The following is a 72,089-nucleotide window of genomic DNA, read 5'->3' as shown; positions in this document are numbered from 1 at the left end:
CGACTGGGACTCGGAGGCCATAGAAATCCGCTGGTGCGCAGGCAGGACTGGGAGAGAGCAACCCCGCACCGTGTCGGGGTGGATGAAGCTCTCCGTGCCCCCAGAGTCAAAAAGGCAGATTGTATCGTGACCATTTACCTTAATGTCCATTGTGGAACTGGCCAGCTGGTGCGGTCTCGCTTGGTCCAGTGTAACGGATGCCAGCGTAGGGGTCGGTGTGTCGCTGCGGGTATCAGATGAGGCGGTGTTGGGGGCCTGCTGCGTTCCGGCTGTCGTCCAAGATGGCGGCGTCCATGATCCCCATGTGGCTGGAGGCGTCCAAAATGGCTGCTGTACCGGTGGTTCGCACATGGCCGGGGAGGCCCAAGATGGCGGCCCGCATGGCCCACACGCGGCGCTGCTGGGGTTCGGGGTGGCTTTGGCCCTGCAGACGCTAGCGTAGTGTCCCTTCTTCCCGCAGCCCGAGCAGATCGCGTTTTTCGCCGGGCAGCGCGCTCTGGGGTGTTTTGCCTGGCCACAGAAGTAGCATTTCTGGCCTTGGGGCACTGCTGTCTGGCCTTGGGACACTGCTGCGGTAGTTGGGCCGTTGCTGGGGTGTGGCTGGGGTGGCACGGCGCTATGAGGCGGTCCTACCGTGTCCCAGGCTGTCATTCCCCGCGGCGTCCACGGTGCAGAGGAGTAGGCATCCATGCCCCGGTAGGCTGCATCCAATGATAGTGCGAGTTCAGAGGCCTTGTTGAGGTCGAGGTCACTCTGCTCCAACAGTCGCTGTCGGGTGTAATTGGATCTGTGGCCCGCTACAAAAGCGTCCCGGATAAGTTCCTCTGTGTACACGGCGGCCTTTACATCCTTACAACCACAGGCCCGGCCAAGCACAGACAGTGCCTGAAGGTATTCCACGGTCGATTCCCCAGGTTGTTGTTTACAACTCCCCAGAAGGTGCCTGGCGTACACTTCGTTCACTGGGCACGTGTACTGGTCCTTGAGGAGCTTGATAGCGTCCGCGTACGAGGTCGCGTCTTGGATGACCGAGTACACTCGGTGGTTCACTTTGGAGGTCAGGACATCCAGTTTGTCCTCGTCCGATTTGATTGCTGCGGAGGCGGTCAGGAATTTTTCGAAACACTTAAGCCAGTGAGTAAACTTGGTGGATGAGTCCGCCTCCCGATGATCTAAGTCCAGGCATGCTGGTGTGAGGATCTTCTCCATTATAAAAATTTTGTTAATAAAATTGATGCGCTATCAATTACTCATAAAAGACTGAGAGTTAAGAGAGTAACTAAAGGCTTTTATTAACAAAAGAATGAAGGTCTGCCTCGAGTGGTCGACCGGTCCAGAAATACAAAGGGCTGGGGAGCAGTTAGCTTTATACTAGGACCTGTGGGAGGAGTCAGCCGAGGCATGTCCAGGCATGTACACAGTGGAATACAAACAGTGGTTTACCACACCCTCATCACATTTAAAAAGTACTTGGATATGCACTTAAAGTGCCGTAACCTACAAGGCTACGGGCCAAGAGCTGGAAAGTGGGATTAGGTTGGATAGCTCTTTTTCGGCCGGCACAGACAGGATAGGCCGAATGCCCTCCTTCTGTGCCGTAAATTTCTATGATTCCCTGGCTGCTGGTGGATGAGGAGGGTTGGGGGATCATCAGTTGCAACATGACTGTGTGGGACCGGCTCGATGGACCAGTTGGGGGGAAAAATTCGGTATCACCCCATTTGGGGCGCCATTATTGGCAGTGCGTAAAGTTTAGCGCCTGGTGCTAATTATCGCCTCCGACAGCAAACTTGGCTTTTATCACCCCTGGAGGTGATTGGAGCGCTAAATCAGGCGCTACACACCTCTCTTGAGGCGCTAAGGCCAAGGAGCGAGGCGCTACCTCAGAGGGCGGGCGCAGGTGCTGTCAGTTAGCGATGGAACACAGACACACTGGCGCCGGTCAGTTCTTAAAGGGGAGGGTCGATCTTGCTCTGCAGCCACACCCTGCTCATGGGAGCCTTGAATCTCGGCCTGGGCAGACCTATGGATAAATCTTGCAGCCAAGGACTATGGAAAGTGCCAGGGAGCGAGCACACCGCTTCAGCGAGCGGGCCTTGGAGGCTCTGGTTGGCGTGGTGGAGCGCAGAAGATCTATTCTGTACCCAGAGAGTGGCAGGAGGCCTTTGCCACACGAGTACAGAAGAGTGTGGAGGGAGGTGGCTCAGAGAGTCTGCTCAAGCAGCATGGTGCCTAGGACCCATCTCCAATGTCGGAAAAAGTTCAACGACCTCACTCGGGTCATCCGGGTGAGTGCCTTTTTTTCAAAACCTCTCCATCCCTTCATCTCAACCTCACTTTATGGCCAGAGGGTCTTAAAAGCCCCAATGCCCAACACTCATCCAACACCTATGGCCCTTTCATCAAACACACACGCACATTCCCCACACTTTGCATACAGTAAGGGCTATTCAACTATGGCAGGCATTTCAGGCAAGACCATGGCTGCATACAGTAAGGGCTATTCAACTATGGGAGGCATTTCAGGCAAGACCATGGCTGCATACAGTAAGGGCTATTCAACTATGGCAGGCATTTCAGGCAAGACCATGGCTGTATATTTACTCAGACGCCGTCCTTTTTCTTGCAGGCCAAGTTGTCTCATAATAGGAGACAGCAGCAACGGACTGGTGGAGGGCGGCCTCAGCTGCAACCCCTCAGCGATCTTGAGGTGCACGTCCAGAGGATTGTGGCAAGCCGGGTGATTGGTCCCATCGCCACTGGAGATGCCAACCCCGTTCTGGACAGCAATGGTAAGGTCATCACCTTTATGTCCTCTCTCCTTCCACTTGTTCCTCACAACACCAGCCTTTGACACTTTCAATCCAAATTACTAAATCGCTGCACTCATGCCTCCCTTGCTGCCACCCTGTCCTCACGCTAAAGCCACTCTTGTACCTCCCTGCTTTCAGATGGTGATTCACCAGGTGAGGAGACGGGCCCTCAAGCTGCCAGTGGGAGTGAAGCTGAAGGCGAGGAGGAAAAGGAAGCCGGAGCATCAGCGCCACCCTCTCCTGAGGAAGCCCATGCCCACACTGGGAACACGCCTTCCCTGGAGGGGAGTAGGGGGTATGGTCTGATGAGGGTGAAGCTCCAGGACCCAGCGGGCTGCAGCAACGCGATGGGGGTAGGGAAGCTCGGGGGCCTTCTCCCCGGAGGGAGAGTATGCCAGCGAGTCCTGCTGCACTGGACGCAGAGGAGGAGCGGGTCCTCGCTGAAATGAGCGCCCATGCGGAGCGCAGGCACACTGAGCTCATGGGTGCAGTGGGAAGGGTGCCCGAATGCATTGAATCACTGGCAAGGAGTGTGGAGCACTTTGCTGTAGCACAGGCGGATGCTACGCAAATGTTTAGTGCTGCAATTCAGTCACTGGCTGCCATGATCCCATCTCTGACTGCTCTCATGCAGACTCAGATTGAGACCACGCAAGCATTGACTGTTGCCATCCTCGCTAGCTCGGAGACATTTCCCCGGGGCTCTCACCGTGCCGCAGCAGGCCAGCAATGTGTGCTCCAGTAGATTGCTCCGGGTGCTGAAGTGCTGCCCCGTGGGAGTGCCAGTGTGTCGGTCGAGCAGGGAGTTGCTGTCTTCTCTTAAGATGACAGCATTCCTGCTGCCACCACTGTCACTTCTCCACTGCACTTGCCACCGTCTGTAGGACAGACTGCTGCCGCCCATGCAGAGTTGGTGCAGTCTGCAGCCGGGCCCTCCAGGCCCAGAGCTGGTCGAGGCCGTCCTTCACGGGCATCTGTGGTCTTAGGTTGTGGCAATCAGCAGCCTTCCACCAGCCTTGCTGTAGCCACTGGGGTCCCATTACGGAGGAGCAGTAGGGTGGGAAGGGGGGAAGGGCACAAGGGAAGGAGATCACCTTCGAAGGGCAAAAAGTAGGAGGTGTGACAAAATGTTGGTCATTTTTTTATTAAAGGCCGAGGTTTGTGATCAAATTTTTGTTTAGTGTTTTGGACATTATCTCCAGGTTGTGAGAACCAGTTATGTTAATGACTGTTTTTTTGTGTTTCTTTCCATTAGTTTGTCATGAGGAAATAACACACACAGAGTTTGTAAAATAAATAAGTTTTTGTATTCAAAATGTACATGTTTGGTCTTCGGATTCATTGCTGCCTTGGCCAGCTTAGGGGTTTCATTCATGTTGTTCTCAATGGCAGAAGCCATTTCCTCAGCAGGGGCCTAGAATAGGCTTGCTATCAGACGTTGATGGATGGCCCTTCCCGTTTCTACATTGTGGGCCTCCCTCCCGCCTTGGTGTTGCTAATGATCATCCTCCTCCTCCTCTGGTGGTGCTCCAAGGCCGGGTGGCATTGGCTGGGTCCTCAGGATTGCCAGGTTGTGACGAATGCAGCACACAACTACGAAGAGGGAGACTCGCTCAGGCGAGTACTGCAGGGCTCCACCTGAGTGTCCAGACAGCGGAACCGTTACTTGAGCACACCGATTGTCTGCTCAATGATGTTCCTGGTAGCGAGATAGCTCTCGTACCGCAGCTCAGCAGGGGTGCTGGGCGTATGGAGTGGTGTCATCAGCCAGGTGCACAGTGGATATCCCTTGTCCCCGAGAAGCCAACCACATGGGTGATGCGGTGCCTGGAAAAGTTCTGCCACAGTAGTCTGGCACAGGATGAATGCATCGTGGCTGCTGCCAGGATAGCGGGCATTGACAGCGAGTATCAACTGTCTGGTCACAGACCAACTGGACGTTTAAGGAATGGAACCTCTTTCAGTTGCAGAAATCATGGGGTGCACGCAAAGCCACATGCGTGCAATCAATGGCGGGGAAGGCAGCCGATTCTGCACTCGGACTGTCACCTTGTCTCCTGTTGTAACTAAGTGCCACAAATAAGTATCCACAGTCCTCAATCTCTGCTTCTCCAATCCCCTTCCTTCCATCACCCTGCTTCTCTATTCCTGTTCTTTCTGTCTCCCTTGTTCTGACCTACTTGCCTTAACTGTAAACATTTGCCTATAGTCTTGATTGCTGTTGCAGTGCACAAACTATCTTGAACCACACTTTTTTTTAACAAGAAAACTTATGAATTGAACTGTTAAAAGTTGCTAATTTTTGTTAGGCAGTTGGCATTATAGGTTTTTGCAAGTGGCAAAAATGAAACAGGCACCCACCTCTTGCTCCTGAATCTGAATCAACTTGTGTATGGTGCAGATAGGCAACTTCTCCCTGAAGGTGCATACCCTGCCTCTGCATCACTAGTTCACATCCTTGTTCCTGCCCCTGTACATCATCAACAAATTAATTAGCGAGGAAAAAAACTACTCTATAACCTTCCCAAGAGTACAAATGAGAATCCAATTCAGAATGTATTGCAAGCACAGCAGTTTCTGACCTCCTGCCTGCCCCTAGTGTCAGTGCCCTGGGTGGAGATGAAACTCACACCATGCCTAGTACATGCACTTCACAAACTCATGGAACCAGGTACCTCCGTATATGTGCTCGAGGTTGTAACCTCACTGAATGGTTGACATGTTGTTCTCCTGTCCTGTCAGTGCATATATGTTGTAACCGCGTGGTTAAGGTCCAAATATAAGGGATATAAGTGAGACTTCAGGAACTCAAAACTTACTTTTAATTTACACAGGATAAGGAGAGAACAGAACTCTTACAAGCTACAGGCGTGCACTCTAAATCAACTGCACGAGCAATCCAAGATGGATGATGCTATGATGTCATTCTACCCATAATGCAATTTTACCTTGACTAGTAATTATCCCTTTGCATTTGTCTCCCTCTGGTGGATAACTTAAGCATTACATCCGAGATTACTATATTCCCCCTCCCTTAAGTTACAACAATTCTTAACAACATTCTTTAAAGTCCATAAGGAAACTCCTTTAACGATAGTCCATCCTGAACAATCTAGCAGGTTGTGATCAATCACTCTGGCGGCTTGTGAGATCTTGTTGAATGTCTTAGTCAAGTCCCTGCTTGGTTGTGGTAGAGCCACCTGCTGCTCCTGAGCAGTACTCAGAGTATCTGACTCTGCTACGATGGTTTCCTCTTGATTAAGGGGTCCAGGTATAACTGTCTCTGTTCGTGGTGGTGGTACCACCGATGCATTTGGATATCTGGGGACCAACTTGTCCTCCAACCTTTCCTCTGGAACCTCCAGTTCGATCTCCCGTTGTCTGGTCAGTATCTGATCCACATGTCTGCGGACTACTTGACCAGTTCCCAACATGACCTTATATGAAACTGGACCAGTCATTGAATCTATGATGCCAGGAATCCATTTTGGACCATAACTGAAATTTCTGGTAAGGACCGCATCTCCTTCTCCAAAACTGCGGCTCTTTGTCCTTCTGTCATGGTTCTCCTTTTGTTTGAACTGTTGGTTTTCCACCTTCCTTTTTAGATCTGGGTGAACCAGGTCAAGAGTGGAGCGTAGTCGACATCCTAACAATAATTCAGCAGGAGAGATTCCTGTGGTAGATTGAGGTGTTATTCTGTAGCTGAACAGAACTCGTGACACCTTTGCTGTCAAACTCCCTTCCGCACTTTTTTTCATCATCTCCTTAAATGTTTGTACGGCTCTCTCCGCAAGTCCATTTGAAGCCGGATGATATGGAGCTGAAGTCACGTGCACTATGCCATTGTTTCTCATGAACTCTTTTGTTTCTGTACTCACAAAACACGTGGCATTGTCACTTACTACGATCTCCGGTATCCCTTGATTACTAAAACTCCTACGCAGGCAGTCTATAGTAACTGTAGATGAAGCAGAATTTACAGGATACACATCCATCCATTTGGAATGTGCATCAATGATTATGAGGAACATTTTTCCCATGAATGGACCCGCATAATCGACATGTAATCTTCTCCCTGGTTTATCCGGCCACTCCCAGGGGTGGAGTGGAGCCGCTGCCGGTGCCTTCCTGTGTTCTTGACAAGTGCTGCATGTCTTGACAAGATTTTCTATCTCCTCATCTAGCTTTGGCCACCACAAGTAACTCCTTGCCAATGCTTTCATGCGCGAAACTCCAGGATGACACTGATGTAGTTGCACTAGAATAGACTGTCGTGCTGGCTGTGGAATAATCACTTGAGCTCCCCACAACACGCAACCATCCTGCACACTCAGCTCTGTCTTCCTGACACTAAGGTGTGAAATCAATCCCTTCCGGATGTTGTGGCCAACCCCTCATTACATATTCTCGGACTCTAGACAGTACTGGATCTTTACCTGTCCATGTCCTTACTTGTTCTGCGGTCACAAGTGCCGTGTCCGTGTCCTCCAACATCAAAACTCTGTCCTCTGGAGCTGCACGGATAGGTGTACCTGGTAGTGGAAGACGGCTCAAGGCATCTGCGTTCCCATGGTACTTGCCCGCTTTGTAAACGATGACATACTCATATGCCCTTAATGACACTGCCCATCTCTGGATTCGGGGTGACACCATCTGTGGTACTGCTTTCATCTCATTAAAAAGAGATAGAAGAGGTTTATGATCTGTGCATATGGTGAATTTCCTGCCATATATGTACTTATGAAACCTCTGTAACCCAAACATTACTGCTAATCCCTCTTTATCCAACTGGGAATAGTTTTTTTCCGCTGGGGTCAGAGTTCGAGACATAAACCCTATCGGTCTTTCAGTTCCATCTTCCATACAGTGTGAAAGAACTGCCCCCACCCCGTAAGGTGAAGCATCACAAGAGAGAATGATGTCTTTCTCTGCATTGTAGTGAACCAGCACATCCGAGGACAGCATCAGTTTCTTGGATTGTTCAAATGAAACCCTCTGTTCCTCCTCCCACTGCCACTGTGTCTCCTTGCGCAGTAGTTTGTGAAGAGGTGCTAACACTGTTGACAAGTTTGGCAAAAACCTGTTATAATAGTTTAGCAGTCCCAGGTAAGCTTTTAACTCAGTCACATTTGTAGGATCTGGTGCCTCCTGCAGTGCTTTTACCTTCTCCTTGATCGGATGGAGCCCTGTGGCATCCACTCTGTGTCCCAGGAACACGGCCTCATTCCCCATGAAAGTACACTTACTCCTCTTGAGCCGTAACCCAGCCTTATCCAATCTTTGCAGTACCTCTCTGAGTGCTCAGATGCTCCTGGTCGGTTCTTCCCGTCACCAGAATGTCATCCAGATAAATTGAATCAGACTATATTAATCAAACATGGTATGCACCAGGTATTTCGGCAATTGCAAAACAAATCAGTGAAAGGTGCACCATTTGCCAGGAAATGAATCCAGGTAAAACAGAGAAAGTACAGTCTGCCTCCCACCCGAATCCATCAGGCCCTTTTGTAAATTTACAAATGGATTTTATTGATTTACCTCCATGTTTAGGATTTAAATATGTGTTGGTAATTATAGATATGTTTTCAAGATGGGTCGAAGCCTTTCCATGTAAAAAGAACGATGCTGTAACAGTAGCAAAGTGCTTGTTAAAAGAAATCATACCAAGGTTTGGAATACCTATGCAGCTTTCAAGTGACAGAGGATCGCACTTCACTGGAACGATTGTAAAAGAACTATGTAAAGCTTTGCAGATTAACCAGCATTTTCACTGCAGTTATCATCCGGAATCTTCAGGACTGGTAGAAAGATATAACGGAGTACTGAAGAATAAACTTGCTAAACTTAGCAATGAAACCGGACTTAAATGGGTCGAACTATTACCCTTAGCATTGATGATAATGCGAGCAGCAACTAACAGGACCAATGGACTGTCGCCACATGAGGTTGTCATGGGACGACCCCTAAGACTGCCATTCTCAGCACCATTTACGGTGAAACAAATGGACATTCATAAAATGGACGAGGCTATGCTAAACTATTGCATCGCATTAACTAAATGTATTTCCAGCTTTCACCAACAGGTAAGGGAAGCTCAAACGGAACCAGCAGAAGGAAAGTGCCACAACTTGGAACCTGGAGACGACGTCTATGTAAAAGTTTTCAAAAGAAAGAACGGTCTGCAGCCACGCTTTGAAGGACCGTATCAAGTGCTCTTAACAACAAACACAGCCGTAAAAGTCAAGGAACGATCTTCCTGGATTCACGCTTCCCACTGCAAGAAGGCACCGAATAGAGACAATTGAATCTTGAAAGACTTAAACAATTAAGACGTTACTTATATTTTGTATACTAATCGGACTACTGAGTCTAATATGCCAGGGAGATGGGGAAAGATCCCGAAAGAAATGAGAATTACACGTGAATACTTTTTTGTACATGTCTTACGAATATGCTAAAGCTGGTGGCAAATCTAGTTGTTGGGTCTGTGCCCATGTGCCTATTCACACCACGGGGGAATTCCCCTAAGATCGATTCCCTTTAATACATTTGAAACAGCAGAATGGGTGATAAGGCGGAATAGTTCAGGGGACCCGACTAAGACCTCGGATGTAGGACAGTGGAAATCGGCGGGGTATAACCTAAATACCTTTCAGGGGTGGTATCAGCCCAACTACTATTTTTCACAGTGATTAAATGCTGTTGCAATAGGCTAGGCGAGGCAGCTATACCAGGAGGAAGTATGATGATGCAGAAGGAAGTAAATGAAGAAGAGGAGAAGAATGGTCCCCTAGGCGGAAGAAATGAGACAATTGAATAGGATAAACATTTAGGGGCTAGATTGGGAACAACAGGCTAGGGAAAAGAAAGAGGACTCCAGGAGCACTTGAGCTCATGAAGACCCCACAGGTCAGGCATAAACTGTGCGGGTCACCACCATATTTTTAGTCCTCCTCTATAAGCTGTTTGTTCCCTATCTCTTTAGAAGGTGTTTAGTCACGCCCAACCTGCAGGCTAACATAAGCTGCAGGAAATAAAGGAGAAACCTGCAGGCTAACATAAGCTGCAGGAAATAGAATAAAACCTGCAGGCTAACATAAGCTGCAGGAGTATAAAGCAGGCATATGCCCAAAATATATCAATAGACAATAAAGGCCCCGGCAATTGAACAGAGCACAGTGAATAAAGTAAAATCCTTAGGATTGGATTGTCCTAGTAAGGACAAAAGGGGGGAATGAGGAAGTGTACTTTTATATTACAAAATGGCTTCACAAGGTACAGAATAGAAAACACAAAATGGCTTCCATAGATTAGTAATTGCTAGTTCTGCTGAAAAAGCAGAACTCTCCAAATTAACAGATGACCTCATCTGTTAATTAGAACAAAGACCTTCAGAGGTACATACTGTAAGCCTCCCTATCTCTTTCACATAGCTAGATGAAGAGAGTCCTTGAGTCATGAATAAACCAGGATAGGGAGTCAAAGAAGAACAGAGCTTATAGATTAGATAACCCTATCTATAGGCATTCCTTTTTGTTCCAGCCCTTTTTGTCCTTGATTACATTTTTACTAACACTATATTTTTCTTGTAACTAATTATGATCTCAGACTTCAATCATGTGATTCTGAAGGCTTGCTTTAACTATAAATATGTTACCTTTTGCCTATGATCTTAGAAGTGGTCAGCGTAGCCATTGTCTACATGTCCGCTTCCCTTGTGTACAAGAACTAATAAAGTCTTCCTTTGACGATACTTTGTGTTTAAAGAGTCTTACTCGGGAGTCGAGACTTCGACAAAACATGTGGAATCCCTTGCAGTACACCCTCGATAGTTCTCTGGAAGATAGCTGGACTAGATGAGACACCAAATGGCAAGCGGTTATAGGTTAACAAACCCTTGTGTGTATTTATGGTTACATACTTCTTGGATTCCTCATCTAGTGTAATCTGCAAGTATGCATGACTCATATCCAGCTTCGTGAATTTCTTCCCTCCAGCCAGGTTTGCAAAAAGATCCTCAGTTTTAGGAAAAGGATACTGTTCTAGTTTAGACACCCTATTTACAGTCAATTTATAATCTCCACAGATTCTTACCGAATTGTCCGGTTTTAAAACAGGTACAATTGGAGCTGCCCATTCTGAACATTTTACGGGTTCCAGAATGTTCTCCCGCAAAAGACGATCAAGCTCAGCCTCTACCTTCGGTTTCATGGCATAAGGCACAGGTCGTTGTTTAAAAAATCTTGGCAGTGCCTCCTTGTCGACATAAATCTTAGCTGGGGGGTCATTAAATGTTCCAAGTTCTTCCTTGAACACGCTCTCATGTTCAATCAAGACTTCTTGCAAAGACAACTGGTTGCCTCTCTCCATTTGATTTATTGCTCCCCAATCTAATTTAAGTTCTTTTATCCAGCCCCGACCTAACAAATTTGGTCCAGAACCCGATACTACAACTATAGGTAGCTGTTCCACGGTGTCCCTGTGTTTCACAGTTACAATAGCTGTACCCAATGTTGTCACTCATTCACCGGTATACGTTTTCAGCTTCATAGAGCAAGACTTTAACTCTGGAACTTTTGCACGGTTCCACAATTTTGAATACTCTTCCCTGTTTATTATGGTAACACCACATCCAGTATCCACCTCAAAGTTGACCTTAGTGTTATTTACTATGAGTTGCAAAGTGATAGGATCCACTTTAGGAATGTCCTCTACCATACTATGCATTATGAACACGTCATCTTCTTTCTCAGCTTCTCCACTGATGTGATGTGCTCCCTGTTTTTTCACTTCTCTTACCAGGTTTTGCTTCTCTCCCCCTTTAGGTTCGTATACCTCCAGGGTAGCTTTTGCCCTGCATGCACATTTTATATGTCCTTTTTTTTCACACTTGTGGCACTGTTCCTCCAGAAACCTGCATTCCCTTGCCAGGTGATCTCCATTGCATCTATAACATGCTTTTAAATGCGCACGTTGTGGTGTACGACTCATATTTAACTTGTGCACCAGCGTCTGACCTGCAACTTGCTTTGTAGTAGACCAGTCTGAACCTTGTATTTCTTTCACATCTCAGTTCACTGTCTCTATGGCTTGAGCAAGTTCCAATGCTTTTTCATACGTAAGCCCAGTCTCAGACAATAATCTCCTCTGCATTCGAGCATCCATTATTCCGCAAACCAGCCTATCTCTCAGCATGTCTTTCAAGCTGTTCCCGTAATTGCAATCATGTGCCAGTTTTCTCAACACCGCTACATAATCCAACACAGACTCTCCCGGTATCCTGTTCCGTTAATTAAATTTGAAACGCTGTACAATCTCACTCGGTCTGGGATTGAAATGTTCCTTTAGCAAGTCCACTAATTCAGTAAATGATTTATCTCCAGGCTTTGCAGGACTGCATAAGTTTCTCAATAAACTATATGTTAGACTTCCCACCAAAGTTAGCAAAATAACTCTCCGTTTTCCAACATCGACAATATCATTTGCTACAAAGAAATGCTCCAATAACTCTCAATACTCTTCCCAGGTTTGTTGCTGAACATCAAAAGCAGAAATCTCTCCAACTCGAGTAGCCATGATTCAGATGCAGTGTTCTTGTATTTTCCCTTCTTCAAGTTGAAACTGTTTATTCTCGTCGCCAAATGTTGTAACCGCGTGGTTAAGGTCCAAATAAGGAATATAAGTGAGACTTCAAGAACTCAAAACTTACTTTTAATTTACACAGGATAAGGAGAGAACAGAACTCTTACAAGCTACAGGCATGCACTCTAAATCAACTGCACGAGCAATCCAAGATGGATAATGCTATGATGTCATTCTACCCATAATGCAATTTTACCTTAAGACTAGTAATTATAATCCCTTTGCATTTGTCTCCCTCTGGTGGATAACTTAAGCATTACATCCGAGATTACTATAATATAGGAACAGGAGGAGGCTATTCAGCCCCTCGAGCCTCTATTAGATCATGGCTGCTCTGTACCTCAACTCCATTTACCCACCTTAGTTCCATATCCTTTGATATCCTTACAAAACAAAAATGTATCCATTTCTTGAAATTAACCCAGGATGTACATCTGGGTTTGCCCATTAATACCCTGTGCTGCAACGGCTGATTTACTATTCCAATGTGTACATCTGTCTATAGCTGCACTTCCATCTGCCTATCTGGCTGGAGGAGGTTGGAAGCAAAAGACTAAAAAGAGGTAATCTTTAGGTAAAAGAAAACATAATTTAAAACAAAATCAAACACTTCTTGTGCAGAGATAATAAATTGGAAATTCAGATTTAGTGTAATTGCACTGCTCAAACCAAAAGATCAAGAAGCAGCTGTCCCCTTTTGGAGTTTCTAGCCAAACATCTCTCTCGCTGAAAATGGTTAGCTGTGAAATTCAAGTCTCTTCAATAAAGCAGAAATGTTATCATATTGTGCCAAACAAAGGGCCGAAGAAACACAAGGATGGAAATTCCGGACAGCATCAGTAATCTATAGCATAGTCCTGGCGGGACCTGGACCAGCAGGGTTTCTGCCCTCAAAACTTCCCTAGCAAATTGAGGGGGAGCAAGTACTGTGCACTTGTCCATTAAATGACATCTGTCCATTTACCTAACTTGTTTGAGCCAATCTGCAAATTATTGATTTGGTCGGAATTGCATTTTTGTATTGATGTAAGCCCCCAAAGTGCGGACTAAGTGATATACAAAGTCGACAACCCTGGCTTGTTGTAAGAAAGACAGACCCAATAATTGAAGTAAAAACGGTTTATTCAGGTCTGGGGAGCTGTGGCTCTTGCGTCCCAACACAAGGCTCCGACTCCACCGAATCTCTTGAGGTTCACACAGTTATACAAAAATTAAGGCCCTGCCCTAGAGGCGGGGATAAGCTTATTAGCATATACAGAGTTATAGTTAAATTGTAATTATAAAACTGTGACATTCCATTCTTCCAGTCGCTTACAAATCTCACATTTCATTAGCAGTTGGTCCCGTTACTTTCTCATGACCCTGGGCCTCAACTTTATTACTTTACAATCGTCCATTTGCTGTTGTCAGATGGCTTGGTCTTTTTAAGTATTTCTTTAAGATAGTAGATCTTTCCAAAGCGGGCAATCCGCAGACTTTCTGTCTCTCTCTTGAGTTACTTCTACAGAGCAAAAACACTTTAGTTAGTTTAAAGAATAGAACCCTGTTGAGCTTCACACTAACAGACCCTTAAGTGCATAGGTGTCGACTCCCGTGGCCGAACCCATATATCTCTCCCTCTTTCTAAGGGGTTGTTTTGACAGTTTTAATCTCTCAGCAGTTAACCCTTAGTCCTGTTTAAACCTTATCTGGGTTTATACAATTTTTACAGACTTCTATTGTTCAACTCAGAGCACGAATTAACCTATTCCCTCCATTTTGTATATTGGTGTTACAGATGAATCCTGGTTTGTTTTACCTTATTAAATCCAATTTTTAATATCTTACTTCAGTCCCCCCTTTTGACCTTTGGACAATTGCTCCAAACAGGTCAACATGTATTTCCACTTCCTGGTGTCTGCCAGAGCGTGCACTCCCTGGCCTTCTACCAGTTTAGGTTATACATGTGTATATATCTTATCAATTTGGAGGCCGACTTCCCCCTCTGTGGTATGGTGGTCTTTCCTTTGCGGTGGGCTTTCCTTTAGGGTGGGCTTTCCTTTATGCACTCTGTCCGGTGTAACCATTCCCGGGGCCCCTTAGACACTACACTAATGGTTGAGGCTTTTCTGCTCAAGCCTGTCCCTCATTCCCACGTGGGGTGTGTGACGTGCCAATTCGAGACTGTCATCACACACCAATCCTCATTCACCACCCTCCTTCTGCCACCCTCCTTCTGCCACCTCCATCTTACGGTTGGCCGGCCCGGTCTTTAATTACCATGCCCAATTAATCCCATGTAATTTCAGGGCTTCCCATCGCGTCTTACACCATTTGCTTGGAGAGGCGGGGGAGTTGTGCATTCTTAACATCGCTACCTGCCCCTCCTCAGGCTCTACTTCTTTCACCGCACCAATTTCGGCCTTACTCATTCTGGCACAAAGGCACTGGAGAAATAAAAATACACAATATATCAGAATAACAATCAAGAGGAATATCATTATGCCTTGTACCACCGAGGCACCCACAGTCCCCGACCATCCTGGTCCCCAATTATCAAAATATGAGGAAGTGGGTGAGTTTCCTCTAATGTTGTACTAATGTCTTTTTGTTGTTTCTTTAAGCCTTCGTCTATTTTATGATAGTACTTTAAAATTTCCTTCGTTTCCTGCCGTAACTTCTGGCAAGCTTCCTCTAACTTAGGAATTGCCTTGGGCTCTGGTATGACATAAGTTTCAACCCTTTTTAGTAAGTCTCATATTATCAAATTACCAGGTTTTCCTATCTGTATAGGTATCTTTAGACCAATACAATGGCTTGGTTGGGGAATGGTATAAGCCATATCTTGATATTCATATTTCTGTTCAATTGTGGTGACACAACAGGTCCCATTGTTCCTTGATGCTACCCAGGTCCGGTGTATCCCCTTGGGTGAACCTCGAGGGTGCAATTGGTAATTTTCGCAAATCCGCACTCGGATGTGTCTCCCTCGGTGGGGGGGTGAGTGCACACCCATGTCCTTGCCTTGTGGTGGCACCCATCCATTACCACCCCCCTTTAGGTTTCATTCTTCTGTTTATTATCTTCATCCCTTTCCCAAAGCGCCTTGGTAGGGACATCATGATATTTAACCCACTTTCCCTTTGTACTTCTCCTATATTAATCACGTCGTATCGGAGTTGTCCTCCTTCTGGGAATTGTGGGATGGCCAGTACAAAGCCAATCATCTTAGTCCATGGGGTCAGACAATCGCCTGCCCGGTATACTTGTCCCATTTTACATCCTTTGCATAGGCTTTTATTTGTGTCAATCCAAGGTTCCAGATCCTTATTAGTAATCCAATCAGGGATCTGTCCATTATTTATTTGCCTCATGTTATGCTGAGCATTCGACAATAGCTATGAGCCCTACGTGGCACATATTAGTTCCTTATCGGTTTGGTGAGAAGCATTATTAAGTCTATCAATAATTGTATTGATTGTTTCTGTATGGGGGGCTACTATCTCTTCCACCCCCGACAATTGCATTATTGTTTGGTTTCCCTGCCAGTGTCAATTGCTGGCTATTTCCAGTAGCTTGTTTTAGTAACTTCTCTATTTTTGCTTGTAATTCTTCTACTCCTTCGTTTACTCCTTCTATGTCCAAGCTATTAACTGTTGCTAACCCGGCCGCATACCCTGCTCCGGTCGTTTCCAATACTCCCCGTTTCTTACATCTTTGTAAGATAGATTTTTTTTTTGTGGATCCTCTAATTGTTTTACCCACAGGGAGTTCCAGGTTTGTTTTGTATCTCAAAAGTACTCATATTAATGGCAAGCTTAGTAACTCTGTGTGCTACACTAAAATACACCTCATCCTGTGTTCTCCTTATTACTAATCCCCCTCGATAATGGCAATACTTATATTTATCCCTAGAATCAAGGCGAGGACGCTCCATCTCATTCCGGACGTCCAATGTTCCTGTAATTACAAAAAAGGGGGCTGGTCGTCACCAGCCAGTTAGAATTATTCTGCTCTTATCCATTTTATCAGTTCAAAATGCTGTACATCGGGTTCATTTCTTGTTCTGTGGCTCTGTCCCCAGACATACCTGAAGATGCAAACTATGGCATATAATATTATCATCATACACAGCCTATTATCATCATACACAGCCCTATCATTGATATATGTAGTAACTCCCCTTCCCATTCTTTATATCTTCTAGTATACTCCTCACTCTGTCAAAAAGGGCACCATCTCTGGTTTACTCATTGTCTTTCTTATATATTTTTAACTGAGTCCAGTGTTTCCACCTTCCTTTATCTGTTCCAGACCCATCTACATGAGCATGTGTCACTATTCATTAATACTTCATAAGGTCCTGACCATCTAGGTGCTAACCCTGGTTTGGCTGGTATTATTTCTGCCATCACTTTGCTATCTATTGCTAAGACCTCCTTCTGGTCATCCCGTGTATCCTGTTCTCGATCCCGTATAATCTGTTGGTCTTTGGCCTCATGTCTCTAACTATCTGTCCAGATTTATCTTTGGGTAACAGGACAGCTTCCCAAGCAGTCTCCCGGCCGTTTGAGACGGTGCTGCAATTAGTTTATAAGATAACTTCCATTTATCAAATCCTAATTTTCCTTCTATCACTGTGGGGAAATATCAGCTTAACATTAAGAAACTTAAATTTAATAATGTCCAATATCTTTAAATTCTATTCAGTTATACTGAAGTTGTTGCTTGGTGAACTCAAACAGCTGTCAGTGGAAAGGGTTAACTCCTTCGCAGGCTTTTGAAGGTGGAGCTAAACATTATTGCGTCACTTCACGCAACCCAAAAAACATCCCTGACTGAAAGACAGTTGTGGTTTCACACTTTGACTCAACATGAACATTTGGGCTTCATTGGTCAGATTCCCTCTCTCAATTGCTCGTTTAGCTGCCCATCCTCTTGTGTGCTTTAATTTATTATTACGGACTCTTTGGGTAGGAGAGAGGTTCCTACTAATTCCTTGATTATATTCTTGTCTCTTACGGGTCCTTCTCCTGGTGTCATATATCCCTGCCTACTCCCGCTATCATGTAATCAGACACCACCCCAAAGGCATTCCGACTATCTATATAGGTTTACACTTTTTCCTTTGGCTACCCCCCCTTTGATCAAATCCTGTATAGGCTGGGCCATTTCTACTTTGTTTCCCGGGCCTGTCTGTTTGTTTAACTTATAATCTGGGGGCCAGTACACTTCATTCGCTTTAGGGTCGACTAAAGCTCCTACTTCTCGCAGTATATCTATCCCTAGGATTGTTCCTTCGGTGTTCTCGCATACCCACAACTGTGTAGGTATTATTATACATCCAATTTCTAGTAAGACTGTTTCGCTCTTATAAGCCCTGATTCTTCGTCCACCGATTCCTGCTATACTAACTGAAAGTTTCGTTCGGGGCAAGGGTAAGTCTGTCAATGAGATTGTGGCTCCTGTGTCTATTAACATTTTGCACTGTCGGCCCCCTACCAATGCATCAACAAACATCCTCGGATCCCCCTCCCCTCTCTGGCGCGGTCCCTTCCTGCTGCCATCCCTAGAAGCTTGCGAGCAATCAAAGCACGCAGCCAGTCCTAATGCCCCTCCCATCTGTTTTTGGGCATTTGTCTCTTCCCTTGTGTCACTATGTATCCTAGGTCGACTACTTCATCCTTCCCTACCTATACCTTTCTAAGGTTTAACTCTAGTCCCGCCTTCTATAAGGCTTCCAGTACCATAGTCAATTAAATATTGTAGAGGGACCTGCCACTATCAGATATTCTTGCGGAGTGGGGTTATCTTATTCAATTCGGACTACACCAATTTACATCAACCAGAATTTCACTGTGGCCACAATGAAAGTCTGGTTTTAATAGGTTAATTTACCTCATAACTCCAAGGTTAGATCTTGGACTGAAACTTAATCTTTCATTAAACAAACTTTTTGTTGCTCTTCTCAGTTTTTACACTCCAGCTTAACTTAAATTGTAATAGGTTTTTTTTTTCATTCTGAGGGCACAATCTTATTTGCACATTCTTAAACTTCCAAAATCCCAGACAAGACAAAGGGGTTAAATGCTTTTACTTTAACACAGAGAAGTGGGTGGAGCTACAACACACAGCAGACATTTCTTTTTCCTAACGGACAGATTTTCAGACAAAGGAATATTGTATCCTCTTAAACATTCCTAATCAGGAAAACATCCACACTCACACATTTTTATACAAACTGTAATTTCAGCATATGTCTAAGGTTCCTTTCATTCAGCAAATCTCTTGTTTTACTTGTCTTGGTACAGATGCTAATAACTTCCATGCTGGTAAAGCTTTAAGTTTATTTTTTCCTTCCTTTTTAAATCTGTGACTCAACAGCTTTCCCTAGTTTCCAAATCCCTGTTTGTTTGTTTTTTTTCTTGCTGGGGTTTCAAATTGGTTTGCCTGCAAATTAGATCTTTTTCCTTCTTTATCTCTCCCTTCTGTTTCAATTCCTTACATTATCTGTTGCCTCTTTATCTTTAGCTCCTCCCCACCAAGCCTTTGGCTCTCTGCACTTTTTTTCAGGAGTCAGGTTATAGAATCCAGGTCCCTTAAGGATTCTTCTTCCACCCGCTTAGTCATAACTAACTGCTATGTTTAATGCTTAATTCACGGTATTGGTGAATTAGGTTTATACACTACGTTGCTCACCCCATAGCGTTACTCTGATTAATTGCTCACTTCCTGTCAATCACTCTGTTTCGTTAAACACACCAACCCTTTAGTTCCGAGGTTTTGGTACTGTGGTGTCTGTAGCTCCCGGCGTCCTACTTGATCCTGGCCGTCACGTGGGACTACTGTCCTCTTAATTCAGGCTCAGGCTAGGTGCTGGGGACAGACCTCACCCTTGTCCGTTCTAACCTCTTTATGACCGTAGGGTTTTATCTCATTCACTCACCACGGTGCACCCATTCATTCAATTGTTGAGATTTTGCCGTCTCACGGCTTTCAGGATTTCCCGCCTCCCCGGGGTAGGGGTCTTTCCGCCCCTCTCGGTTTGCCGCCATTCGGCTAAAAGGATTTCCCGCCTCCCGGGGTAGGGGTCTTTCCGCCCCTCTCGGTTTGCCGCCACACGGCTTAGGGAACACCTTGTCCCTATCTTTTTTAACCGCCTTCAATTAAGGGTGTCTTTCTTTGTATAGTTCTTTTATACGTCGATTCTGACTCAACGTCTCGCCAGCGATTAACCCCTAATTTTACAGGTGGTAATTAAAACATACTCACCCGTCTTAGGTTAACGCTGTCCGAGAGTCTGGTTCAGAACGCACATCCCATCCTCGTCGCCAATTGATGTAAGCCCCCAAAGTGCGGACTAAGTGATATACAAAGTCGACAACCCTGGCTTGTTGTAAGAAAGACAGACCCAATAATTGAAGTAAAAACGGTTTATTCAGGCCTGGGGAGCTGTGGCTCTTGCGTCCCAACACAAGGCTCCGACTCCACCGAATCTCTTGAGGTTCACACAGTTATACAAAAATTAAGGCCCTGCCCTAGAGGCGGGGATAAGCTTATTAGCATATACAGAGTTATAGTTAAATTGTAATTATAAAACCGTGACATTCCATTCTTCCAGTCGCTTACAAATCTCACATTTCGTTAGCAGTTGGTCCCGTTACTTTCTCATGACCCTGGGCCTCAACTTTATTACTTTACAATCGTCCATTTGCTGTTGTCAGATGGCTTGGTCTTTTTAAGTATTTCTCTAAGATAGTAGATCTTTCCAAAGCGGGCAATCCGCAGACTTTCTGTCTCTCTCTTGAGTTACTTCTACAGAGCAAAAACACTTTAGTTAGTTTAAAGAATAGAACCCTGTTGAGCTTCACACTAACAGACCCTTAAGTGCATAGGTGTCGACTCGCGTGGCCGAACCCATATATCTCTCCCTCTTTCTAAGGGGTTGTTTTGACAGTTTTAATCTCTCAGCAGTTAACCCTTAGTCCTGTTTAAACCTTATCTGGGTTTATACAATTTTTACAGACTTCTATTGTTCAACTCAGAGCACGAATTAACCTATTCCCTTCATTTTGTATATTGGTGTTACAGATGAATCCTGGTTTGTTTTACCTTATTAAATCCGATTTTTAATATCTTACTTCAGTATCAACAACAAAATTAAGAATGGTTCCATGGAGCCCTGCTCTAAAACTTTGATAAAAACAATGAATAGCCATTGTCACATTACATACCCTTGTGGGACTCAACTTGTAACCAGGTGTGTTGGCTCAGTGGTAGCATTCTCATCTCTGCCTCAGAGGGTTATGGGTTCACTGCAGAGACTTGGTAACATAATCTAGGCTGACACTTCAAGGCAGAACTAAAACAGTACCTCAGTACTAAGGGGGGAATTTTAACTCCAAAAAAACGGTCAGGTGGGAGATTAAAATGTTAAAAATCTGAATCCCAACCCCAACCCGCCCACTTCCGATTTTGATGGGGGCAGGCAACCACCCTGTTCCCAGGAGGACGCTTGCCAATTTAAATATTATAATGAGGCTGTGTGCCTCATATTGATCCACAACTTCAAATTTAACTCTGGCTGGTCGGGTTTCCCGGGCCTCGGGAAACCTGCTGGCTAAAGGAAGGCGAGGATTGCTGGATCCAGGAGGTAAGTGTCTTTCCACTGACCTGCTGGATCCAGCATAGCTGCCTCACCAACCCCCTGCAATCGGACACCCCTCCGACCCTTCCGCTCTCACCACACCCCTGGCCTCCGATCTCTCGCAAACACCCCCCCCCGGCCTCCCATCTCCCCCCCACCTCAATCTCCGACCCCCCTCCGATCTCAGAACCCCCCCACTCCGATCTCAGAACCCCCCCCACCTCCGATCTCAGAACCCCCCCCACCTCCGATCTCAGAACCCCCCCCCACCTCCGATCTCAGAACCCCCCCCCACCTCCGATCTCAGAACCCCCCCCCACCTCCGATCTCAGAACCCCGCCCCCCCCGATCTCAGACCCTGGGCCTTCGCTCCCTCGGGCCTCTGATCTACGGCAACCCCCCGCCTCTGATCTCACACCCTGGGCCTCTGTTCCCTCAGGCCTCTGATCTACGACCACCCCTCTCTTTGCTCCCCAGCTGCGACCTGGTGCCATAGGCCTACTCGTCCAACAATCACCTAGCCTCTCAATTTGACTGGCTGTAGCAAGGAAATTGAGAAAAAAGGTTAATCAGATCCTGCCATTAAATTCAGCAGGGCCTGTGGGAAACCCATTCTTCTGTGTATCCCGACCTCAATCCAGATTCCCCCCCGCCCCCCCACCCCCTCCGGGAGTAAAAATCCAGCCCCAAGAGACTGCTGCACTATAAGACACGCCAATTTCATAATGAGCCAGCTTTAGTTAACAGCCTAACCGTGCATGAACATATATCCAATAGTGATCATAACATGATTGAATTCAATATAGTGTTTGAAAGGGAGAAACAGCTACTAAGATTCTAGATTTGGGTAAGGCCAACTTCAATGGGCTGAGGCAGAGACTGTCCACAGTAAACTGGGCAAATGTTAATGGGTAAAATGAATGTAATGTGATACAGAACTAGTTTATACCTGAGGGGCAAGAGCTCTACTTACCAAAAAACAACAGCCATGGACGACTAAAGAGGTGAGGGGCAGCATAAAACTAAAAGAAAACACATACAACAATGCAAAAAATCACAGATCCTGGTGAATGGGAAAGATACAAAGAATAGCAAAGGGTGACAAAACAGATAGTAAGAGCTACAAAAAGGTGTATGAAAAGAAAGTTGCAAGGGATATCATCAAAATCAACACAGAATTTTTACAATTATTAGGAAAAAGAGGGTGGTCAGGAGCAATGTTGGCCCCTTAAAAACTGCTGTCGGTGATATTGTCCATGATAAGGAAATGGCGGACATGTTGAATGATTATTTTGTATCAGTATTTACAGCAGAGGAAGACAATAGCATGCCAGAAATCCCAAGGAAACTAATATTGAATCAGGGACAGGGACGCAATAAAATTAACATAAGCAAAATAGCAGTAATGAAGAAAATAATGGCACTAAAGAGTGACAAATCCCCAGGACCAGATGGTTTCCATCCCAGGGTTCTAAAGGAAGTAGGTGAGCATATTGCAGATGCCCTAACTATAATCTTCCAAAGTTCTCTAGATTCAAGAACTGTCTCTTTAGATTGGGAAATTGCGCACGTCACTCCGTTATTTAAAAGTGGCGAGAGGGAAACCAGGGAATTATAGACCAGTTAACCTAGCATCTGTTGTCAGAAAATTACTAGAGTCTATAAGTAACGATAGAGTGATACCTTGAAAATTTTCAGCTGATCAGAGAGCCAGCGTGGATTTGTGAAAGGTAAGTCAGGTGACTAAAGTAGTGGACAGGGGAATGTCTATGGATGTTATTTATATTCCAGAAGACATTTGATAAAGTCCCTCATAAAAGACTGTTACCTACGGTTGAAGTCTATGGTGTTGCAAACAAATTACTGATCTGGTTAGGAAATTAGCTGAACGTCAGGAGACAGAGAGTAGGTACTCAAATTGGCAGGATGTGACTAGTGGTGTCCCGCAGAGATCTGTGTTGGGGCCTCAACTATTCACAGTATTTATTAATGACTTAGATGATGACATAGAAAGCCACATAACCGTTAGGTGACATTGTAGGCAGTGTAGATGAAAGCATTAAATTACAAAGGGATATCGATAGATTAAGTGAATGGGCAAAACTAGGGCAAATGGATTTCAATGTAGGCAAATGTGAGGTTATCCACTTTGGACCTAAAAAGGTTAGAACAGGGTACTTTCTAAAGGGTTAAAAGATAAAAACAGTGGAGGTCCAAAGAGACTTGGGGGTCTAGGTACATAGATCATTAAAATGAACAGGTACAGAAAATAATCAAAAAGGCTAATGGAATGCTGACCTTTATATCTAGAGGACTAGAGTACAAGGGGGTAGAAATTATGCTGCAGCTATACAAAACCCTGGTTCGACCACACCTGGAGTACTGTGAGCAGTTCTGGGCACCACACCTTCAGAAGGATATATTGGCCTTGGAGGGAGTGCAGCGCAGGTTTCCCAGAATGATATCTGGACTCCAAGGGTTAAATTACGAGGAGAGATTACACAAATTAGAGTTGTATTCCCTAGAATTTAGAAGGTTAAGGGATGATTTGATCGAAGTTTTCAAGATATTAAGGGGAACAGATAGGGTAGATAGAGAGAAACTATTTCCACTGGTTGGGAAGTCTAGAACTAGGGGCATAGTCTAAAAATTAGAGCCAGACCTTTCAGAAGTGAAATTATGAAACACTTCTACACACAAAGGCCGCAATTTTGCCTACCTCGGTGGGTCCGGTGTGGGCGGTGGCCATGGTGCGTCACGACCCCGCTGCTAGCTCCATCCTGCTGCTGAAAACAAATTTACGTTAATAAGGCCTATTAAGCCCGCCCAGCGCGTTACCCGGCCCAATTAATTGGAGCGGGCCTGGTGACGTCATTCATAACATGTTTTCAGCCAGGATCTTTAAACGACCATGGCCACATTAGATTTCACGTTTAATCTAACATAGTACTGTCAGTGCACTACAATATTGAAGTGCTGCAAACACCGACAATGATTGCACAGAGGCACAGGACTGCACCCACGTTCTCCGATGACTCCCTCCATATGCTTAAGGAGGGAGTCAGAGCATGCAGAGGTGTCTTCTTCCCTTCCAATGGGCGGAAGAGACCTCCCCAGGAGACCAACACAGCCTGGTTGCAGATTGTGGAGGAGGTCACAAGCAGGAATATATTCAGGAGGACCTGGGTGCAGTGCCGCAAATGTTTCAATAATCTTATTAGATCAGGAAACAGGAGTACAAAGCCACACTCAACTTCATCCTGCTGTGCCTCTCATCACATCCCCATCACTCTGCCTTCCCTATCCTACTCCTGCACATTCTTACTCACACCAACATACCTTGCATGTCCACCCATCCCTTATCTACATTATCACATCCCCATCTCACTAGCCACCCCTCACACTCACCCTACTGCAATCATACCAACTAACAACACACAAGGGTAGCCACTTGGGTGTTGTAATTAAATCTGTTTGTCTTGATCCTGTATTCGTTTTGCACTCATGTATATTACCCTCCCCCACTGTGTATAGTTTCACTTCCTCTTTCCCGACTAACCTGGGAGGTTCCAGGTCTTGGCTCTTGACTCCGCCCCTGACTTCTCTTACATAAAGATCCCAGGATCTGTATGACTCATTCCTGTGAACCAGTCGGTGTGTTGAGATGTTAGCTCTGATCTTAGTGATTAAAAGCCAACTTGTTTAAGTCTATAACTTCTAGTTTTGTGGTTATTGAAGGCCCATCAGGTGTTTTATCCAATGTTTATGTAAAGTTTCTGTTAATGTGGTGTCAAACATAAAAATCTTTATTTTCAACATTCCCAGTCTTGGACAGATGTGTGTGCAACTTTGAAAGTGAGTTGCAGTGAATGGTGAGACATAACGGTACCCCCCCCCCCCCCCCCATGGTGATGAGTGTGAAAGGAATGGCTTGGTCATAGGAGGGATGCTTTATGGTGTTGGTGTGGTGTCAACCTGGCACATCATGTGGCAGCCAGGGTGTACAGCGTAAAGTTAACTAAATCTGGCCTCCCGGTCAGCAATGTCCTCAGGTACGGATACCCCTGTGTCCTGTGCAGCAGCAGGTGATTGTGGAGAAGGTTGATGTTGTTGGTGCTGCTGGTGTTGGGGCTCATTGTGGTCCAATTCTGAGGACCAAGGTGACACGGTATAAACGGCATCCATGTTGATGGAATAGATGGCAGCTGAAGTACAGATAACAGAAGCATTCTGTTAATGGTGAGAGAGTTCTTCCAATGAGGTGAAACTAGATGGAGACTTTGCTGGAAAGACTTGCTACCTGGAGAATCTGCACTGTAAATGGACTGAGCAGCAGCTCCTGCCTGAGGAAAGTGATTATCTGTCAGGTGGGAGCTTTTACTGTACATTTGATGCGGTCACGTAATCAGCTGGAGCAATGGCCACAGAACTCCCACCTCAGGTCGACAGACGTGCTTCCCAAGCAGCGTGGTTGCCATGGCTATGCAGTTAAATTAAAAAGCTTGTTATGGTTCTGCCAACTAGCTGTTAATCAGCTCAGTTGGGTTGCCGCCGCTGCCGGTCGGGTCGGCTCCGCGATGACAGACGCGCTTGGGGGAAAGGCGCGTGGGGTGGGGGGGGGGGGGGGGGGGGGTAGGATGGCACTGGGTTCCCGACCCCATCAAAAATAACAACTTTCCCACCCGACCCACCACCAATCGCACCTGCTACCACCCCGGAAAATTCCGGCCAAAGGGTGGTAGAAGTTTGGAACTCTTCCGCAAACGGCAATTCTACAAAAGGTATTAAGAGATATGGGCTAAGGGCAGGTATATGGAGTTAGATCGCAGAACAGCCATGATCTCATTGAATGGTGGAACAGGCTCAAAGGGCTAAATGGTCTAATCCTGTTTCATTCAGCTGAGACGTTATAGCAAGCCTCTGCCTTCCCTCTCCGGTGGAGGTAAAAGATCCCATGGCACAATTTAAAGAGCAGGAGGTTCTTCTGGTGTCCTGGCCAATATTTATCCCTCAACCAACATAGATTATCTGTTCATTTATCTCATTATTATTTGTGGGAGTTGCTGTGTGCAAATTGACTGCCATGTTTCCCTACATTACAACAGTGACTCACTTCAAAAGTACTTCATTGGCCATACAGTGCTTTGGGACATCCTGAGGTCCTGACGGCTCTCTAGAAATGCAAGTCCTTTCTTCTCATTAATTAGGTTAAAGCACTGTAATTAATTCCCAGACGTACTTTTTCTACATCACAGAGGATTACATACATTATTAAACACGCTTTGATGAGTTCTTTGACAGACTGGAGGGAAGTATACAGTGGTGTCCCCAGAGTCAGTATCAGGACTACTGCTCTTTTTGATATATATTGATGAACTGGACTTAGGTATGCAGGGCATAATTTAAAAGTTTGTAGATGATGCAAAACTTGGAAATGTCGTAATCCCTGATAACCACTACTGGATTATCAGTGCTAAGGTACCAAAGGGAAGCGTCACCCAGGCAAGCAGGTAAATGTTAAAAGAAGTAATTTCACAAATATTGTACAAAACTGAACAGTTTTAAAACATTAAATTTATGATGAAAGTAAAAGTTAGGAATATATCAATTAATATTCTGGGCTATTAGAATGAGTGTCGTTAATACATTTCTGTACAACTGATCTGTTTGGAACTTAGAGGACGTTGGAGGCATTTTCTGAAGGATCTGTTATGTTTTCTTGCCTCTCTCTGCAAAGGATCACAAATTCAGAATGTCGAAATTCAATTGCAAATGTCCCTATGAAGAGGAGGAAAAACATGACCAATGCCCATTGGTTTCTTGCTCCATGCATAAAGATACGTTGAGCAACCAAAACATAATCTATAAACAACTTGGTTAAGGAATTCAGCAAATCATTTTCAAGCATTGCTTTTGTTATGAATACGTTATTTAAATTTAAAAAACATAAGTGACTGACCAATAATGTTAACGTCATTGTGATCAACTTGTGAACGTGTAACATCACAAAATGGTGGACTGTCATGCATGATAACCGGGCTTCAAATCCAACCAATAAATACAAATTTAAAAGTCTGCATTAATTTACAAATTATATACAGGCAAAAAAAGTTAGAAATGCTCTTTATGGAAGCACAAAATACCTCTGAATTTGGAAGAGAGTGAAAGAAAAACAGATCTGTAGATTTAAAACAAATGCAGGAAATGCATAGCTGATCAGTCAGCATGTGAAAGGAAAGGATACTGAACCCAGTAACACGCCTACTGCTTTCTCGGGCATTGCTAGCGAACTCAGCATGCACTAGGGGTCAAAACTTGGGCCTTCCTGCTCTCTATGGCTATAGATGGGCGCAGCATGCAGTGCATTTACCCATTGAGCCATCTATAGGGCATCTAATCAAACTCACCCAGAAAAGCTCTATAATTCAAAGTGACAGGCTGCCATGGGACCTCCAGCAATCAATAGTTCGAATGTTCTGGTTCATTATTCCCATTTCTACTCAACATACACAGAGGCCAAAAGATACGTAAGATGACGCCCACAGTGATTGCCGTTGAAAGCAAAACACGGAGTATTCCCACTTTTCGCCCTTCATTCTTTATATTTGTCTTGAAAGTCAGAAAAGCCTGGATCCAGCAGGCCACAGTTCCAAAACCAAAGGTCAAGACCGTGCCTGTATTATGTACCTCTTCATCGTTAGACAGCTGGGAGCATGAAAAATCAGGTTATTATTTAACCAAAAAACACACTTCTATTGCTGCAAGTACAATGTCATTGGCAGTGCAGAGACTCATAACAGAGTCTATGTTAAGGTTAAAGATTTTTTTTTTTAAACAAAAACCATTATAAACCTCCCCACTTCAGAGCAAAATATACCACCAAATGGATTGGGACTAACCCTGAAAGCATTCAGGTGTTTTTATTTAAGATCCTCACTTTTAGATCCCCAGTCGCAGATGTTTAAGCTTATAAGCTACAATGACAAAACCACTTCCTCTGCAGAACAGTGCCTGAAAATAGTGCTTCCTAATTGACTGCAGTCAGAGTTTGCTAACGCTGTTCTTACCACCTGCACATAAATCTATTCGTGACCACTGAAAAAATCTTCAAAACACACTGAGGTCAGGAGGAGATCGACATTTAAATGGATCTACAAATAAGGTAACAGAGGCAAAATCCAAGGAATCATTTAAGACTCATTTAGATGTTGCGGTGTGAAGTCTGTCAGCTTATTTTTAGATGGATTAGCTAAAATGGGAAGAATGGGCTTCCTCATCTGTAACCGTCATGTGATTCAAAGAAAAAGAAATTAAAAACTGTCTTTGAAGAGTTGAAAAAAATCATGGATTTCATTGTACTGCTGAAGATCACGGACAAATGCAAGACTTATACTGATAGTTAAACGGTTTGATAATCAAAAGACGGGGGTGGAAATTCCACTGGGTCTCCCTGATCTGCCACGGTAACTAGCGAAAATCGGCGGAAACACTGGAGAAATGGGCATTCACAATGTTTCTCCGGGGTTTCCGCCGATCTCCCACCAAAGTTAAAATGGAACACCGGAAGAAACCCCATGGAAATTCCAAGCCTGACACATTGCCCTCATTTTGAAATGTATTTTTCCTCCCCTCTTTGGTCCCAATAACCCCCTGTCCCCCCACATGTGAATCATTCGCTGGCCTAGTGGGCATCACTTGCCCATCATGTTCTGTATCTGTCCACTAGATGGTATAGTGTAAGAAGTCACACAACACCAGGTTATAGTCCAACAGCTTTATTTGAAATCACAAGCTTTCGGAGCGCTGCTCCTTCTTCAGGTGAAGTGGAGAAATGCATAAAGACACAGCTTATATAGTCAGAGAATCATGTCAGATGTTTACAGGTAACCTTTCCAACTGCCATTTATCACACCTCGGCAGAGAGATAATCACAGCAGTCAAAGGTGTGAATGGTGTCCAAACAGGTCAGTCAGGGAAACAGTACATCAAAGAACAATGAGGTGGGGTCACAAGGGGTCAAATATTGCAGATGCTGGGGTCTGTATGAAAAACAAAAAAAGACAAAAAACATTTTTTTTGGCTGGAAATCACAGCAGGTCCGGCTGCATCTGTGTAGAGAGAACAAGCCAATGTCGACTCGAGTCTGGATGACCCTGCGTCAGGTGGGGTTACATGTAGCGTGACATGAACCCAAGATCTCTGTTGAGGCCGTCCTCATGGGTGCGGAACTTGGCTATCAGTTTCTGCTCGACGATACGTAAGATGACGCCCGCCTAACCTCAAACAGACCATCGTTCGCAGCAAATTACCCAGCTTTCAGGAGAACAGCGACCACGACACCACACAACCCTGCCACAGCAACCTCTGCAAGACATGCCAGATCATCAACACAGATACCATCATCACACGTGAGGACACCACCCACCAGGTACATGGTACATACTCATGTGACTCGGCCAACGTTGTCTACCTCATACGTTGCAGGAAAGGATGCCCCGGAGCATGGTACATCGGCGAGACCATGCAGACACTGCGACAACGGATGAACGGACACCGTGCAACAATCACCAGGCAGGAGTGTTCCCTCCCAGTCGGGGAACACTTCAGCAGTCAAGGACATTCAGCCTCCGATCTTCGGGTAAGCATTCTCCAAGGCGGCCTTCGAGACACACGACAACGCAAAATCGTCGAGCAGAAACTGATAGCCAAGTTCCGCACCCATGAGGACGGCCTCAACAGAGATCTTGGGTTCATGTCACGCTACATGTAACCCCACCTGACGCAGGGTCATCCAGACTCGAGTCGACATTGGCTTGTTCTCTCTACACAGATGCGGCCGGACCTGCTGTGATTTCCAGCCAAAAAAAATGTTTTTTGTCTGTTTTTTTGTTTTTCATACAGACCCCAGCATCTGCAATATTTGACCCCTTGTGACCCCACCTCATTGTTCTTTGATGTAATGTTTCCCTGACTGACCTGTTTGGACACCATTCACACCTTTGACTGCTGTGATTATCTCTCTGCCGAGGTGTGATAAATGGCAGTTGGAAAGGTTACCTGTAAACATCTGACATGATTCTCTGACTATATAAGCTGTGTCTATGCATTTCTCCACTTCACCTGAAGAAGGAGCAGCGCTCCGAAAGCTTGTGATTTCAAATAAAGCTGTTGGACTATAACCTGGTGTCATGTGACTTCTTACATTTGTCCACCCCAGTCCAACTCCGGCATCTCCACACCATAGATGGTATAGAACAGTGGTCTCAAGTTGCCTAGGGTGTTTCCTTGATGGCACAGTAAATTTCTAGAGCTCACCCACCACCTGGGGTAATCGCCGAGGCCAAGTTGTGTCTTACACTCACTGTGACAAGATGACGGTTTCAAAAGCTGGTATGTACAGTGAAGTACTTCACTATAACAGAGATAGTATCCAGTCAAAGATGAGTTAATAAGTATCAGAAAATTTGAAGTTATACCTGAAAATTGGCCACTAAAGTCATTCCAAAACATGACAGGCATTGTGCTATCAGCCCAACGATATTCAGCCATGATTTCATCACTTTCGACTGAAGCTGTGAAAAACGGAGTACAGCAACAACAAGCACTGTTGGAGAGTGGTGGGTGCGAAACAAACAGAAGTGTGATGGATCAGTTTCAGCAATAATGACCAATATCTACTCATAACCACAATGTTCACTTCTGAGATATCTCTTAGCAGTGAGACAGCAATTTATCCCCAACTTACTAAACTTTTCAAAGAATAAAATAACATTGAGCTATTGTAGCCAAAAATTAGGAGACTGTTGATTTTTATAGTGCAACGTGACTGACCTATACCTTAATTGTCACATCAAATTAATGCTATATGCATTTTTAAAGGAGCTGCATTCAGCTTTTAACTAATGGCTATAGTGTACAAACATGCAGGTTACAAGCAGTGATAGAGACTCCTGAGCTAATTAAAGCAAAAAGTGACCAGCCCTCCATCTCCTAAAGCAGCACAGAGCTTACACTAGATCCATAATAATAGATTTAAAGGTCAGGATTTTCTAATTGTGCAAAAATGGAAAAAGAAAATGCAGATGCCGGAAATCAGAAACAAAAACAAAACATGCTGGAAACACACAGCATATCAGTCAGAACCTGTGGAGAGAATAGAGGAGTTAATGTTTTAGGGTTGACAAAGGGTCCACGCCTGAAATAATAACTCTGTTCTCTCCACAGAAGCTGGCAGGCTTGCTGAATGTTTCCAACGTTTTCTGTTTATTCCAATTGTGCACTTTCCAGCCCAAAACTTTAGTCCCATTCATTTTAATGGACAGGAAAAGCATGAGCTGGCCAACACAGAAGCAGAAAACCCTGGTTCAAAGTCCTTTTCTTCAGAACCAGCTGTATAGTCACAGTCTGTGTAACCTATGCTTTAGTTTCATGGGGTTCTGGATGTTAGATTTTTTAAAAATTAACAGCAAATTCATTGCTGTTTGTGGGAGCTTGCTGTGCACAAATTGGCTGCCACGTTTCCTACATTACAACAGTGAATACACTTCAAAAAGTGCTTCATTGGCTGTAAAGTGTTTTGGGACATCCAGAGGTTGTGAAAGACACTATATAAATGCAAAGTTTTCTCTTTATTTACCATCAGCAAAGGATTGTGCTGTAGTTGAAAAATCAGGAAAGTTTTAATGACAAAGACATTTTATCAATGAAATTCTAGATTCAAAATGTCTAATCAGTTGATGTGAGACACGACCAAGTCAGCAGTGGAGAAGAATATTTCAACTATCTCTGCATCTTCTAAGGTTTACTGAGAACCTTGAGGTTACTGACTGCTTAATACAAAGATCTCGGGGTACAGTTTCCGCTTTGGGCGCAATCGGCAAGCCGGGCGCAAATTGTGCTAGTTTTCTGAATTGAATTTTTTGCTCAAGTTTCCGGTCAAACTCGTTTGCATATTGCCGAACGTAAAATCTACCATAAACCAGCATAATCGGGCGTTTTTGAATTTAAATTGTTTATTTTTTTTCTTTCATTAAAAAATATTCCTTGATATATTTATATCTGATGCAATTTTATTAATACAGCTGAAAATGGGTTTATCACCAAAAAAAGCTTTTTTAATCAGAGTGTTGAATCCACCACTTGTAAGTAACCTGATTTTAAATAACTGAAAATGACTTTAAAAAACTGTACAGAACCATTTACTAGTTTCATTGGTGTACTGTAGTCAGTTTTGTTGTAAATTAAATATTTTAAAGCTTTTGAAAAGTACCTATTAATATCCTTGTGCCTAAAAAAAGTTTAATTTTAAGAGCCTCCTCGAAGGCCCGCAAACTGGCACAACTGGCGGAAACTCGCCATGGTGACTAATTCAACCTGGGGGCGTGGCCAGATTTGTGGGCAGGGCTGGCTGCCAGCACGATGTTTTTTAAACTAGCGGAAAAGATCGCAAAACTCAATTTGCGCTGGGCGTAACCTGCACATGAAATTCTTCAAACTTTGCACTGGTTTGGCCAATTTTGAGCGAAGTGGAGAAACTGGCACAACCTAGCGGAAGTTCGAAATAACAACAGAAAATGCTGGAAAAACTCAGGTGGTCAGGCAACATCCGTGGAGAGAAATTTGAGTTGACGTTTCGGGTCGAAACCCTTAATCACTCACTCCATCCCTCACACCTCACTCCATCCCTCACACCTCGATAAATATTTCAGCACATACATGCACAGGAAATCCACTAAATAACTCACTGCCGACTTATAAGTAGTCCCTGTCTATTTAGTAGCTGCTGCCACTAAATTTGCTTACAGGTCACAATGGAATTTCTGCTGCCTATTTACAAACATGGCTTTTTGAAATGAATGCCATATTCAGTACAGATCAAACCTCAGCATTGTTAAAACACATCACAATAAATTTAACCAAAGCCAGCTTTCAGTCACTCTTCCTTTCCTCCTGAAGAAAAATAGTAGCAATTTAAACAGGCTAAAATTATTAAAACAAAAAGAAATTGAAGATATTTTCTGTTATGCAACTCCCATATGTATGGAAAACATCCAATACTGATCCCTTCCTACCTAGAGACGCTGCCATATTCAGTACTTGGCTGAAAACACAGCTTGCAGGAGGGGCGTCACCTGCAATACTTTAAAAGAAAAAGGTTATTGAATTTGCATCCTATTAGCTCATAAAGTGTAAATAAAATGTGCATATGACAGAGGGAGAGGCAGGGGATGCAATGGATAGAGGAAGACTTACTGTACCTTATTAAAGGAGGACGAAATTTACAGCGCTGTGTCCTAGATTCAACACGAAACAAGTCAGAAAAGACAATTTAAAAAATGTGCATTTTATTTTGTGTTCTTTAAATTAAATTTACATTTTCAATAATTTTCTATGGTTGGTGCCATAACCCCTCACTACGGTTGGTGCCATAACCCCTCACTTGGCTCCGAGATGAGCAACATTATACGGCAGGTAATCCCATTCTTGAGCTTGTAACCTCCAGGGTGGGAGTCAGATGCTGAACTGCTGGAGGTTTTAGATCATTTCTCTTTAAATGATTGTGAAGCTGTCACACATACAACATTCCCCTCTTAGGGTACGCTTTTGTACCTTTGGTATTCTATTACACCTTCTGAGTGCATAAGGAAATAGGGGTATGTGAATCAGATTTAATAATCAAAGTGATTAAAATGGAGTTATTTCAGTTCTCAGGCATGAATCTGACCCAATTTAAACAGGTAAAGCCTGTTTCTTTTAAAATGGTAATACAAGAGTGCGGAGAAACAAAGTGATTGTGTATGTACCACCTTTGGGTGCAAGGGCACCAGTCATCATGATAGCTGGCAGTCACAACAAAGTTTGGTGCCTGCTCTGTTTCAAAAAATGTAATTTATTTATGGCCTCAAAAGAAAACCATCTGGCACTGACTCATGCTGATGTACAGTACCAAGTGGTTAATCTATATGTGTAAACCAAGGTACTGAATATAAGGAGGCTATTTAACCAAAGAGTAACATGGCTGAGCCAGATCCAGTCCTAATCCAACAGCCACTAACACATACTTTCCAGCGACCGTCACGGGATGCTAATCCGGGGCAGGAACCCTGGCTGATTTTGTCTTCCATAGCCTGGAGATACTTGCCTGGAATTTCTGCCAGAATTATCCCAGTCTCCCAGCATGAATGATCAACAGAACTCCCAGAGAAAAGGCGTGAATGGCTAAAAATGGCCATTTTAACTGTTTCTCCAAGTTTTCTGCCGAGGTTATGGCGGGAGTTCGGGAGAATCCCACAGAAATTCTCCTTCACCGAGCTAAATTATCTCCTCCACCGCCCACACCCACCTCCCTGCCTACAACCACCATCATTTACATGGTACGGTAGCATAGTGATTATGTTACTGGACTAGGAAACTAGAGGCCTGAACTAATGATCCAGAGACGCGAGTTCCAATCTCACCACGGCAGCTGGAGAATTTAAATTCAGTTAATTAAATAAATCTGGAATAAAAAGCTAGCATCAGTAATGGTGACCATTGTCGTAAAAATCCATCTTGTTCACTAATGTCCTTTAGGGAAGGAAATCTGCTTTCCTTACCCGGTCTGGCCTATATGTGACTCCAGACCCACAGCAATGTGGTTGACTCTTAACTGCCCTCCGAAATGGCCTAGTAAGCCAAGCCATTTAGTTATCAAGCCGCTAAGAAAAACAATAATAATAATTAAAAAAACAGACAGACCACCCGGCATCGGCCTAGACACTTGTGTTGGACATGACAACAGCAAAGTCCTCCTCACTAACATCTGGGGAATTGTGCCAAGATTGGGAGAGCTGTCCCACAGACTAGTCAAGCAACAGCCTGACAGTCACACTCAGAATCATACCTTTCAGCCAACGTCCCAGACTCTGCCATCGCCATCACCATCACCATCCCTGGGTGTGTCCTCTCCCACTTACAGGACAGAGCCGTCAGAGGTGGTGGCACAGTGGAATACAGTCAAGCAGGGGTGGCCCTTGGATCCTCAACATTGTCAAACATGGGCAAGGTCTCGATTACCACCTGCCGCCCTCCCTCAGCTGATGAATCAGTACTCCTCCATGTCAAATACCACTTGGAAGAAGCACTGAGAGTAGCAAGGGCACAGAACGCACTCTGGGTGGGGGACTTCAATGTCCATTCCCAAGAGTGGCTTGGTAGCACCACTACTGACCAAGCTGGCCGAGAACTGAAGGACAGAGCTGCCAGACTGGTGAGAGAACCAACACAAGGGAAAAGCCTACTTCATCTCGCCCTCACCAATCTATCTGTTGCAGGTACATCTGTCCATGACAGTACTGGTAGCAGTGACCACCGCACAGTCCTTGTGTAGACAAAGTCCCGTCTTCACACTGAGGACTCCTTCCATCGTGTTGTGTGGCACTACCACCGTGCTACATGGGATAGATTCAGAACAGATCTAGCAGCTCAAAACTGGACATCCATTAATTCAAAAATTGGCTATGTGGTTGATATTAGGGAAGAAAGCTATAGACTTAAGGAGGATATCAATGGACTGATCAGGTGGGCAGAAAAGTGGCAAATGGAATTCAATTCAGAGAAGTGTGAGGTAATGCATTTGGGGAGGGCTAACTAGGCAAGGGAATACACAATAAATAGTAGGATACTGAGAAGTGTAGAGGAATAGAGGGACCTTGGAGGGCATATTCACAGATCCCTGAAGGTAACAGGACAGGTAGATAAGGTGGTTAAGAAGGCATACAGGATAATTGCCTTTATTAGCCAAGGCATAGAATGTAAGAGCAGGGCGGTTATGCTTGAACTGTATAAAACACTAGTTAGGCCACAGCTAGAGTACTGTGTACAGTTCTGGTCACCACATTACAGGAAGGATGTGATTGCACTAGAGAGGGTACAGAGGAGATTTACGAGGATGTTGCCAGGGCTGGGGAATTTTAGCCACGAGGAAAGATTGGATAGGCTGGGGTTGTTTTCTTTGGAACAGAGGAGGCGGAGGGGAAACCTAATTGAGGTAATAAAACTATGAGGGGCCTAGATAGAGTGGATAGGAATGGTCTACTTCCTTTAGCAAAGAGGTCAATAACCAGGGGGCACAGACTTAAAGTAATTGGTAGAAGGAAGGATTAGAGGGAAGTTGAGGTGAATTTTTTTCACCCAGAGGGTGGTGGGGGTCTGGAACTCACTGCCTGAAAGGGTAGTAGAGGCAGAAACCCTCATCGCATTTAAAAAATACTTGGATATGCACTTGAAATGTTGTAACCTACATGGCTACAGAGCAAGATCTGGAAAGTGGGATAAGGCTGGATAGCTCTTATTCGGCTGACATGGACATAATGGGTTAAATGGTCTCCTTCTGTGTCGTAAATTTCTATGATTCTATGATGTGGCACTGTGGGCCATCAGCAGCAGCTGAATTGTATTCCAACACAATCTGTAATCTCATGGACCAACATATCCCTCACTCTACCATTATCATCAATCCAGGGGACCAACGCTGGTTCAATGAGGAGTTCAGAAGAGCATGCCAGGAGCAGCACCAGGCATACCTAAAAATGAGGTGCCAACCTGGTGAAGCTGCAACACAGGACTACATGCATGCTATAGACAGAGCTAAGCAATCCACAACCAACAGATCAGATCAAAGCTCTGCAGTCCTGCCACATCCAGTCGTGAATGGTGGTGGACAATTAAACAACTAACAACTCCTCAATGCTGGGGAGTCCAGCCTGCAAGTGTAAAAGACATGGCTGAAGCATTTGCAACCATCTTCAGCCAGAAATGCCGAGTGGATAATCCATCTCGGCCACCCTCCTGAGGTCCCCACCATCACAGAAGCCAGTCTTCAGCCAATTCGATTCACTTCACGTGATATCAAGAAATGACTGAACGCACTGGATACAGCAAAGGCTATGGGCCCCGACAACATCTCGTCTGTAGTGCTGAAGACTTGTGCTCCAGAACTAGCCACACCTCTAGCCAAGCTGTTCCAGTACAGCTACAACACTCGCATCTACCCGACAAAGTGGAAAATTGCCCAGGTAGTTCCTGTCCACAAAAAGCAGGACAAATCCAATCCAGCCAATTACCAGCCCATCAGCCTACTCAATAAGATTCTGAAGGGGATTGACAGGGTAGATGCTGAGAGGTTGTTTCCCCTGGCTGGAGTGTCTAGAACTAGCGGGCATAGTCTCAGGATAAGGGCTAGGCCATTTAAGACTGAGATGAGGAGGAATTTCTTCACTCAGAGGGTTGTGAATCTTTGGAATTCTCTGCCCGAGGGCCGTGGATGCTGAGTCTTTGAGTATATTCAGCTGAGATCGATAGATTTTTGGACTCTAGTGGAATCAAGGGATATGGAGATTGGGCAGAAAAGTGAAGTTGAGGTCGATGATCAGCCATGATCTTACGGAATGGCGGAGTAGGCTCGAGGGGCCGTATGGCCTACTCCTGCTCTCATTTCTGATGTTCTAATCATCAGCAAAGTGATGAAAGGTGTTGTCAACAATGCCATCAAGCGGCACTTATTCACCAAAAACCTGTTCACCGATGCTCAGTTTGGGTTCCGCCAGGACTACTCAGCTCCAGACCTCATTACAGCCTTGGTCCAAACATGGACAAAAGAGTTGAATTCCAGAGGTGAGGGGAGAGTGACTGCCCTTGACATCAAGGCAGAATTTGACCAAGTGTGGCATCAAAGGGCCTTAGTGAAACTGAAGTCAATGGGAATCGGGGAGGAAAACTCTCCACTGGCTGGAGTCATACCTAGCACACAGGAAGATGGTTGTGGTTGTTGGAGGCCAATCATCTCGGCCCCAGGACATCGCTGCAGGAGTTCCTCAGGGCAGTGTCCTAGATCCAACCATCTTCAGCTGCTTCATCAATGACCTTCCCTCAATCATAAGGTCAGAAGTGGAGCTGCTCGCTGATGATTGCACAGTGTTCACTCACCGCACCATCCAGGACAGAGCAGCCCGGTTGATTGGCACCCCATCCACCACCTTAAACATTCACTCCCTCCATCACAGGTGCACCGTGGCTGCAGTGTGTACCATCTACAAGATGCACTGCAGCAACTCGCCAAGGCTTCTTCGACAGCACCTCCCAAGCCCACGACCTCTGCTGCCTAAAAATACAAGGTCAGCAGGTGCATGGGAACACCACTACCTCCAAGTCACATACCAGCCCGACTTGGAAATATATCACTGTTCCTTCATCGTCGCTGGGTCAAAATCCTGGAACTCTCTCCCTAACAGCACTGTGGGAGTACCTTCACTACATGGACTGCAGCGGTTCAAGGCAGCGGCTCACCACCACCTTCTCAAGGGCAATTAGGGATGGCCAATAAATGCTGGCCTTGCCAGCGATGTCCACATCCCATGAATTAATTTTTTTTTTAAACTGCTTTGGCTGAGACTAACACAGTACAGCTTAAACCGGAGACCTTACAGTCAGTCCAGACCTTCCTGGACTACATGGCACAGCGTCACACCATGTGATCTATTTAACTACTAAACCAGAAGATATTGAGAATGACTTTGACTGTAGTTTATATAGCAGACCAACTAATAAAGTAACAATGAACAAAAGAAACACCTGGGAGAAATGGCAGTCTCTCATGCACCACATCTGCACAAGTAGCAGAATCACTGTACATCCATCATAACCTTGACTGGGGTCCCATCTCCAAAATACTTCCCAGTTTTCCCCACAGTTCTGAAGTTGTTGACAGTGAACATGTACCAGTGAGCGCTTAATAGAGATGTATAGAAAATAACTGTACATTTCATCAGTGGCTGGTAATCACTAATGAAACAGATTAATGCTGGGAGTGGGGCAGGCTTTCTACACTTTTGTTACCTGCACAGTATCAAGGGTTCATCTCTTTTAAATGAAGCTAATACTCATGATCCAAAACTATGAGAAACCCAGGTCCACATGCACTGGAAAAACAGGACCCACAACTTTAAAATGACACATGGAAATACTGGCACCCCTCTTGAATGTTTGTACCTGGTCAGTGCTATTTATGCAGTTGGTCTCCAATAGTGCAATTTGTCTTACTTATGTAAGGTACAAGGATAATTTCAAGTCCATGTTCAGGCATATATTGTTAAACTTTTATTAAATCAAAAAAGTTACTCACCAGTTTGGTAAATCAAGCCTACAAATTTTTTCATCATTAACTGCAATTATGTACCTGTTTAAAATAAAATAATTATTTTATAAACATCCAAAAAATACCCCAAATATAACATTTCAAAACACATGATGATAATAGCTACCCAGTAGATTACTTACCATTTTAGGAATTTGTTGGTGAAGGGGGTTAAAAACGAGCCTTTCGACTTTGGGATCTGGGTTTAAAGCCAGGCCAGATTCATGGGATGAAAGTCTCTCCGCCAACTACAAGGGTTCTTCGTGAACTAAGTTTGAGCAGTCTTAGTTCAAATCATAGTGGGCACAGAATTGCCCCTAATTAGCACTAATAAGCAATCTCATTTAGAGGCCAAAGGATGGCTGGCTACTGCAAAAAGAAAATGTCACATTGTGCCGTCGGGGTCCTCTTTTGAGGTTGGGGCAGAGCTTAGAAGGCTTTACTCTAAAGGGATGATTACATGATCTGGCACTCCCAGTGGGGAGCATCAGTGTCAGGGAGCACATAAGCAGTCTATGACTTTCTATCCAGAGATGAACTCCCTGTAAACATCGTTTTACACTGGGAGTGCCAGATAATGGAGTAATCCCGTACATCTAACAATGCTGCCTCACCTGGGAGTGCTTGATGCTGAGACTGGGCATCTGAAAAGGAAACTGTTCAATTCCCCAGTACTAATAACTTTTACCTTGATTAACACAAAAATCACAAACAAATCTTTCTTAAAAAAAACCAAAAGCTATAAATATCCATTTAAAAAAATGACCAACCTTCAGTATGACCTTCTTCATTCTTTGAGTGGAAGTCACTCATTCTCCACGTTCAAAATCTGTGGGCTATTATTGAAAAAGGGTGGGGTGGTCGATAATCCTTGCACTACCCATGTGTGTGACATGTCGCAACCTAGGCTACTTGTCCTCGATTCACACCTTATTTCTTTGGCTGAGGCAAAATTGGATGTATTGCCTATGAGGCAAATATATGCATGGATATGGTAAAAGCACCAAATTCTCCAAGTCAGAGAGGTAGAGGTGTAGAAGGGAACCTCTGTAGGTGTTTAGTACTACCATGCCAACCTCTCCTCAGTCAAATACTTCTACTAATCTAGGATTATCCTGGAGAGGGAGGACAACCTGAGGTTCTTTTTCTCCATGACTAACCACCTTTCAAATCTCTTTTTTCACCTCCTCCACCCTCACCTCCAATATGCAGTGCAAAATGCCCATGGATTTCTTCACTACTAAGACTGAGACTGTCCTGCAACTGCCTTGGCCACCACACTCCCCTCCCTACTCCTGACCACCCTTTTATTCCGCAAGTCCCGTCCCATCTTCTCCCCACTCACTCCAAGCTCATCTTCGAGACCCACCTCTGGCTCCTTCAATCCCTTCCCCACTCAACTCATGACTACAATAACCTTTCCTGGCCCCTTTTCTTGCCAACATAGTAAATGGCTCTCTTTTCTTAGGCACGGTCCCTCTCCATTTCAAAACTCTTATTATCACTTCCTGTTCAAGAATTCCTCCTTTGACCCTTCCATCCCTTTGTACCATCATTCTCTCTAGAACGTCCCTTTTCACTTCTAAGGTCCTGAACATGTCTGTCGCCTCCCAGCTCCATGTCTGTATCTCCCGAAATTCCCTGAATCAAATTCTTTCAGCCCAACTTCTGCCCAGCTCACAGTACTGAGACTGTGCTGACCCTAAGTCACAAATGACATCCTGTATGACCATGTTACAATATTTATCCCTCAACCGGCATCATTAAAACAGCATCTGGTCATCATCACATTGCTGTTTGTGGGACCTTGTTGTGCACAAATTGGCTGCCACGTTTTCTACATTACAACAGTGACTATACTTCAAAACAGTAGTTCATTGGCTGTAAAGTGCTTTGGGATGCGCTAAGGTTGTGCAAGGTTTTATATAAAAGTAAATCTTTCTTTCCCCCTTATGGTGGGGAGGGTATAAACTAAATCAGCAGGGGGGTGGACACCAGCATATAGAAGTAGAAAAGAGGAATAAGGTGCATAAAGGAGGGAGAGTGTTGGATAGTACTAGAGAAGGAAGTAGTACCATATTAGATAGGAGCAGACTGAAAAGGACGACGAGGAATACAAAGACAGGTTTGGAATGCATGTATGCAAACGCACAAAGTGTGGTGAATAAGGTTGGTGAACTACAAGCACAATTAGCCATGTGGCAATAACGGAAACGTGGCTTAAAAATGGTGAGGACTGGGTGCTTAATATTCACGGATACAAGGTGTTCAGAAAAGATAGGGAAGGAAAAAAGGGAAGTGGGGTGGCAGTACTGATTAGTGAAGACATTGTAGTGTTGGAAAGAGAGGATGTCCTTGAGGGGACAAGGACAGAATCCATTTGGTTAGAGTTGAGAAGCAAAAAGGGTATGATCATGCTATTGGGGGTATTCTATAGGCCTCCAAATAATGAGAGAGAGAGAGAGAGAGAGAGAGAAGCAAATCTGCAAGGAATCACAGAGATGTGCAAGAACCAGAGGTGATATTGGGGGACTTTAATTACCCAACTATTGATTGGGATAATGTTAGAGTAAAGGGAAAGGAGGGGGAGGAATTTCTGAAATATGTTCAGGAGAACTTCCTTGACCAGTATGTTCTCAGCCCAACTAGGAAGGAGGCATTGCTGGATCTGGTGCTGGGGAATGAGGTGGGCCAAGTGGACCAAGTGTCTGTGGGAGAACACTTGGGTAAGAGTGATCATTGTATCATAAGGTTTAGATTAGTAATAGAGAAGAGCAAGGAACAATCTAAAGTAGAACTTCAAAATTGGAAGAGGGCTAACTTCAATGGGGTGAGAGGGGATCTAGCCAGGGTAAAATGGAACACCAAAGATTGACAGGAAAAACTAACGAAATAATGGGTGATCTTTAAGGAGGAGATGTTTCAGGTACAGGTTAGGTACATTCCAACAAGAGGGAAAGGTAGGGGAACCAAAGCCAGGGCTCCTTGGATAACAAGGGAGATAGAGAATATGATGAAACAAAAAAAGAGGGTGTATGATGCATGTCAGGTGAATTCTTTAAGTGAGAACCAGGCCAAATACAATAAGTTGAGAAATGAAGAGGAAAATAAGACTGGCAAAGAGAGAATATGAGAATAGAATGGCAGTTAACATAAAAGGGAACCCAAAAATCTTCTACAGGCATGTAAATAGTAAGCAGGTAGTAAGAGGCGGTGTGGGGCCTATTAAGGACAAAGAAGGTGATATATGTTTAGAGGTGCAGGGCAAGGCTAGAATACTTAATGAGTACTTTGTTTGGTGTTTACTAAGGAAGAGGATGCTGACAAAATATCTGTAGAAGCGGAGATGGTAGAGGTAATGGAAGAGGTGAAAATTGATATGCAGGATGTACTGGAAAGGCTGGATATGCTTAGAGTGGATAAGTGGCTTGCATCCCAGGTTGCTAAGGGAAGAGTGATAGAGTCATAATGGCACAGAAGGAGGCCATTCAGTCCATCGAGTCCGTGCCGACTCTCTGCAGAACAATCGAGTCAGTCCCATGCCCCCGCTCTAGACCCGTAGCCCTGCAAGTTTACTTCCCTCAAGTGCCTATCCAGCCTCCTCTTGAAAACATTGTGTGTGTCCGCTTCCACCACTTCTGTCAACAGCGAGTTCCAGGTCCTCACCACTCGCTGCGTAAAATAGTTTTTCCTCTCATCCCCCCTGTATCTCTTGCCCAAAACCTTAAGAGATAGTGGAAGGGCTTGCCATAATCTTCCAATCTTCCCTAGATGCTGTATTGATTTCTTTGTGGGTTCAATGACGAGACATTTATGAAAGAGAATGAGTTTTAATCTAAAGTCTGTTCAACTCTTTTATACAGCTTTTACAGGAGACACTAAGCTTGTGATGCCTCTAGAACAAAACTGAAACTAAAACTAACTGCCTTGCTTCTCTCGGTCACATGCCCTCTGCTGGTCAGGCACAAGCAATCAATACATACAAACATGCTATTAAGGCATCATAATCGAACAGGCAAATACCATCTCTATTTGCTGATATCATTACATCTCCTTTTCTTAAAACAAAAGTATTTTACTTTTAACTAACAACATGTTTTCTTTGTATTAATCTGCATTTTAACTAACACTTAATGAACTTATATTATCATTATCATGATCAAGGTTTTTTAACCTTGCTTTGTGTGTTCACATGAAATATGTCAATACACTAGAACTTGAAGAAAGAATAAGATAACATTACTTCCTTCTATAACAATAGTCCTTAAATTTGCTCAATGAGTCTCTCAGGAGGCTTCATGTGTCTTGAGGATTTTCTGATTGATTGTCCTTGAATCTGAGTTGTTGCCTCAGATGATGTGTTCTCAGCTGTGTGATCAGGTTGTTCAACAGTATCAGTCTCTTGACCTGCTGTGGCTGGTCCCATGAGAAGATCTCGATGATTTCTTCTCAGAACAGCACCCTCATCTGTCTGAATGGTATATGATCTTGGTTGAACTTCACTCAGGACAGTTCCCTTCTGAGTCCATGTATTTGTTTTGTCTTTGAACCTTACTTGGTCACCAGTGTGGAGTTCAGGTAGGTTTTGTGTTCCTCTGTCATAGTAGTACTTTTGCTTTTCTTTCTGTTGTTCTTTGAACTTCCTCACTTTCTCCCCCTCTTTTGTTTTCAGGAGGTTCTCCGGGATGGGTAGGTTTGACCTTAGCCGACGTCCCATAAGGAGTTGGGCTGGTGACATACCACACTCGAGCGGCGTTGTGCGGTATACAAGCATGCTCTGGTAGAAGTCAGTTCCACTGTCTTTTGCCTTGTACATCAGTCTTTTCACTGTCTGGACTGATTTTTCCACTAGACCATTGGACTGTGGCAAGTGAGGACTTGACGTTGTGTGGACAAAGTCCCACTCTTTGGTAAAGTGTCGGAAACTTGCATTGTAAAACTGGGGTCCGTTGTCTGTGAAGACCTCGCTTGCCACGCCATGTCTGGAGAATATGGCTTTCATACATGTTATCACAGCATCTGCAGTGGTGATGTACAGTCTACAAACCTCTAGATACAGGGAGTAATAGTCTGTGACTACAAGATAGTCCTTCCCTTGACATACGAATAGGTCAGCGCCTACCTTCTGGCAAGGTCTGTCTGGCGCTGGGTGTGGCTTTAGTGGTTCTACCGGATTGCTTGCTCGATATTTCAGGCATATTGTGCAGTTTGACACCTCATTTGTCACATCTTGGTTGATTCGTGGCCAGTACATCACCTCTCGTGCTCTTTTCTTACACTTTGATTCCCAGATGTCCTCCATGGATCTTTTTTAACATCTCTTTTCTCAGACTCTTTGGGATAACTATTTTACTTCCTTTGTAGATGATGTCTTCGACCACCGATAGTTCCGCCCTGCAGTTCCAGTACTCTGCCATGTCAGGTGAGCAGTCTTGCTTCATGTTGAGCCATCCATCCAAGATGCTTTGCCTCAGTCGTCTCATTGTTTCATCTTTGTTTGTCTCAGTCTTTATGAGCTCCATTTTTGCATCTGCTATGGGCAGTGCACTTGTGATCATGTCCACGTAGGCGTTCACCTTTTCATCCATTGTGGTGTTTGCGGGCTCACTTGGGTCAACAGCTCTGGACAACGTGTCTGCTGTATACATCAGCTTACCCGGTGTGTACGCAACATTCAGTGTATAGCGTTGCAGCCTGATCATCATTCTTTGTATTCTAAGCGGACAGCTATTTAGTGGCTTTTGGAACAATGCAATCAAGGGCTTATGGTCAGTCTCTACACTGATTGCTTGTCCTGCCACAAACTGGTGAAATCTTTCACAGGCGTATGTGATGCTGAGCAGCTCCTTTTCTATTTGAGCATATCGCGTCTCCTTGTCTGTCATTGAGCGCAATGCATATGCAATAGGTTGCCAGTAGTCATATTGTTGCAGAAGAACGGCACCGAGCCCACTCTGTGATGCATCTGATGATATCTTGATGGGTCTCGCTGGGTCATAAAACCTCAGAACTGGTTCCTCTGTGAGCAGTTTCTTTAGATTGCTCCATGACTTCTTATGCTCATGATTCCATTCCCATTCTATGTTCTTTTCAGTTAGTCTTCTCAGTGGCGCCATCTTTTCTGAGAGGTTGGATATGAATTTACCCATGTAGTTGATCATTCCATTAAACCTCTGCACGTCCTTTTTGCATTGTGGCCTTGGCATATTCTCAATGGTGGACACCTTTCTGGGATCTGGTCTGATGCCCTCACCGCTAAGGATATCTCCCACGAATGTCAGTTCTGTCACCCCGAGCTGGCATTTCTCTCTATTCAGCTTCAGGTTTGTTTTCCTTGTTGCTTCCAGCACTTTTTTCAGTCTCTCGTCATGCTCAGTTCTCGTGGTTCCCCATACTATGATGTCATCCATTGATGTATCAACTCCCTCCAGGTGCTCATAGATCATATGGATTGTTTTGTGATACACTTCAGGAGCTGAGGCAATGCCAAATGGTAACCTTAGGAATCTGTATCTGCCAAATGGACTGTTGAACGTGCACAGTCTTGAACTTGCTTCGTCCAGCTTCATCTGCCAAAATCCTGATGATGCATCTAACTTGCTGAAATATTTTGCATTTGCAAACTGTGCCATGATTTCCTCACGTGTAGGAAGCTTGAAGTGCTCTCTCTTTATTGCTCTGTTTAGATCTCTTGGATCCAGGCAAATTCTGAGCTTTCCATTCTTTTTGTCCACTACGACGAGGGAACTCACCCACTCAGTTGGCTCATCTATCTTCTGAATCACGTTCAGGCTTTCCATCCTGTCCAACTCTGCCTTCAGTTGCTTTTGAAGAGCAAACTGAACTTTTCTGCATGGATGTATGACCGGTGTCATACTTTTATCTACTCTGATCGTGTGTTCTCCTGGAATGCAGCCTAGGCCCTTAAATAGGTCTTTGTACTCTTTCCATGAGTTCATCATAGACTGTCTCTCCTTCGCTTTCCACAACGAGGACTCTCTACCAGGTTCAGTCTCTCACAGGCTTTTAAACCTAGTATGGCTTGCACCTCCTTTGGCACCACGATTAATGCTAACGTGTGCTCTCTGTCCTTGTGTGTCACTTTGACAATGCATCTTCCTTTCACTGGTATTTCAGTACCTGAGTATCCTGTCACTTTCACTTTTATTCCATGTATCTTTGGTCTGGGTCTAATTTTCTTAAAAATCAGTCTCTGATATCACATTAACTTGTGCTCCAGTATCCAATTTAAATGGAATGTGTATGTCATTCACTTTTAGTGTCAACATCCAGTCTTTCTTCTTTTTTGTTTTCAGACACAACATCTACATTGAACTCCTCTATGTCGCCTTCATCTACTGCATGGACCTTGCTTTGTTGCACTTGGTTCTTGCAGCAACGGGCATAATGGTTGTTTTTGTTGCAACTATTGCATGTTTTACCATATGCTGGACACTTTCTTGGTGGATGCTGTGTACCGCATCGACTACATGACTTTCGATTGTCCCTTTCATTTTCGTTCGCTGGCCACGCCTCTTTTTTCACATTGGCGCTCGTTTTGTTAAACGGTTTGTGTCCGTTCTTACTCACTGCATCCACGTTGCAGCTATTGTCACTGAACAGCTCCTTTGCCTGCAACTTCACAGTCTCTGTAGCCTTACACAGTGCTATGGCTTTTCCCAGGTCTAGATCTTGCTCTCTTAGCAGTCTTTCCCTTAGACCATTATCTGGAATACCACACACCAGTCTGTCTTTTATCAGCGAGTCTGTCAGTCCCCCAAATTCACATGATTTGCTTCTGTTTCTCAGTTCAGTCACATACTGATCAATAGTCTCACCCGTTTTCTGAACACATGTGAAAAATCTGTGCCTCTCAAACGTCACATTACGTTTAGGTATGCAGTAGGCCTCAAACTGTTCCATTATTTTATCTAGTTTCATTTTGTCTCCATTAGCAACAAATGTGAAGTTATTATACACCTCCAGCGCTTCATCATCCACGACATGCAAGAACAGTGACGATTTCCTTTTATTACTTTTCTCGTCAGCTCCGATTGCCGCTAAATACAACCCCACACGTTGTTTGAATCTCCTCCAATTTTCAGCCACATTACCTGTTAACTGAAGCGTCGCCGGTGGGTGTAATCCTTCCATTTTTTCACTTCGTTTGCTATTCTCCAATGGTAAGCAACGATGTTCTCTTTTGGCTTGCTAATTTGTGGAGAGCTGATTTAACTTCAGATTTTTTTTTTCTTCATCTCTTTCAGCCACTTCTGACACCATGTATTGATTTCTTTGTGGGCTCAATGACGAGACATTTATGAAAGAGAATGAGTTTTAATCTAAAGTCTGTTCAACTCTTTTATACAGCTTTTACAGGAGACACTAAGCTTGTGATGCCTCTAGAACGAAACTGAAACTAAAACTAACTGCCTTGCTTCTCTCGGTCACATGCCCTCTGCTGGTCAGGCACAAGCAATCAATACATACAAACATGCTATTAAGGCATCATAATCGAACAGGCAAATACCATCTCTATTTGCTGATATCATTACAGATACGGGGGAAGTGCCAGAGGATTGGAAAGTGACAAATGTGACACCCTTGTTCAAGAAAGGGTGCAAGGACAATCCTAGTAACTACAGGCCAATCAGTTTAAATCAGTGGTGGGTAAGGCTTTAGAAACAATAATCAGGGAAATAATTAACATGCACTTGGAGAGGTTTAAGTTAATTAAGGAGAGCCAGCACAGATTTGTAAAAGGCAGATTGTGTTTGACTAATCTAATTAAATTTTTTGATGAAGTAACAGAGAAGGTTGATGAAGGGAATGCAAGGGATGTTGTCTATATGGATTTTAAGAAAGTGTTTGACAAAGTACCACATAAAAGGCTGGTTAACAAAATTGAGGCTCATGGAATAGGAGGATCAGTGTCAGCTTGGATAAGAAATTGGCTTAAGGGCAGAAAACAGTGAGTCGTGGTAAATGGTTGTTTTTCAGACTGGAGGATGGTAGACAGTGGTGTTCCCCAAGGGTCAGTGGTAGGCCCACTACTTTTTCTGATATATATAAAATGACTTGGATATTGGAATACAGAGTAAAATCTCAAAATATGCCGATGATACCAAACTTGGAGGTGTGACAAACAGTGAGGAGGATACCAATCGACTGCAACAGGACATAGACAGGCTAGCAGAATGAGCAGTCAAGTGGCAGATGGAATTTAATACAGAGAAGTGTGGGGTGATGCATTTTGGCAGAAGGGATAGGGAGAGACAACATAGACTTAATAGCACAGTTCTAAAGAGTGTGCAGGGACAGAGGGACCTGGGGGTTTATGTGCATAGATCTTTGAAGGTGGCAGGACATATTGAGAGAGTAACAAACAAAGCATATGGGGTCTTGGGCTTGATAAATAGAGGTATGAGGAGTACAAAAGCAGGGAAGTTATAATCTTTATAAAGCTCTGGTTAGGCCACAACTAGCGTATTGCGTCAGTTCTGGTCACCACACTTTAGGAAGGATGTGAAGATCCTTGAGGGTGCAGAGGAGATTTACCAGAATGGTTCCAGGGATGAGGGATTTTAGCTACAAGGTTAGGTTGGAGAAGCTGGGGTTGTTCTCCTTGGAGCAAAGGAGGTTGAGGGGAGATTTGAGAGGTGTACAAGATTATGACGGGTTTGGATAAGGTAGACAGAGAAAAGCTGTTCCCATTAGCTGATGGTACAAGGACTAGGGGACACAGACTTAAGGTTTTGGGCAAGTGTTACAGGGGGGATGTGAGGAAGAACTTTTTTTACACAGCAAGTGGTGAGGACCTGGAACTCGCTGTCGACGGAAGTGGTGAAAGCAGAGCCGATCAATGTTTTCAAGGGGAGACTGGATAGGCACTTGAGGGAAATAAACTTGCAGGGCTACGGGGATAGAGTGGGGGAATGAGACTGACTGGATTGCTCTACAGAGAGCCGGCATGGACTCGATTGGCCTCCTTCTGTGCCATAATGACTCTATGACTCTGATTATTCCTCCTCAACCTCTCCATTACATTTCATCTGATCGACGACATCATCCTCATTCATTACCTCTTCTTTGTTATCCAGCTCTGTGGCACTGCCTTAGTGTGGATTCACTCCTACCGACCCAAACACAGACAGGGCATCCTCTTGCCCACACAATATATCCAGAGTCCTACAAGAGCTGCCCCCTCCTCTTCCTCATCTATGTGTTGCCCCTCAGTAACATTGTTGCAGGTAATGAGCTCAGCTTCTATACGTATACTGATGGCACCCAGTCCTCCTCCTCCTTCACTTCTATTACCACATCTGTACCAAGAGACTGCCTGTCTGACATTAAACTGTGATGAGTAAAAATTTCCTTAAACTGCACATTAGGAAGACCAAAATCTTTGTTTTTGGATGCTCCCATATTCTCTACTCCCTTGCCACTTGTTCAGGCAGTGTGAAATCATGTCAACCTGTTCAAACTAGCGTGGAGCTTCAAACCCACATCTTATCCACCACCAATACCACTTACTGCTACCTGCAATATCACCTGCCTCTGTCCCTACCCTTATAGTTTTGTCACCTCTGGAACAATGTTCCCTTTAAACTGCATGGTTGCGCAATGGTCTGGAGGTCTGATGCAGGCCAGCTCACCAGCTTTTCAATGGAAAAACCACCCACATGTGGAAATTTGAATGGGCTGTGCAGCCTATTAAAGGGGCCTCACACCCAAAAAAATATTAGAGGGAACTTTACTCTGGACTTGATCTTTCCAATACCTTCCTCACTGCCCTCCCAGCCTCCACTGTCCATAAACTCCAACTTGTCCAAAAATCAGCCACCGATAACCAATCCCATTACGAAGTTCTGCCCACCGATCACACTCCTCCTCGCTTACATACAGCTGTTGGACATCATGGAAAGTTAAAAATTAACATTTGAACTTCTTCGTTTAATGGAGCAATAGAGTTTCCAATATAAACAGGATGACTCTGAAGTGCTGTGATAGGAATGCATAGCTTGTCTTCCGATACATAAAGTGCTTGTGCAAAGAAATACATAACAGTAATGACATCAGCCATGAGTGATTAAAGTGTAACTTCAGGGGCTAGTTTAATAAACATAGGTAGAGGTATCCATTAGCTATAGTACAGAAAGTTAACAGTTGATAAAGCCTGTTCTTCAAAGATGTTGGAAACTGTTAGGTCAGGAAGTCCTGTTTAAGGGAAGTAGCTTTGGAGTAAACAAGTGTTTACATGAATAGTCTATCTTCAAAGGATTTGGGAATAGATACATCACGAGGTCTTATCTATGACATGTACTGTTCATGTAGGCAAAATATGTGGTGTATAAAGGAGCATGGTTTTCAATAATAATTCAGAGGGCTCAAAAGATACAGAAACCGAAAAGCCACTCTCTAATCCAGGTTGAGTTGATCCCTCATCCTAGGTAACAATAAAGTCTGTTCCATATACTACACTACAAAGTGTCTCGTGCTTACTTGAAACGTGTTGTGAACCATGGAAGGAAGGAGGTTGACTGCTAACAACAGTGGCCACCCCAACACACTGAAATTAAAATTTTCATCTTCAGATCCCCACCCTATCCCTGCAATCTCCCCCACACTCCCTGCACCCATCAGTCCTCTGACCCTAGCTTGCTGCACATCACTCCTTCATCCCACAATTGGAGGCAAAGTGCTCAGCTGTCTTGGCCTAATTCTCTGTAACCCCTTCCTTAAACCCCTCAGCCCCTTCACTCCACCTTTAAAAGCCTTCTTAAAACTGATCAAACTTTTGGTCACCTCTCCCACCATGCTTCGATGTCTGATCCTTTTATTTGTTTTCTTTGCCGTTGCAAAGTGCCCTGGGACATTTTCTATGTCAAAAGATGTAATGGAATGTAGTTAAACAAAATGAGAAAGACTATAGATTATACAGGTAGACTATCCTTTATCCGAAAACCTTGGGACCAGCTGAGTTTCGGCTTTCGGAATTTTTCGGATTTCAGAAGGTATTGAGAAATTTGTCAGGGGTCGGGGTCGGCGGGGGCTGGTCGGCGGGGGGTCGGGGGTGGCGGTCGGCGGGGGGTCGGGGTCGGCGGGGGGAGAAAAGAATATTGGACGGGCCGCGGTTCGGGTCGGGTCGGGTCAGGGGGGAGAAAATAATATCGGACGGGTTGGGGGTCGGGTCAGGTTGGGTGGGGGGGGGGGGGGGGGTGGAGAAAAGAATATCGGACGGGCCGCTGCAGCTATCGGACGGGCTGCTGTATTGTCGGGTTCACTCTCCCGGTACCTCCTTCACACTGCCCAGCTCGGCCTGCAATCTCCTACCCAGGAGGGAACTCTGTGACCCTCTGCCCTGCTCAGCGTAAGTCGTGCGCACAACTTACGCTGAACGAAAAAACTTTCGGTTTTTAGAGGTTTTCGGTAGTTCGGATAAAGGATAGTCTACCTGTACAATCATACGGAGGACATATAATCCAAGATGGTCCAGATGGATTGTATCCATGCATTTTAAAAGGATCTAGGGAAGAGATAGCAGAGGCATTACTACACATATTTAATAATTCATTAGAAAAAGATGTAGTGCCAGAGGACTGGCGGATAGCTAATGTAATACCTATATTTAAGAAGGGGGATAGAACATGTCCAGGGAATTATAGACCTGTCAGCTTAACATCTGTGGTAGGAAAAATAATGGAATCCCTACCAAAGAAGAGAATAGAAGAAACAAAAAGTATAACAATGAATAGTCAGCATGGATTTCAAAAGGGAAAATCTTGCTTGACCAACCTCATTGAATTTTTTGAAGAGGTAACAAAGTAGACAACGGTAATGCAGTAGATGTGATTTATCTAAATTTTCAAAAGGCCTTCGCTAAGGTACCCCATAATAGTCTAATGAATAAGGTCAGAGAATGCGGAGTCAGGGGACAAGTAGCAGAATGGATTGCTAGCTGGCTTCAAGACAAAAAGTAGAGTGTGGGAGTAAAGGGTAGCTATTCAGTGTGGCAGAAGGTGGGTAGTGGTGTTCCACAAGGATCAGTGCTGGGACCACTGCTGTTCACAATTTACATTAACGATTCAGACTTTGGAACCAAAAACACAATTTCTAAGTTTGCGGCTGATACCAAATTGGGGGGATAGCCAATACTGAGGAGGACTGCAACAAATTACAGCAGGACATTAATAAACTTGCAGAATGGGCATATAATTGGTAAATGAATTTCAACACAGATAAATGTGAGGTATTTCATTTTGGTAGGAATAGGGCGGTCACGAGTCTAGGTGGGGTAGAGGAACAAATGGATCTCGGTGTACAAATACAGAAATCACTAAAGGTTGCGCCACAGGTTAGCAAGGCCATAAAAAAAGCAAACCAAGCACTAGGGTTTATTTCTAGAGGGATAGAATTGAAAAGTAGGGATGTTATGCTAAACCTGTATCGAACCTTGGTTAGACCACACTTGGAGTACTGCGTGCAGTTCTGGTGGCCATATTATATTAAGGATATATAGGCACTGGAGAAGGTGTAGAGAAGATTTACAAGGATGATATCAGAAATGCGAGGGTATACATATCAGGAAAGGATGAACAAGCTGGGTCTCTTTTCTCTTGAAAAAAGGCTGGGGAGTGACCTCATAGACCTTTAACACATCCCTTGAACTATATATAAAGTCAGTGAGGATAAAGAGTGAAGTACCCTGAACATTGCTGCAAAAGCTGGAATTTACATTTTGTTAACTGCCAAAAATGATTTTTTCTTTAAAATTATGAAAGTTTTGATAGAGTGGATACAGAGAGAATGTTTCCACTTGTGGGCTAGAGGCCATCAATATAAGAAAGTCACCAAGAAATCCAATAGGGAATTCAGAAGAAACTTCTTTACCCAAAGAGTGGTGAGAATGTGGAACTCGCAAGCACGGAGTGGTTGAAGCAAATAATATAGATGAATTTAAGGGGAGGCTGGACAAGCATATGAGGAAGAAGGGAATAGAGGGTTGCGTTGATAGATTTAGATGAGGAAAGACTTGAGGAGGCTCGAGTGGAGCATAAACGCCGGCATGGACTGGTTGAGCTGAATGGCCGGTTTCTGTGCCATATGGTTTCTGTGCCGTATATCCTATGTAATCCTGTAAGATCTTTCCTCTTTTGTTCACGTTTTACATTAAAATGAATTGGACCTTTGATTTAGAATTATGAGGCCAGCCTGAAAGCCTGAAGCACAAAATCACCAAGAATTTGAGATCTTAAACTGTCAGTTCAACACAGCAATGCTTCATAAAATAATGCATATTTTGCATATAGAGTCAAGAAAATCTTTGCATATTGGCCAATGAGGTGCCAGTTATCTTGCCTAGTGGATCTGATGGAACTAACATTGTAAAACTCATTTAGCCACACAGCTTGCTTATGGGTTCACCTAATGTTTTGTTAGCATGCTAAACAAGTAACTGCCTACACTGGAAGTTGTCATTGGTCCTATCTGCATAAAAAATCCAAAGCTCTATAACAAACAACAACTAAATGGTACTTTGTCCCCAGAAAGGAACAATGCAGTGGTACATAAAAGTTAAGCACTCTAACCTCTTGAAATAAATGAAACTCAAAACAATCTAATGTAAAGCATGGCTTTATGACTCCCTTAACTGAATGTCAAGGACAACAAACTGTAGGCACAAGATTAGGGCAGGTCTGACCATGGAGAACCAGATTCAATCAGCTTTTAGATTGGTCCACACTTATTCCCATTTGGCACAACCTACTGACTAAGGTAGTGGTCAAAAAGTGAGATATCCAGATTGTAGAGTCAGGGGAATGAAGAGAAGTGCTATTTTTGATGAAGACATTCTTAAATCTTTCTAAACAGATTGATGGTCATTCTGGATTCCCAAAAGTTAAGTCACACTTTTAAGACTGGAGACCCAACATTTCTTTGTCCAGGAAACTAACATTTTCAGACCAAATTAGCTACTAAGTGGCAAACTACTTTCCAAATATAAATGCAAGAATCACATCCCAGAAGATATTAGGATTAAATTCAATGTGGGAGAAAGATGTGTGGATCAGAGATTATTTTATAACTGTTACTCTGTACATTCACTTACTGTCTGTAAAATAAAATCAGCTTAATAATTTGTATTTGGCCTCATCTCACCAAAGTTTTATCAGTCAGCCTACTGAAAGATTGGAGAAGCACATGAGAGCGAAAGGCACAATATCTAGTTCAGATCACAAGGGAGTACTATTGCTACAACCACCACCCCCTCCCCCCCCCCCCATAGGTTTAGATATTGGGCAGTACAAGCACACTGATGAATGCAAGATGCGGGGGCCACTTAGGGGAGTGAGCAATATCGTTGAACCCAAAAGAGTATCTAAGGTGGCAAACCCAAAATTTGTAACAATGCTTGAACAACACAGAGAATATGCAAACAGACCAATGCCTGTTTCAGACGTGAGCCTTGGAAGTCTATTTTTTGCACTACACTGGCGCACTTCCGGCTGGTAATGAGCGTGCACTTCCTGATCGCCATATTGGAGGCATAGAAGGCCATTTAGCACCCAAGCTGCACGGTAGAATTTCTAGATCAAAATATTTCGAGGATCAATAACATCTTCCACCTCTCCAAAAAAGGAATAGGAAAGAAAAATCAAAAATCCACTTCAATTGTAATTATTGCCTATTTAAAAAAAATGCTACTTACACAATGAAATGAAAATAATAGTGTGGTGGACTTACGTAACCCAGAGTCCAACTATTGTAAAGAGAGTAATTATAATGGGTAAAAACATCCAGATACTGTACTTCTTCATTCTTGGCTTATAATTTGTTTCTTCTTTCTGAAACACAGAAGATATGAAGATAAAATTACTTTAAAAAACTATCTGGTATTGTTGTAACAGCAACACATCTCACCACCTTTAACTGCTGATTAATCACCTTATCCACAATTGATAACACTTGCAATATTGGATGATGCAGAGTTTTAGCTCTGGGTTTAAATCCATCCCAGAAAAATAGATGAGAAAGCTCCCTTCTCTGCTAGCTGTAAGGATGCCAAGTAAAATGATCATCTTGGAGGGCAAGGATTAAATGGACTGAAAATCAGTAAGGTTCTATATTGGATGCACAATCCGCTCCACCAGGTAGTGAAGTTGAAAATGACGTCCAATGCTGCTACTCAATTATTTCAATATCCTTCATATCCACATTATTCATAAAATTCAATTCTCCAAAATTCAGCTGTCTGTATGCCATCCTGTACATTGTCCTGCTTGTCATCGCTTCCTAGCCTCGCTGACTTAGTGGCTCCCAGCACCCCAACATCTTAAAATTAAAATCCTCATCCTCAGATCCCTTCAAGGCCTCACCCCAACCTAGCTCTGCAACCTCTTACAGTCCACATCCCCTTGGTCTTCCAACTCTCGACTTTTGTGCAGTTCCTACCTCTCTCTACACTGGTGACATAGAAACATAGAAGATAGGAGCAGGAGTTGGCCATTCGGCCCCTCGAGCCTGCTCCGCCATTCAATGAGATCATGGCTGATCATCCAAATTCAGTACCCCGTTCCTGCCTTCTCCCCATATCACTTGATCCCTTTAGCCTTAAGAAATATATCCAACTCCTTCTTGAATATATTTAATGAATTGGCCTCCACTGCCTTCTGTGGTAGAGAATTCCACAGGTTCACCACTCTCTGGGTGAAGAAATTCCTCCTCATCTCTGTCCTAAATGGCTTACCCCTTATCCTTAGACTATGACCCCTGGTTCTGGACTCTCCGACCATCGGGAACATCCTTCCTGCATCTAGTCTGTCCAGGCCTGTTAGAGTTTTATAGGTTTCGATGAGATCCCCTCTCAATCTTCTAAACTCCAGTGAGTACAAGCCCAATCGACCCAATCTCTCCTCGTACATCATTCCTGCCATCCCAGGTATTAGCCTGGTGAATCTTTGCTGCACTCCTTCCATGGCAAGAACGTCCTTCCTCAGATAAGGCAACCAAAACTGCACACAATACTCAAGGTGCGGTCTCACCAAGGCCCTGTACAACTGCAGCAAGACATCCTTGTTCCTGTACTCGAACCCTCTTGCTACGAAGGCCAACATACCATTTGCCTTCTTAACCGCCTGCTGCACCTGCATGCTTACCTTCAGCAACTGGTGCACACCACCACCCAGGTCTCTTTGCACTTCCCCTTCTCCCAATCTATTACCATTCAAATAATAATCTGCCTTCCTGTTTTTGCCACCAAAGTGGATAACCTCACATTTATCCACATTATAGTGCATTTGCCATGTTTCTGCCCAATCACCCAACCTGTCCAAATCGTACTGGATTTCACAACATCCTCCTCACAGCATACCCTCCCACCCAGCTTTGTGTCGTCTGCAAATTTGGAGATACTACATCCAATTCCCTCGTCCAGATCATTAATATATATTGTGAACAGCTGGGGTCCTAGGACCGATCCTTGCGGTACCCCACTAGTCACTGCCTGCCACTCGGAAAATGACCCGTTTATTCCAACTCTTTGCTTTCTATCTGCCAACCAGTTCTCTATCCAAGTCAATACCTTGCCCCCAATCCCATGTGCCTTAATTTTACAAGCTAATCTCTTATGCGGGACCTTATCGAAAGCCTTCTGAAAGTCCAAATACACCACATCCACTGGTTCTCCCTTATCTACATAGCCTTTAGTCACCTGTTAGATTCGAATTTTTGGAGCAAAACCACACGGAGACGGAACTGCTGACAAAGTAAAAGTTTTATTAGTAAATGGCCAGAAAGTTTGTGCACAAGGGAGAGAGGCTGATTTCCCCAGAATCGAACGTTTCCTCTCAACGAAATACAATCTACAAGCCTTGATATACCTTTCGATAGGTAACGCCCATTAAGTTGCAAAAGTAGGCGTACACATACAAACAGCGTCACTCCCTTATTGTTTGGCGTGATTAGTCACTCAATGTCGAGAGCCGCCCTGAAGTGTTCTGACATACAGCATAACATCTAGTTTCTAGCTTCTGTGAGCAAGGTCGCTTAATTCTTGAGATGATAAACAATGTCCGCTTTTGGTTGCGAGCAGACATTACAAAGGAAGATAAGGTGTTTGAGGCAGAGATATAAATGGCCGACTCCCTATGAAGTTCAGTTCCCCTTATCCCTCAGAAGGCCAGCTGCATTAAACACTGCTTCTGCAACACTGATAACAATAAAGACAGAGACTAAGGGGGAGAAATTGGGTATAGCCCCGTTTGGGGCGCTAGTTCTGGTGAAGCACAAAGCCTAGCGCCAGTCGCGATTTAGCGCCACCTGGCGCGATATTGGGTCGTTGCACCCGAGGGCGATTGCGGCGCTAAATCAGGCGCTGCACGAGGCTCTTAAGGCACTAACCCAGCGGCGCAACCCAATTTAGCGGCGGCGGGGCGCAGCGCAGGTGCTCTCAATAATCACTTTCCCTGAGACACACTGGCGCCGGCCAGCTCTTAAAGGGGCAGGTCAATTGGCATCACCAGACACACTCACTGCCTTGTAGGCCTTCAAAGCGGTGGGAGCCTACCTGTGGCGCACCAGCCTAGCAAGACATGGAAAGGGTGAGGCAGAGGGCGGAACACCTCACTGATGGGGCATTGGATGCTTTGGTTGGCGCAGTGGAATCAAGGCCAACGAAGATGGTCGGAATGTGATTCCTGTTTTGGACAGTCTCCCGGCTGTGAGAGGCAGTTATGTGTCAGTGTATTAGTTTCGCTTTCTGTTGCCATAGCTTTCTCATGTTTGAAGGAATTACATTTTGTGTAATGAAACACTTTCTTCATTTACAATGGCCATGCCTGCTATTTACATGCATCTTGCCCTTCACAGGCTTGGGGATATCAGACCGGTTCCATTCCTGTTCTTGGAATGGCAGCAAGCATTCCGTGAGAGGGGCCTGGAAGTTACTTCTGATCAGCCTCTGATGCGCAGCCTGAGAAGAGCCGCTCGCGTAGAAGTTCAAGCCAGCAGGCATCTTCTCAGCCACCAGAGATGTCCTGCACCTTATCTGAGGCTGCAGATCTGGCTGAAGCAGCTGGCACAGCTCAGTCACCACCTCCTTTCTAAATCGCAGCCTTCTGACACACTGCTCCTCCGACATGTTCATGTAGGAAAACTGCTGTCGGAAAACCCTGCCAGCGTAAGGTCTGCTGTGGCGACGTCTGTTGGCCCTCCTCCGTCTGGCCATGCCCACCCCCTCTCCCAGCGTCTCAGTGCCCTTTCCAGATGATTCAGCAGCAGGACATTTCCCTCCAATGCAGCCCCCATAATAAGTGCCCACAGGAAGGATCCCCGTTGTTAAGGCTCACCAACAGCAAGGTGATAGTCAGAAGGCTGAAGATCGTCTGCCTGCGCTGGCTCAGTGGTCAAATGGCTCTCTGTGCAGCTCAGCAACTCTTTGTAGCTCTCGAGGAAGTTGTGCTCCAGAAGTGGCTGCCGTTTATAAACCACACCAGTCCCCTTTACATAACGCCCCCCCCAGGCTGAGAGCGATTGGGTAAGGTTCCCTGTAAGCTGTCAGCCCTCCCTACAGCTTTGGTTAATATATATTTAAAGACTAGAGGATTCAGGCTTTGATTCACAGGCCTATTTTTGCAATCCAACACACCTTAGCCCTAATCTCTGGAATTTACTCTCTAAACATCTCCACGGCACATGTCTCTCTACATTTAAAAACCTTCTTAAAATCTCATTTTCAAAAGCTTTTAGTCAGCCCTTCTAATCTTTCCCTTTACTGCTTGGCATTCATTCCCTTATCAATTCCTTTTTATTTCATTCCTTAGTAGAGTACCCAGGACATTTTTTCTTACATTAAAAGTGTAATATAAATACAGGTTTGCATTGTTGGAGCAAGCTTTGGTCTGCAGGTGGTTGTGCTATACGTGAACTGGGAATGCATGATGCTCACACCAGATAGCCAAAGTGGAAAAGTATAATGTAAATAATAGCATAGCAGTCAGGCTTAAAAATTACAGAAGAATGGGCAGTAGATGGTTCAGTGGTTGAACCAGCTTCAAATCCAACCCAGAACGACAGGATTAAAGTTTCCTCTCTGCAGGCTGCAAGGATCCTAAGTAAAGAGAGTTTAACAGTCTCAAACCAATTCCTACCGAACAAAGGCCACGGGACAAAACTTCCTACAATTTAGCATGCATCATCAACCTCACATGGAAAATATTTACACTATTCACTATTGATAGCATAAGCGTAAAGATGTGTATAAAAAATTAATTTACAATTTTCCTATATGCAGCAAACACCACGGTCACATTTCTGGATCTTTTGACCATGTTTCCACAGACAGATTTTAGAAAAAAAGTTACCTTAAAATGTGGTGTTTTAAAGAATAGCGTTTTCACACCAGTAAAAGTAGAGCTTTGAGAACAATATGCAATTAAGATGATAACGAGCTAGCATCGATGTTGTTTCCCCATCGACTGTATAAGCAATTCATTAGCTTGACTCAGTAATCAATAAACACCTCACATGCATTGTGTTGTAAAGTCGCTGGTCCTGAGGTTCAGCAGGGGTTGTCTAGCAGGCTTTCTGTTTGAGCTGTGGACAGAGTGAGATAGGACATGGAGACAGGAAGAGTCAGGTTTTTGAAACAGAAAAGTGCAAGATAATCTGACCTCGCAAAGGCCAAGACTAAGAGGCTGGTTAGAAGTCATTTTACTTAAATCAAGTAAGAAGGTACACTGATGTGGGAAAGTGTGGCATCTTTATTTTATATTATTCAACAATAAATTATACTAATTGAATTACATAGATCCGATCATAATCTGTTAAACTGTTTGTTCACGTGCTGTGAAAAAAAGCAGTTTAATGACTTGCATCTGACCTTGTCTCACCAAGCGTTTACTCAACACAAAAGCAAAATACTGCAGATGCTGGAAATCTGAAAGGCCATGGACCTGAAATGTTAACTCTGTTACTCTCTCTCCACAGATGCTGCCTGACCTGCTGAGTATTTCCTGCAAGTGTTTGCTCAATCCGTTTGTCAAGATCAAGTAAAGACACGAATATCCAGTTCAGATCGCAAGGGAATATTATTGTTACACCTGAGTTACGCTATTATTATAGTTAAATATTGGGTAGTCCCGGAACACCCCTGAATGTAAGAATTTCAGACCAGTTAGGGGGTGACTGGCACCATTGCTTCTGAAAGGATAAAGGTTTTTAACAACCATAGTTTTCCCCTACTGAGCTCATAAAACTTGTTGCTGTAGAAAAATCACACTGATGCCCTTCTGAGGGTAAAATCGAGATACATAGTTGGGATAGAGCAGAGAAAGTTTTACCAAAGCGGAGCAACTCGATCACCGAAAACACAAACTTCGTAATATCCTCAATGGTTTACAGTCGCAAACCAGATTAACTGGACTGATCGACAATAACACACAGCAGAACCTGCACATCCAAACTTGACTGATTCTCTTAGTGATGGCAAGGTATCCAAACAGAATACGCCTCAGCTGAACAGTAGATATCAAAAATAAACCCCGGTTAATGTGACTCGCTCACTTCTGCAATTCACGAGTTACGTGGGCCACACCACGCAAGTTATTTACCGTAATTCAATCCTCTTTGGCTTGTTATCCCTCACATAAATACGAAAAATATAGTATGCGACTGTAAACTTGGCCTCGCATCAAGAGGCACACCAACTCTCCATTTATTGTTGCAAATGAATAAGACGTATTTTAAATGCAGCCGCGCACTATACAATCGGGTGACAAACTAAAAATAAAGGCGGCGTTGTTTGGTTGTGGACCAGTGGTGGTCACTGTCCCGAGGGCAGGGCAATGGTGCAGCGCCGCACTAACACACGCCGCAGCTCTCACCTGCCAACCAGTGACTGACAGCTCCCGACCCACCGGCAATCTGCCACCCACCCTCCTGACTGACAGCTCCCGACCCACCGGCAATCTGTCACCCGCGCTCTCCCACCCACCCTCCTGACTGACAGCTCCCGACCCACCGGCAATCTGTCACCCGCGCTCTCCCACCCACCCTCCTGACTGACAGCTCCCGACCCACCGGCAATCTGTCACCCGCGCTCTCCCACCCACCCTCCTGACTGACAGCTCCCGACCCACCGGCAATCTGTCACCCGCGCTCTCCCACCCACCACCTCCTGACTGACAGCTCCCGACCCACCGGCAATCTGTCACCCGCGCTCTCCCACCCACCACCTCCTGACTGACAGCTCGGCCCAAGCCTGGCCGCAGCCGCGCGATGACTGACATGCCACAGAACAATCGGGGGCGGGTCGGGGCCGAGCAATTGCCAAGTGTCGGCCAATGGGAGCGCTGGGGCGGTGCCTCGTTGCCCTTTTATAGTATCATTGGTGTCAGGTGACTGCAGGTTGTTCTCTTTTGTGGTCGTGCAATTTATCTGCAATTAAGAAAACGTCAAATAAAGCTTATCAACTTAAATTAAAATAACATCGGCCGGGGATCAGTTGTCCCTCTTTTTGGTTGTACAATTTATCTGCAATTTAAGGAAAACGTCAAATAAGGCTTATCAACTTAGATTAGAATAGCAGCGGCGCCCACCGGTCTCGGAAGGCTTCTAGCGTGCCGGCGGACACCGTGTGCTCCATCTCCAGGGCCACCCAGGCGCGAACATAGCCGCAAAAGGGAGGCAGGCAATCGGGCCGGACGGCCCCCTGTGGTGCCTCGTTGCAGCTTTCAGTCCCTTTTTACCCTCTGTGTAGCAGGGGCAGCTCAATGCCACCACCATGGGTCCAATTAAAATAGGCCCTCTGTGTAGCAGGCAGTCTATTGGAAGGAAGCATTGGCTGTGGTGTAAATCAGAAACTATAAAGTCATGTCTGATTTTCTTTTTTATTCATTCATGGGATGTGGGTGTCGCTGACAAGGCCAGTATTTATTGCCCAATCCCTATTTTCCCTTGAGAAGATGGTGGTGAATCACATTCTTGAACCGCAGCAGTCCATGTGGTGAAGGTACCCCACAGTGTTGATAGATAGGGAGTTCCAGGATTTTGACCCCACGACGATAAAGGAACGACAATATATGTCCAAGTCAGGATGGTGTGTAGCTTGGAGAGGAACTTGGGGTAATAGTGTTCAGGAGAAACCTCTTTACGCAGAGAGTGGTTAGAATGTGGAACTCGCTACTACAAGGAGTAGTTGAGGCGACTGGTATAGATGCATTTAAGGGAAAGCTGGATAAATAAATGAGGGAGAAAGGAATAGAAGGATATGTTAATGAGATTAAATGAAGTAGCGTGGTAGGAGGCTCGTGTGGAACATAAATACCTGCATAGACCTGTTAGGCCGAATGGCCTGTTTCCGTGGCGTAAATACTATATAATACGATGATCCATTGGTTGTGGGCTTGATTAGCTGTCCATAGCATGTTGCTTCCATTGTTTAGTGCATGACATCCTGTGTTACAGCCCACCAGGTTGGCACTTTATTTTCAGGTACATCTGATGCTGCTGGCATGCTCTTCTATAATCCTCATTGAACCAGGGTTGGTTGCCTGGCTTGATGTTAATGCTACTGTGAGATTACAGATTGTGGTGGAATACAATTCTGCTGCTGCTGATGGCCCACAGTGCCTCATGGATGCCGTTTTGAGCTGCTAGATCTGTTCTGAATCTATCCTATTTAGCATGGTGATAGTGCCACACAACACAATGGCGGGTGTCTTCAGTGTGAAGATGGAACTTCGTCTCCACAAGGGCTGTGGTCACTCCTACCGCACTGCCATGGACAGCAGCATTGCAACAGGTAGATTGATGAGGACGAGGTTGTAGGGGGTGGCGTGTGCCCAGTCAGCTCTGCCCCTGACTGTCTCTGAGTGGTTCGAATCGCCCCCACACCCCTGGGTTCTAGACACCGGACTTAGGTACAGGCGGCGATACAGAAATAGAGTAGACAACTGGTTTGGTACAAGAAAACAGTAAATTTTATTAAAGGCTCAACAATATAACAACACTGGAAATTACTAGAATAATTACAGGCATATAAAAGTACACTTATTTGGGAATGGGGAACACACGGCACATCGAGGGAACAAACACATTAATAATCCCCCTACCCTTGTCCCACCCCCAATACCTAACTAGATTGAGCTACGAGGGGCCAGGGATTTATGCTCACCAATGGGGTTCCTTTTTACAGTTCGAAACCTGTCAATTAAGCCGGTTGTGGTTTTGGGGTTCGCTCTTTGTGTCCTGCCGTCGTCACATGGTCCCAGGCCACGGCGGTGGAGTTGTCTGAGTAAAGTACCCTCTTTTCCTCCATTAGAGATAGGGAGTGACGTAATAAAACTCACTACGCACTTGGTTTGAGCATAAAGCAAGGCTTTAATCAACTTATTTCAGAACATAAATGTCTAGTTGTATCCACTAGCTCCTTGTCTTTACAAAATGTCCCTGATAAGCTAGGGCCAACGCCTGAGTATTTATACTCCTTGGACGGCGCCACCAGCTGGCCGTCCAGTGTTATTTCATAGGTAGTTTCTTGATGATGAGATTTATGACAGGGAGTAAAGTCTTTGTTGGGTACTTTACCTTGCAGAATGGTTGTTCTTCTGGTGGTGGTCTGGTCGTCGAAGGTTTTGTTGTGGTTGGGGGTCGGTTGGCGGTCTGAGGTGTTGGCTTGAGTCTGTTATTGCGGTGCTCGTGGTCGTCAGCTACTTCTTCTACCCATGCTTCGAACACCAGTTTACCGGTGTGTGTGCCCGCTCATCCCCAACGCTTCTTCATGCTGCCCTTCTCTGCTTATCGGCCTTGCCGTTCGTCTCGTCTCGCCTGCCCACTTGCGGCCCCGTGTGTCCTGTGTGTGTTGAGTCGAGAGAGCAGGGCAAAAAGAGAGCCTTGGCTACCAGTGGACCTACAATTATACCGGTTCTTCACCCCTTATCTGCGCGCCAAATCAGGTCAGTTCTTTGTTTAATTTTGGCGGGCTCGTCTAAAGTGATTACAATCATTCACTTTAACTGTTTTTGGGGCGGTTGTCTCCTTGTTTAATGGCTTCAATAACCTGGCTGTTTGTCATTTATGAATTTTAATCGGGTTTTCCTGGCTTGGTAGCTACTTTGAGCTGTTACCGATTATTTATGCAGAAAGTTAATGGCCCCAAGATTAGGTCTATCCTGAGTCGATCTGTTTCAAGATGAAGAATGCCTATTCTGTTTATCTAGCTGTCTGGCTTTAGAAATGACAAAGTCTTTCACACAGATCCATGCATGTTAGGTTTCATTTCAGGATTTGAATGGGCCTGCCTTTGCAGGGCCTTGCTTTTTAAAATCCTGCAGGCTTCTGTCACGCGGTTTCAGAAGCCATTTTCTTTTGGGTACCCTTTTTAATAACTTGTCCATAAAGGGCCCCTTTATCCATAACTTTTGGGGAATGTGGGAATTTTGAGAACCCTACAAAGTCAAGTAGGTTTTTCCCTCATATTGGTTCTCTCACCGCCTGCAGCAAGCCCAGTCTGGCTGACTATGTCCTTCAGGACTCAGGCAACTCAGTCAGTGGTGGTGCTACTGAGCCACATTTGGTGATGGACATTGAAGTCCTCCACCCAGAGTACATTCTGTGTCCTTGCTACCCTCAGTGGTTCTTTCAAGTGGTGTTCAACATGGAAGAGTACTGATTCATCAACTGAGGAAGGCCGTTGGTAGTAATCAGCAAGAGGTTTCCTTGCCCATGCTTGACATGATGCTATGAGACTTCATGGGGTCTGAAGTCAATATTGCGGACTCCCAGGGCCACTCCTTCCCGACAATATACCACTGTGCCACCACTTCTGGTGGGTTTGTCCTGCCGGTGGGACAGGACATAACCAGGGATTGGTGATGGAGGAGTCTGGGACTTTGATAGATACGACTCTGAGTATGACTATGTCAGGCTGTTGGTTGACTAGTTTGTGGGACAGCTCTCCTAACTTTGGCACACTTCCCAGATGTTAGTGAGGAGGACTTTGCAGGGTCAACTGGGCTGGGTGTACCTTTGTCGTGTCCAAATCCGATGCGTAGGTTGAAGTCGAATGGTCCGTCCAGTTTTATTCTTATTGTACTTCTTTGTAACGGATTGATACAACTGAGTGGCTTGCTCAGCCATTTCAGAGGCCAGTTAAGAGTCAATCACATTGCTGTGGGTCTGGAGTCATATATCGGCCGGACCGGGTAAGGACGGTATGTTTCCTTCCCTCAAGGACATTAGTGAATTTTTACGACAATCCGATAGCTTTATGGTCACCATTACTGATACCAGCTTTTAAAAAAAACTGAATTCAAATCCACAAACTACCATGGTGGGATTTGAACACACATCTCTGAATTATTAGTCCTGGCCTCTGGATTACTAATCCAGTAACCACGACAACACCATACTCACTTGGCCATTTACCCAATGACCTGGATGTATCAGGATCAGACACTTGTCCAGTGGGAGGTTAACTGTCCTGGATTCAGATCCTGGCTAAACTCGTGGGTTTCACGGATTTTCTATTTTTATGTCACATGCTCTGTAGATTTTAAAACAATCACAGAAAGCATTCCTTTCCTGTGGCATGCCTGAGCCCTTAACAGTGTACACATAGCCACAAACCTGGAGGAAGATGGAAACATTGTGGAGTAATTTTGATTCAAGGTTATGCTATTATGCGGCAGCGACCTATAAAAGGTAAACCCAAGGCGTGGGTAGGCCTCAGAGCGGCAGCGGCGGGAATCCGAGCGGCAGCGACCTATAAAGGGTAAGCCCGAGGCGCGGGTAGGCCTCAGAGCGGCAGCGGCGGGAATTCGAGCGGCAGCGACCTATAAAAGGTAAGCCCGAGGCGCGGGTAGGCCTCAGAGCGGCAGCGGCGGGAATCCGAGCGGCAGCGACCTATAAAAGGTAAGCCCGAGGCGCGGGTAGGCCTCAGAGCAGCAGCGGCGGGAATCCGAGCGGCAGCGACCTATAAAAGGTAAGCCTGAGGCACGGGTAGTACTCAGAGCGGCAGCGGTGGGAATCCGAGTGGCAGCGACCTATAAAAGGTAAGCCGAGGCATGGGTAGGCCTCAGAGCGTACTAATCTCCAATCTCAGAGGGAGAGAAGTAAAAAGTAATCAAGGTGTGACGTCACCACAAAGCAGGTAAGCGATTGGTTGGGAGTATTTCTTTTTTTAAACTTTAACTCTGTGGTTTATAGTTTTTAAGGTCTCTGTGGTGTAGCGGGGACAGTTTGTAAACCAGGGCCCTTAAATATATCATTTAACTGTAGTGAAATTGGTGGGATTCATTTGTTTAATTTAATTGCAATTAATTAAAGGGTAAGTCATGGCAGGACAGCCCGGTGCCGTGGTATGCTCCTCCTGCGCTATGTGGGAACTCAGGGACACTTCCTGTGTCCCTGACAACCATGTGTGCAGGAACTGTGTCCAGCTGCAGCTACTGGCAGACCGCATTACAGTGCTGGAGTAGCGATTGGATACATACTGGACCATTCGCGATGCTGAGGACATCGTGAATAGCACGTTTAATCAGTTGATCACACCACAGGTAAAGGTGGCACAGGCAGAGAGGGAACGGGTGACCAACAGGCAGAGTAGTAGGTGCAGGCAGGTAGTGCAGTGGTCCCCTGTGGCCATCCCCCTCTCAAACAGATATACCGCTTTGGATGCTGATGGGGGGGATGGCTTACCAGGGGAAGGTAGCAGTAGCCAACTTCCTGGCACCAGGGGTGGTTCTGCTGCACAGGATGGGAGGAAAATGACTGGGAGAGCTATAGTGATAGGGGATTCTATTGTAAGGGGAATAAATAGGCGTTTCTGTGGCCGCAAACGAGACTCCAGGATGGTGTGTTGCCTCCCTGGTGCAAGGGTCAAGGATGTCTCAGAGCGGCTGCAGAACATTTTGGAGGGGGAGGGTGAACAGCCAGTTGTCGTGGTGCATATAGGTAGCAACAATATAGGTAAAAACCGGGATGAGGTCCTAAAAGCTGAATATAGGGAGTTAGGAGGTAAATTAAAAAATAGGACCTCAAAGGTAGTAATCTCAGGATTGCTACCAGTGCCACATGCTAGTCAGCGTAGAAATAGAAAGATATTTCAGATGAATACGTGGCTAGAGGAATGGTGCAAGGGGGAGGGATTCAAATTTCTGGGACACTGGAATCGGTTCTGGGGGAGGTGGGACCAGTACAAAACGAACGGTTTGCACCTGGGCAGGGCCGGGACCGATGTCCTAGGGGGAGTGTTTGCTAATGCTCTGGGGGAGGGTTTCAACTAAAATGGCAGGGGGTTGGGAACCTGAGCGGAGAGACAGAGGAAAGGGAAACAAGGATAAAAGCAAAAGACAGGAAGGAGAAAAACAAAAGTGGCAGGCAGAGAAATCAAGGGTATAAATCAAACATGGCCACAGTAAATAATAATTCTAAAAGGTCTAAGAGCGTTAAAAAAAAAGCCTGAAGGCTTTGTGTGTTAATGCAAGGAGCATTTGTAATAAGGTGGATGAATTAGCTGCACAAATAGAGGTAAACGAATATGATATGATTGGGATTACGGAAACATGGCTCCAGGGTGGCCAAGGCTGGGAACTCAATATACCGGGGTATTCAATATTCAGGAAAGATAGGCAAAAAGGAAAAGGTAGTATTGCTGGTTAAAGAGGGGATTAACACAATTGAAAGGAAGGATATTAGCTCTGATGATGTGGAATCTGTATGGGTAGAACTGAAAAATACCAAGGGGCAGAAAACGTTAGTGGGAGTGGTATATAGACCTCCAAACAGTAATGCGGAGGTCGGTGATGGCATTAAATGGGAAATTAGAGAAGCGTGCAATAAGGGCACAGCAGTTATCATGGGTGACTTTAATCTACATATAGATTGAGCTAACCAAATTAGTAACAATACTGTGGAGGAGGAATTCCTGGAGTGTATACGGGATGGTTTCCTGGATCAATATGTCGAGGAACCAACTAGAGATCAGGCCATCTTAGACTGGGTATTATGTAATGAGAAAGGATTAATTAGCAATCTTGTTGTGCGAGGCCCCTTGGGTCAGAGCGATCATAATATGATAGAATTCTTCATTAAGATGGAGAGTGAAATAGTTGACTCAGAGACTAGGGTCTTGAATTTAAATAAAGGAGATAACGATGGTATGAGGTGCGAGTTGGGTAGGATTGATTGGGGAATGACACTCAAAGGGTTGACGGTGGATGGGCAATGGCAAACATTCAAAGATCGCATGGATGAACTACAGAATTTGTTCATCCCCGTTTGGCTTAAAAATAAAACAAAAAAGGTGACTCAACCGTGGCTAACGAGGGAAATTAGGGATAGCATAAGATCCAAGGAGAGGACATATAAATTGGCCAGAAAAAGCAGTAAACCTGAGGATTGGGAGCAGTTTAGGATTCAACAAAGGAGGACAAAGGGATTAATTAAGAGGGGGGAAATAGAGTATGAGAGTAAGCTTGCAAGGAACATAAAAACTGACTGTAAAAGCTTTTATAGATATGTGAAGAGAAAAAGATTGGTGAAGTCAAGCGTAGGTCCCTTGCAGTCAGAATCAGGGGAATTTATAATGGGGAACAAAGAAATGGCAGACCATTTAAATACATACTTTGGTTTTGTCTTCACAAAGGAGGACACAAATAACCTCCCAGAGATGTCGGGGAACATAGGGTCTAATGAGAGGGAGGAACTGAATGAAATCAGTATTTGTAGGGAAATGGTGTTAGGGAAATTGATGGGATTGAGGTCTGATAAATCCCCAGGGCCTGATAATCTACATCCTAGGGTACTTAAGGAAGTGGCTCTGGAAATAGATGCATTGCGGGTCAGCTTCCAAAATTCGATAGACTCTGGAACAGTACCCATGGATTGGCAGGTAGCTAATGTTACCCCACTGTTCAAAAAGGGTGGTAGAGAGAAAACGGGGAATTACAGACCGGTAAGTCTGACATCGGTAGTGGGGAAAATGCTAGAGTCCATTATCTATATATATATAAATCGGTCGATCTGTCTGTCCTTCTCTCTGTCCTTCTGTCTGTCCTTCTGTCTGTCCTTCTGTCTGTCTGTCTGTCCTCACGTGTGCGTCTGTCGGGCTATGCGCTCGAAAGTTACAGAGCGTACCTACGCGTGCGTTACGTCGAAAGAAAGCTTACCTTTCCAAAACGGTCTTAAGCGTATTTACGTTTCGGCCGGGCTAAAATCGCGCCCGCGGTATCCGAAAAACCTTCAACATTCCGCTCATTAGCATCTCATTATCCGCTCATTAGCGACAGAGTGACCTCGAGGTCGACCAATCGTACGCCGGGTTGCTGCCGCATGCGGCCGGGCCCTCCTACGGTTGAGTGACGGGACGATTGACCAATCCTACGCTTTGGTCACCTGACGGTCGACCAATCGGTGCGTGTGTGGGCGGGCCTTATCGTTCTGAACCGAGGTGAGTAGCCGCCATCTTGCTTCCATTCTTTTTCCTGCTTTCTGCGTCTTTCTTTTCAAATATACATTTCCAGCAAAATAAAATTGAATTTATTAAATTGTTTTAAAAAAAACTTCATTCATTTGTAAATATTTTCTCTAACCTGAAAATTCTTTTTCCTACCTTTCCCCATTTTTGTTAGGCCTGAAAGCCTGGGTGTTTCTTGCCCAGCCAGGCCCGACCTAGGTAATTCTCCCACGGTTTCTGCTAAGCTCCTCACCCCACCCCCCCCCCCGTGTCACGTTACCCGGGGCAACGGCGTCAGCCACGAGGGTCAGGGTGCGCACGCAGCAGGAGCAGCTGAGACGCGGCGTCTCTCTCTGTTCCGCGCTCGGCTCGGGCGGGGGAGGCGGGGCTCTCGGGAGTGCGGATCTCGGCCGGGGCTTGGTGAGCGGGAAGGGTTACCCCAGCAACCGGGCCCGCCGGCCGTCTCGCACAGCCGCAATCGGCGGACTTCAAGCCGGCTTGGCCGGGGGGGCGGGGCTCGGAGAGTGGGGCTCTCGGGAGTGCGGGGCGGGGCGGGCGGGGCTCTCGGGAGTGCGGGGCGGGGTGGGGCTCGGAGAGCGGGGCTCTCGGGAGTGGAGTGCGGGGCGAGGCGACGCGGCCGGTGCTCGGGAGGATGGGGGCTCGGAAGGGGGGGAAGGGTTACCCCGGCAACCGGGCGTGGCCGTCTCTCAGCCTCAAGCCGGCTCACGCCTGTTCTCGGGGCTTGGCTCCATTTGCGGCCGCGGGCCACTCGCCCTCTCTCTCTCCTTCCCTCTGTCTCTCTCCCCCCTCCTCACCCCCCTCCTCTCCCCCTCCTCCCCTCCCCCCTCCCCGCACTCCGCCCCCCTCCCCGTCTCCCCCTCCTCCCCGCCCTCCACCCCCTCCCTGCCCTGCCCTCCTCCTCCCCTCCCCCCTCCCCTCCCCCGCCCACCCTCCCCCCTCCCCGCCCTCCCCCTCCCTCGCCCACCCTCCCCCCTCCCCGCCCTCCCCCTCCCTGCCCTCTCCCTCCCCGCCCTCTCCCTCCCCGCCCTCTCTTCCCCCCAGTCGCTCTGTCTCTTCCCCCCAGTCGCTCTCTCTCTTCCCCCCAGTCGCCCTCTCTCTTCCCCCCAGTCGCTCTCTCTCTCTCTTCTAACAACAACATGCCCTCGAAAAAGCCTCGGCACCGTCGGGCACTCCAGCTAGTAAAGGATGTAATAGCAGAGCACTTGGGAAAAAGTGACCGGATCGGACAAAGTCAACATGGAATTACAAAAGGTAAATCGTGCTTGACTAATCTACTGGAATTTTTTGAGGATGTAACTGGTAAACTAGATAAGGGAGAACCAGTGGATGTGGTGTATTTGGATTTTCAAAAGGCTTTCAATAAGGTCCCGCATAAGAGATTAGCGTGTAAAATTAAGGCACATGGGATTGGGGGCAAGGTATTGACTTGGATAGAGAACTGGTTGGCAGACAGAAAGCAAAGAGTTGGAATAAACGGCTCTTTTTCCGAGTGGCAGGCAGTGACGAGTGGGGTACCGCAGGGATCGGTCCTTGGACCCCAGCTATTCACAATATATATTAATGATCTGGATGAGGGAACTAGATGTAATATCTCCAAGTTTGCAGACGACACAAAGCTGGGTGGGCGTGTGTGCTGTGAGGAGGATACCGAGAAACTCCAGTATGATTTGGACAGGTTGGGTGATTGGGCAGAAGCATGGCAGATGCAATATAACGTGGATAAATGCGAGGTTATCCACTTTGGTGTCAAAAACAGGAAGGCAGATTATTATCTGAATGGCAATAGATTAGAAGAAGGGGAAGTGCAACGAGACCTGGGCGTCCTTGTGCACCAGTCGCTGAAGGTAAGCATGCAGGTGCAGCAGGCGGTTAAGAAGACAAATGGTATGTTGGCCTTAGTAGCGAGAGGGTTTGAGTACAGGAACAAGGATGTCTTGCTGCAGTTGTACAGGGCCTTGGTGAGACCACATTTGGAGTATTGTGTGCAGTTTTAGTCGCCTTATCTGAGGAAGGACGTACTTGCCATGGAAGGAGTGCAGCGAAGATTCACCAGACTGATACCTAGGATGGCAGGAATGACGTATGAGGAGAGATTGGGTTGGTTGGGCTTGTACTCGCTGGAGTTTAGAAGAATGAGAGGGGATCTCATTGAAACTTATAAAATTCTAACAGGACTAGACAGACTAGATGTTGGAAGGATGTTCCTGATGGTCCGGAAGTCCAGAACCAGGGGTCACAGTCTAAGGATAAGGGGTAAGCCATTTAGGACAGAGATGAGGAGGAATTTCTTCACCCAGAGAGTGGTGAACCTGTGGAATTCTCTACCAAAGAAGGCAGTAGAGGCCAATTCATTAAATA

General features: G+C 45.1%; 1 protein-coding gene and 1 long non-coding RNA gene across 2 annotated transcripts; both read right to left on the bottom strand.

The window, feature by feature from the left end:
* Positions 1–19,855: 19,855 nt before the first annotated feature.
* LOC147123067 (uncharacterized) lies at positions 19,856–23,796 on the bottom strand. Its single transcript, XR_015073267.1, has 2 exons — positions 22,058–23,796; positions 19,856–20,252 (listed from the first exon to the last, which is right to left on the bottom strand). It is a non-coding gene; the product is annotated as an uncharacterized LOC147123067 (long non-coding RNA).
* A 2,842-nt stretch (positions 23,797–26,638) lies between these two features.
* On the bottom strand, positions 26,639–61,198 carry tmem150c (transmembrane protein 150C). Its single transcript, XM_085964943.1, has 9 exons — positions 60,865–61,198; positions 59,617–59,848; positions 55,001–55,101; positions 39,245–39,298; positions 33,342–33,377; positions 33,156–33,223; positions 30,561–30,688; positions 27,612–27,789; positions 26,639–26,946 (listed from the first exon to the last, which is right to left on the bottom strand). The coding sequence occupies exons 3-9, from the start codon at positions 55,072–55,074 to the stop codon at positions 26,759–26,761; spliced, it is 726 nt and encodes a 241-aa protein (XP_085821069.1). The 5' UTR covers positions 55,075–55,101; positions 59,617–59,848; positions 60,865–61,198; the 3' UTR covers positions 26,639–26,758.
* Positions 61,199–72,089: the final 10,891 nt, after the last annotated feature.

Source organism: Somniosus microcephalus, chromosome 2 (genome assembly GCF_052327205.1).
Source record: "Somniosus microcephalus isolate GS21.2 chromosome 2, FLI_Smic_1.0, whole genome shotgun sequence".
Classification (NCBI taxonomy): domain Eukaryota; kingdom Metazoa; phylum Chordata; class Chondrichthyes; order Squaliformes; family Somniosidae; genus Somniosus; species Somniosus microcephalus.
This window is presented reverse-complemented; position numbering and strand designations above follow the sequence as displayed.

Bases quoted from the DNA above. Each gene is read 5' to 3' on its own strand.
- tmem150c (XM_085964943.1), bottom strand. From the start codon at position 55,074: ATGAAGAAGTACAGTATCTGGATGTTTTTACCCATTATAATTACTCTC. The intron at 39,299-55,000 runs GTAAGTCCACCA...TATTTTAAACAG, and splicing joins ATAGTTGGACTCTGGGTTAC to GTACATAATTGCAGTTAATG. The intron at 30,689-33,155 runs GTAGGAAGGGAT...ACTCTCCAACAG, and splicing joins GAATATGGCAGCGTCTCTAG to TGCTTGTTGTTGCTGTACTC.